This window comes from Salmo trutta, chromosome 9 (genome assembly GCF_901001165.1).
Source record: "Salmo trutta chromosome 9, fSalTru1.1, whole genome shotgun sequence".
Classification (NCBI taxonomy): domain Eukaryota; kingdom Metazoa; phylum Chordata; class Actinopteri; order Salmoniformes; family Salmonidae; genus Salmo; species Salmo trutta.
In genome coordinates this window covers 29,498,702-29,560,140 of record NC_042965.1, presented here as the reverse complement: position 1 = coordinate 29,560,140, position 61,439 = coordinate 29,498,702, and the positions used below count along the sequence as shown (strand labels likewise).

At 42.7% G+C, this 61,439-nt stretch overlaps 1 protein-coding gene across 1 annotated transcript; it reads left to right on the top strand.

Moving 5' to 3' along the window:
* Nucleotides 1–7,195: 7,195 nt before the first annotated feature.
* LOC115200374 (substance-P receptor-like) lies at nt 7,196–44,604 on the top strand. The gene is made up of 5 exons (XM_029763397.1): nt 7,196–7,625; nt 20,517–20,711; nt 36,820–36,970; nt 40,187–40,383; nt 43,078–44,604. The coding sequence occupies exons 1-5, from the start codon at nt 7,216–7,218 to the stop codon at nt 43,454–43,456; spliced, it is 1,332 nt and encodes a 443-aa protein (XP_029619257.1). The 5' UTR covers nt 7,196–7,215; the 3' UTR covers nt 43,457–44,604.
* Nucleotides 44,605–61,439: the final 16,835 nt, after the last annotated feature.

The window sequence follows — 61,439 nt, the reverse complement described above, 5'->3', positions numbered from 1 at the left end:
TTGTGAGACACGGTGTGGGGGAATGGATGATCTCCGCATGTGTATTTCTCACCTTAAAACATAGAGTAAGAGGTGTTATGGTGTGGGGGTGCTTTGCTGGTGACACTGTCTGTGATTTATTTAGAATTCAAGGCACACTTAACCAGCATGGGTACCACACCATTCTGCAGCGATACGCCATCCCTTCTGGTTTGGGCTTAGTGGGACTATCATTTGTTTTTCAACAGGACAATGACCCAACACACCTCCAGACTTTGTAAGGGCTATTTTACCAAGAAGGAGAGTAATGGAGTGCTGAATCAGATGACCTGGCCTCCACATTCCCCTGACCTCAACCAGACTGCTATCATTTGGGATGAGTCAGAGTGAAGGAAAAGCAGCCAACAAGTGCTCAGCATATGTGGGAACTCCTTTAAGACTTTTGGAAAAGCATTCCAGGTGAAGCTGGTTGAGAGAATACCAAGCATGTGCAAAGCTGTCATCAAAGCAAAGGTTGGCTATTTGAAGAATCTCAAATATGAAATATATTTTGATTTGTTTAACACTTTTTTGGTTACTACATGATTCCATATGTGTTATTTCATAGTTTTGATGTCTTCACTATTATTCTACAACGTAGAAAATCGTAAAAATAAAGTAAAACCCTTGAATGAGTAGGTGTGTCCAAACTTTTGACTGGTACTGTATATTATTGCCTGACTGAATAAAGGCACTTGAAACTTTTGACCGGTAGTGTAGCTTAACAGGATATTATATGAATTCTCAACTTTTTATAATCCCCCATTAGATACACATTTCACAAAATCTGCCCTTTCTATCAGAATAGGGTGACTCAGAGTGACTATCTAGAAATAACGAAATACATGGGTCTGGGTTGACCAACCCTCCCACCCAAAAAAAACTCTGGATGAAGAGCTGTCAAAAACAAGACAGGAGCAAAAAGTCAGCGTTTGGCATTCAAAGCAGGTTGCAAAAAGGTCATAACAAAAGAGCTCATTTGACCAGAAAGCACTTTGAATTCTGAGGTGTTCTCATGTAAATGACTAGGACAAAGGTCAGAGAGCTAAGGACTAAGCTCATTCTTATTAATTTTTTGTCTATTGAGTCTGTCCTTTAAACACTGGTGTAATTATTCCAAAAGGGAATTAGACAATTAGAAACTTATCTGAACCGCCATTCTTCATTGTGAGAAAGTGCTGGACTGAAACTACTCTGACATAGATCAGGATATTAGAGCCCAAAGACATTTACTGCGTCATTGATTATTACTTTGTAATATCTACACCAGATAACAGGAGTTTGGTTCTGTTCCTGTACATCACTATATTAAACATTTATTTTCTTCCTCATCTCTAAGGTGACAGGATAATCTAGTTTTCCTCTACCTATACTGTGAGCCATTAAAATTGTTCAGGTTGTCATGCTAACAATAACATGCATGTACTGTGCCAAAATGAAAATCTTGCAATTAATGTGAAACAATGTTGTATATGATACAATCATCTCTCTCCCATTGCCTATAGGGGGAATTGGTGAGAATGTTGAATTGCTGACATGTTTTAAGCAGTCCCGATGATTACCTTGGAGCACTGATTACTTATTTCCCCCTGTAGGAAATAAGTGACATCATGCAAAAAATAGAAGGTTAAGTTGAGAGAGATTGGAATTTAATTTATCTATAATTTTAATGGTAGGTTTATTTGAACAGTGAGAGACAGAATAACAACAAAAATATCCAGAAAAACGCTTGTCAAAAATGTTACAAATTGATTTGCATTTTAATGAGGGAAATAAGTATTTGACCCCCTCTCAATCAGAAAGACTTCTGGCTCCCAGGTGTCTTTTATACAGGTAACAAGCTGAGATTAGGAGCACACTCTTAAAGGGAGTGCTCCTAACTGCAGCTTGTTACCTGTAAAAAAGACACCTGTCCACAGAAGCAATCAATCAATCAGATTCCAAACTCTCCACCATGACCAAGACCAAAGAGCTCTCCAAGGATGTCAGGGACAAGATTGTAGACCTACACAAGGCTGGAATGGGCTACAAGACCATCGCCAAGCAGCTTGGTGAGAAGGTGACAACATTTGGTGCGATTATTCGCAAATGGAAGAAACACAAAAAAACTGTCAATATCCCTCGGCCTGGGGCTCCATGCAAGATCTCACCTCGTGGAGTTGCAATGAGGAATCAGACCAGAACTACACGGGAGGATCTTGTCAATGATCTCAAGGCAGCTGGGACCATAGTCACCAAGAAAACAATTGGTAACACACTACGCCGTGAAGGAATGAAATCCTGCAGCGCCCGCAAGGTCCCCCTGCTCAAGAAAGCACATATACATGCCAGTCTGAAGTTTGCCAATGAACATCTGAATGATTCAGAGGACAACTGGTGAAAGTGTTGTGGTCAGATGAGACCAAAATGGAGCTCGTTGGCATCAACTCAACTTGCTGTGTTTGGAGGAGGAGGAGGAATGCTGCCTATGACCCCAAGAACACCATCTCACCGTCAAACATGGAGGTGGAAACATTATGCTTTGGGGGTGTTTTTCTGCTAAGGGGACAGGACAACTTCACCGCATCATTTGACGGAGCCATGTACTGTCAAATCTTGGGTGAGAACCTCCTTCCCTCAGTCAGGGCATTGAAAATGGGTCGTGGATGGGTATTCCATCATGACAATGACCCAAAACACACAGCCAAGGCAACAAAGGAGTGGCTCAAGAAGAAGCACATTAAGGTCCTGGAGTGGCCTAGCCAGTCTCCAGACCTTAATCCCATAGAAAATCTGTGGAGGGAGCTGAAGGTTCGAGTTGCCAAACATCAGCCTCGAAACCTTAATGACTTGGAGAAGATCTGCAAAGAGGAGTGTGACAAAATCCCTCCTGAGATGTGTGCAAACCTGGTGGCCAACTACAAGAAACATCTGACCTCTGTGATTGCCAACAAGGGTTTTGCCACCAAGTACTAAGTCATGTTTTGCAGAGGGGTCAAATACTTATTTCCCTCATTAAAATGCAAATCATTTTATAACATTTTTTACATGTTTTTCTGGATTTTTTTGTTGTTATTCTGTCTCTCATTGTTCAAATAAACCTACCATTAAAATGATAGACTCATCATTTCTTTGTAAGTGGGCAAACGTACAAAATCAGCAGGGGATCAAATACTTTTTCCCCCCACTGTAGCTAGTAGTTAGATGAATTACATATTTTCTCTCAAATAATAGATGATTACGTACCTCTTAGAGATAACGTTTACAGTAATAGGATCTCACATTATGATGAAACCTACTGTTATCCAAGATAATGACATACTGTACTGTATGGAGGTACAGATGTAGGATCTGTACCTACCCTGTTGCAGGAGAACTCTTCTGCAATGCAGGACATTTAAAACTTGTATTGTATTTGCGGTTTTAAAAGGCAGGTATGAAGGTAAGACCCAGATGCAGACAAAGTCGAATTAACAATGGTTTAATATTCCAACAGGGGCAGGCAATAGACAGGTCAAGGCAGGCAGGGATCAGTAAACCAGAGGTGGGGCAACGGTACCAGGTCGGCAGGCAGGCTCAGGGTCAGGACAGGCAAGGGTCAAAAACCAGGAGGGCGAGAAAAAGAGAGACTGGAAAAAATAGGAGCTGAGGCAAAAACGCTGGTTGACTTGACAAAGACGAACTGGCAACAGACGAACAGAAACCACAGGTATAAATACACAGGGGATAATGGGGAAGATAGGCGATACCTGGAAGGGGGTGGAGACAATCACAATGACAGGTTAAACAGATCAGGGTGTGACAGGCTTCTGAAGTTTGTAATTTCCACTTTGAAATCTAGACTTGATTTTCCCTTACCAAAAATCTATCGACCCCTGCAAAACTTTCCATGAATTACAATCCACATAATAATTCTAATTTCCTCTCGCCCCAGGATAATTTGCTACTGTAACTGGCTCAATTTAAGATCATACATCTGTACAGTAGTTACACAGTAGCATCCTCTGCACTTGTGAGCTTTTAAACAATCCTATGGATGATAATCAATAGACAGTCCTCATTGCAAGGGCTTCCAACTGTTTAGTGATTTTATAACTGTGTTGGTCCTACTGTGTAAGTGCACACATAATGATGTTACCACTATGCTGTCAGGCATGTCAATGGTTTCTCTATGTGGAATAATATTTTAAATTCTTCTTCTCAATTGTTATAGGTACATTACACATTCATCCGTGTTGACGCCCCCCTTTGGGTTGTGCCGTGGGGGAGATCTTTGTGGGCTATACTCGGCCTTGTCTCAGGATGGTAAGTTGGTGGTTGAAGATATCCCTCTAGTGGTGTGGGGGCTGTGCTTTGGCAAAGTGGGTGGGTTATATCCTTCCTGTTTGGCCCTATCCGGGGGTATCGTCGGATGGGGCCACAGTGTCTCCCGACCCCTACTGTCTCAGCCTCCAGTATTTATGCTGCAGTAGTTTTTGTGTCAGGGGGCTAGGGTCAGTCTGTTATATCTGGAGTATTTCTCCTGTCTTATCCAGTGTCCTGTGTGAATTTAAGTATGCTCTCTCTTTTTCTCTTTTCCTCTCTTTCTTTCTTTCTCTCTTTCTCTCTTTCTTTCTCTCTCTCGGAGGACCTGAGCCCTAGGACCATGCCTCAGGACTACCTGGCCTGATGACTCCTTGCTGTCCCCAGTACACCTGGCCGTGCTGCTGCTCCAGTTTCAACTGTTCTGCCTGCAGCTATGTAACCCTAACATGTTCACCGGACATGCTACCTGTCCCAGACCTGCTGCTTTCAACTCTCTAGAGACAGCAGGAGCGGTAGAGATACTCTGAATGATCGGCTATGAAAAGCCAACTGACATTTACTCCTGAGGTGCTGACCTGTTGCACCCTCGACAACCACTGTGATTATTATTATTTGACCCTGCTGGTCATCTATGAACATTTGAACATATTGGCCATGTTCTGTTATAATCTCCACCCGGTACAGCCAGAAGAGGACTGGCCACCCCTCACAGCCGGGTTCCTCTCTAGGTTTCTTCCTAGGTTCTGGCCTTTCTACAGAGTTTTTCCTAGCCACCGTGCTTCTACACCTGCATTGCTTGCTGATCGGGATTTTAGACTGGGCTTCTGTACAGCACTTTGTGACATCAGTTGATGTAAGAAGGGCTTTATAAATACATTTGATTGATAGATTGAAGTAAGACACATGAATCAACCTCCATTATTTTCAGTGATGGGATTACTACAGTAAATGATGCTAGTAGTATTATGACAGGCTACCATTGTGTGGTCTTTTCTCAATTCTACAGAGGATTTTCCAAGAACTGCAATGCCCTAGCCTCGGCTCCCAGGCTGAGCTCACGTCATGTGAAAGCCTGTGACTGAGGCGAGCAATAACCTTATAAAATGCAATGTCCTTGTAAAAGCGTATTACTACATACACTACCGTTAAAAGTTTGGGGTCACTTAGAAATGTCCTTGTTTTTGAAAGAAAAGCAATTTTTTTGGTCCATTGAAATCACATCAAATTGATCCTAAATACAGTGTAGACATTGTTTATGTTGTAAATGACTATTGTAGCTGGAAACGACTGATTTTTAATGGAATATCTACATAGGCATATAGAGGTCCATTATCAGCAACCATCACTCCTGTGTTCCAATGGCACATTGTGTTAGCTAATCCAAGTTTATCATTTTAAAAGGCTAATTGATCATTAGAAAAACCCTTTTTCAATTATGTTAGCACAGCTGAAAACTGTTGATCTGATTAAAGAAGCAATAAAACTGGCCTTCTTTAGACTAGTTGAGTATTTATGAGCTGCTCTGACAGCTGGTTCTTAAAGCTAGTGAGGGAGATAAGTGTTTCCAGTTTCAGAGATTTTTTAGTTCTTTCCAGTCATTGGCAGCAGAGAACTGGAAGGAGAGGCGGCCAAAGGAGGAATTGGCTTTGGGGGTGACAAGTGAGATATACCTGTATCTTGAGCATCAGCATTTGTGGGTTCGATTACAGGCTCAAAATGGCCAGAAACAAATAACTTTCCTTTGAAACTCGTCAGTCTATTCTTGTTCTGAGAAATGAAGGCTATTCCATGTGAGAAATTGCCAAGAAATTGAAGATCTCGTACAACGCTGTATTCTGATCCCTTCACAGAACAGCGCAAACTGGCTCTAAACAGTCACTTAGACATTCAGACACAGAAAATGACACATAACAATTTATCTTTGGGCCTCTAGGAAGCTATATCTCTCTCTCTCTCTCTCCCTCTCTCTCTGTCTCTCTCGCTCTCTGTGTTACTCAAGCACATTGACTGATTGTCGATCTGCCCCAATTCCTTGGGTACAACATTCATTCAGTAATTTAGCTACAGAGCATTGGGTGGTTGAGGCAGAAAAGGCCACCAGATGGAGAGTGAGCAGGAACGTGTCAGACAGTCAGTTGTGATAACTGACTTAAAATGAATTTCCCTGCTCTTTCAGGTTTCAGGACCTGATTTCAGTTATGCTTGACATAGTACTCTATCTATCCCCTTATGACGCATGCAATAGAAGCCCATCAGGTACGTTTTCAGACGCCTCTAAAACCAACAAAACATATCACAAAGCTGTTCACCTCAGTATAAATATCTTCTACACTTTTCACACCAATTTGGGGAAAGGAAAACAGAGAAACATTCATTTTAGTCTCTCTCTAATCTAACCCTCTCTTTCTCCTTTTCCAATTTTTTGGGCAGAGAGAGAGAGAGAGAGAGAGAGCGAGAGAGAGAGAGAGAGGGAGAACCTCAAGAGCGCTGGAGAGTGGAGTCAAGTCTAGGAATAGCTCCTTTCACGTCCTGTGTCTTTTTGCTGCGGTGGAGAAGGGGTGCTCCGTTGAACGCCATGTACCAAGGAACACCTACATTTTACGCGGAGTGGAGTCAACTTAAATACACATTCATTTTCTTATCCAAATTCAATTTTTAATAACTGCGGGTTATTCTAAATGTTCTGTGTGTGAGCTGCTTTTTCAGTGATCATTGCATCATGTTACCAGTCTAATTTAGGGGTGCCAAATTCTTCAGGATGACAATGACGATGAAAGTTTAAATTGAAAGACATCAGCATTCTCCAAGATGATTTGTTACCATTTACTCAATCAGTAACTGGTTGATTAGTGTACATTTCATAAGTGTTGCATGGACTAATTATATTATTGTCACCAGCAGAACACCAAAAAAATGGACCCCTTGTTCACCACAACTGATTTACAATTGCCAAGCAATTGGACCAACTTTTCAGGGGTCAATGGAACTTATCAGGACTGGAACCAGTTTGTGCAACCCGTTTGGAGAATTGTGCTATGGGCATTCGCCTACAGTTGCATGGTTACTGTGTCTCTGGTGGGGAACGTCGTAGTAATATGGATCATTATGGCGCATAAACGAATGCGAACTGTGACCAACTATTTTCTGTTGAACCTCGCGTTTGCTGAAGCGTCTATGTCTGCCTTCAACACCGTTATCAACTTCATCTATTCCGTGCACAACGAGTGGTACTTCGGGCTGATGTATTGCCGCTTTCACAACTTCTTCCCCGTCGCTGCTGTCTTCGCTAGTATATACTCTATGACTGCGATAGCGGTGGACAGGTGAGTTCTGTTTGGGGAAACGTTTCAATGCGCAGCTTCTCATGTTTCACACTGATCTAACAAATGTGAATTTAATCCAAAGTCTAGAATGTATGTTTATGGTGACAATAAGTCAAACAGAACAAAAATTCACTTTAATAATAATAATAAAGCACTTGAATCCAGTCACCAAGTTAGTAGTAGCCTAATAACTATGTTATAACATATTAGGATTACGACAATAACATTTGTACATAGGTTACATAGACATGTTATATAGCTAGTAATGTATTATACAAAATGGGTTCTGGAGGGATGCTACTGCCGCTGCTACTTCATCCTTCATCAAATCGATCAAACCAACCAATCAATATATATTTCATTTGTGCACTGCAATTCCAACGGTTATTTAGGGTATGTCAATCAGCAACTTCTGTAGATAATTGATGTTAATAATAATATATGTAGTAGATGTGTTCATGCTATGTATTGATGTGAGGTGACAGAGGCTGTGGTATGTTATTAGTATAATTCATGTATGGTGGTCAGGTGTAGTAGTCATTTGTCAACCTATAGCAACACCATATTCATAAATCTGATGGCTTCATTCCCCCATGAGGCTGGACAAAAAACAGCTGTGTGTGTGTGTGTGTGTGTGTGTGTGTGTGTGTGTGTGCGTGCGAGTGTATATGTGTGCATGTGTGTGTGACCTCACTGTTTTGTTTATCTCCAGGCTTTTGTTTTTAAACAGACTCACCCCTCACATGGCTGCTATAATTCCATTTCTGTTTGTGAGATAAAACCCTTCTCATGTGAATGCTGCTGTCTGATTTGTCCTCTGACTTAGTTCTCCAGCAGTAATAGTCTGTAATGCCTGCATATCTCTGCTTTTCTACCAGCAGAGTCTGCATGAACTTGACCTTTGCAGTGTTTTAAAATTAAATGACCTCTGAGAGGAATTGGAGTAGGGAGAGCAGGCTCCATGTTGAAAGGTCACAGAGAGACACGCTCCAAAAACACACTGATCTGAATTTATCCCCAATGTTGTCCAAAATGGCACCCTATTCCCTATATAGTGCACTACTTTTGATCAGGGTCCGTTGAGCAGGGTCCGTATTTTAACCCCCCCCACACACACACTGCTTGTGAGCAGAGCAATACTATACACACAGGGGTTACGCTAGTAGTCAGCTCTCCATTCATCATTATTCAACCACATACTGTAATTAACTTGCCTAATGAATCCTGTCTCTTCATGAACACATTATCTTTACATACTCAATGAGCCAGTGATCATGTATGCACTCCTGTATGCAAAACGTAACTGGTAAGGTCTATCAAGTAGCGTCTCTGTTACCTCCTCCCTCCGTCTGTCAATGTGTGTGTGTGTGCATGCATTTGTGTGTATTTGTGTCTGTTTGTCAGTGCATGCGTCTGCTTGTCTGAGTATATCTGCATGGGTGTGTGTCGACGATGGACAATATCCCTAGCAGCTTGTGGTGGGTGCTAAAATATTCAGTGTTGCAAAATTAAAAAATGCTGTCTGACTCTCAGTCTCCCAGTGAAGACACCCTGATAAGTATGTACACACAGTCAGATTCTCAGCCTGCCAAACCAAAACACACTGACAAGCCCTGCCACCTTTTTTAGAGTTCTCAGAAGAAAACAGTTTTCCAAGTGTCAACAACAACCCTAAAAACGGGCAGAGGAATAAAACAATGCTTTACTGACAGTCGTGGGGGGTGACGATGTGTGTGTATGTATTTGCATGAGAGAGCATGTGTGTGTGATACTGTGTGTGTGTGCACGTGTGTGTGTGTGTGCGTGTCTATGTGAACATAGGGTAGGCCCATGCTTTGCAGCGTTGGCACTGCAAAGCACATTAAATGGCATGTTAACCCAATTGTACTATCTGCTGTGGCAGTCAGACTACTGTGTCCGTGATTCTTTATTCACTTTCCACTCATTTCAGCCTGACTCTCAGGGGATGTCACCATGATTTGGCAAATCACTGAATCTGTATCTCTCTCACCCATCTTCATCTGATTGCATTATATAGAAAAGGACAATAGCATTCTGTATGTGTTCATTTGAAGGAATGAAATAGGGAGAGTTAGAGGGAAGTGAATGCAGACAAGTAAGGAGTATGCGGGGAATGAACCCCCAGTGCTGGGGGTCAAACGTATAAAGTCTGGGGTCAATGCGGCAGTGCTACCTCCAGACCAGACCCTGGTGGACCATATGATTGCTGACTTTTTTTATTGATCTGCGGTTGGACTACTTGATTAGTGACCCTTAGGGCAATAGACCAACATATTGCTGTTGTTCATTTTTCTGTTGTCTACCCTTGGCTTTTACAATGTTGGCGATACTTTTACAGCCCATTGCTCTGTGATTGAGGAAATATATGACTGTTTCTCCCTCAAGTTTTGCGAGAAACCACACGCTTGCTCCGTAAATACACATGAGAACTATGCACATTTCTCCCAAACAATATGGGAGAAATCAGACTCTTGCGCTCACATGTCAGGACTGTTCTCTTGGTACTTAACCAAGTCTCTGGACTTTACACATCTCCTGAAATATGTGGAGTTAAAGACTCTGGTGACTATGGATTCTCGTTCAAGTGCTGTCTGTAAATCCAAATGTTGTAACCCCCGATCTAGCCATTATCTTGCAGCTTCTATTGTCTGGAAATGTGCAATCTAACCCAGGTCCTGACATTCTTACCCCTGCCGAATTAAGTAGTCAGAGTGGCCTGCAGTTTTTGCATATGAATGTAAGAAGTCTTCTGCCCGAAGCTTGATTTTGTGAATATATGGATAAAACTGCTGACCCCGATGTATTTATGCTTTCTGAAACCTGGCTCAAAAAATCTTTTACAGACAAAAATATTGGCATAAATGGTTACAATGATTTTCGTACAGATCGCAAATCTAAGGGTGGTGGTGTTGCTCTATACGTAAAAGACAAGTTCTCGGTGGTTGTTCTGACTTCTGTTTCTAAACCTAAGCAATTTCAATATCTGTCTTTGAACCTAAACCTTGGCTCATCTTTACATATTGTTGTATCTTGTTGTTATAGACCTCCATCTGCTACTGTTGGCTCTCACAGAATGTCAATTCTGAGTTTGTCCTGATGGGTGATCTGAATCAGGACTGGTTAACATCTAGCTCTGATCAACTCAACATTCTATGCAATACATATCATCTCACTCAGATTGTCAACAGTGGAACTAGGTTGAATATAAAATATCCTCTGAAATCCTTTTTGATTGATTTGATCTTAAACAATACTCCTCATTATTTTAATGCTTATGGTATTTTTGCAAATTACATAAGTGATCACTGTGCTATTGCCTGTGTGAGAGATGGTAAAATTCTTAAGAAATCTCCAGTTGTCGTTATGAAAAGAAACTGGAAGCGGTTTGATACTCAAGGTTTTCAACATGATGTATCAAGCATTGAATGGAATAGACTGGAATTAATCCCTGATGTTGAACTAGCCTTTTCTTACTTCCACAACGCATTCCAGGATATATGCAATAGGCATGCCCCTTTTAAAAAACTCAGGATTGTCACGGTTGTCTGAAGGAGCGGACCAAGATGCAGCGTTTGTGTAGTTCCACATATTTAATATCGACAGTGAAACTTAATGCAATACAATAATAAACTTGAATAGGAACAAAACAACAAACCGTGATGCAGAGAGAAAATAAACACTACTCAGAAAATTAATAAGCCACAAACAATAGGAAGAAACACCCCTACTAAAATATGAACTCTAATTAGAGGCAACAAGGAACAGCTGCCTCCAATTAGAGTTCAACCCCCCCCAAAAAAACATAGAAATACAATACTAGAACTCAACATAGAAATAGAAAACATAGAACAAAACACAAAACAACCCCTGTCACGCCCTGACCAACTCTACCATAGAAAATAACCTCCTACTATGGTCAGGACGTGACAAGGATTAAGGTCAGAGAGAACCCTTTGTTTACTAAGGAACTTACTCAAATCATAAGGGAACGAAATGCTATGTGAGCTAAAGCAAGAGGGACTGGTTAGGCAGATGATTGGATGGCTTTTAAACGTCTTCGAAATATGGGTGTGGCTATGATCCGTAAATTGAAAGCAGACCACTACCTGAAATCTACTTCTGATAATTTAAATAATCCATCCAAACTTTGGCAAGTTGTGAAAGTTTTGTAGTGCAAAAAAGATACACAGCTTCCCAAACAATTGTTGGGAGACACACAGATTGTAAATGGGAGAACCTCCATTCTGAAAGCCTTGAATCAGCATTTTTTAGATGCAGGGAGTTTTTTTGAAAAGGTCAAAGGTATAATTGAGCCCCCTATGAATTTACCTGACACCCCTGTGCACTCACTCCTTCACCAGGTTCTCATTTTCATCCTTCTCTGTTTCAGAAGTGCGTAAAGCCCTGAAAGAAATTGATAGGAAAAAATCCCCTGGCCCTCATGAACTAGACCCCAGCTTCCTACACCTAGCTGCAGACATCATTGCTCCCCCCTTAACATGTATTTTTAACCTTACGCTTGATGTTAAGTAAATCCACAAGTTATGGAAATCTGCTTTTGTACTGCTTCTCCTGAAAGGTGGAGATCCTTCGCTACTTGACAACAATCGACCCACATCAAGATTGTCTGTATTGTCAAAGGTGCTGGAGTCCTTAGTTAGTAGGCAGCTAAAGGCCTACTTCCAAGAAAACATCTTAAATGGAATGCAATCAGGTTTTAGGTTTGGCCACAGCACTGTTTCAGCAACATTGAATGTTTTAAATGACATCCACTGTGCTCTTGACAAGAAGTTACATTGTGTGTCTGTCTTTATTGATTTGTCGAAGGCATTTGACACTGTGGACCATGCTGTGTTAGTGCAAAGGTTAAAATGTTGGGGAATTACTGGTCAGGCTCTAGATTGGTTTATAAATTACCTATCCAATCGTACACAATGTGTAATGGCGGATGGTTGTAAATCTGAGAGGTATGCTCAGGTGTTCCGCAAGGTTCTATTTTGGGCCCACTGTTGTTCATTTTGTATATCAACAACATTGGGGATCTTATTGAAACAGCGGATGTTCATTTTTATGCAGATGATACTGTTATTTATTCAAGTGGTAGTAGTTTATCTTTAGCTTTTGAAAATGCCCAAAGAGCATTTAACATCATACAACATAATCTGTATGATTTAAAGCTGGTTCTAAATTTGGGTAAAACAAAAGGCATGGTATTTTCAAATGCCAGGCATGTTACTAATCATGTAATTGCTACATTGGCTGGACATACTATGAGCAAGTCAAAGTGTACAAATATTTGAGTGTGTGGGTGGATGACAAGCTGAGCTTTGCTGTTCATGTAGAGAACCTGATAAGGAAGCTCAAGCTGAGAATAGATTTTTATTACCGGCATCAGGCTTGTTTTTCTTTGGAGGCCCGGAAGGAGCTGGTACGATGTACATTACTGGCGGTTTTAGATTTTAGTGATGCTATATACAGTTGAAGTCAGAAGTTTACATACACTTAGGTTGGAGTCATTAAAACTAGTTTTTCAACTACTCCACAAATTTCTTGTTAACAAACTATAGTTTTGGCAAGTCGGTTAGGACATCTACTTTGTGCATGACACAAGTAATTTTTCCAATAATTGTTTACAGACAGATTATTTCACTTATAATTTGCTGTATTACAATTCCAGTGGGTCAGAAGTTTATATACAATAAGTTGACTGTGCCTTTAAACAGCTTGGAAAATTCCCCAAAATTATGCCATGGCTTTAGAAGTTTCTGATAGGCTAATTGACATCATTTGAGTCAATTGGAGGTGTACCTGTTGATTTATTTCAAGGCATACCTTCAAACTCAATGTCTCTTTGCTTGACATCATAGGAAAATCAAAAGAAATCAGCCAAGACCTCGTATTCTGTCTCCTAGAGATGAACATACTTTGGTGCGAAAAGTGCAAATCAATCCCAGAACAACAGCAAAGGATCTTGTGAAGATGCTGGAGGAAACAGGTGCAAAAGTATCTATATCCACAGTAAAACGAGTCCTATATCGACATAACCTGAAAGGCCGCTCAGCAAGGAAGAAGCCACTGCTCCGAAACCGCCATAAAAAGAGCTAGACTACAGTTTGCAACTGCACATGGGGACAAAGATCGTACTTTTTAGAGAAATGTCCTCTGGTTTTTGGAAAGTGGTCGTTCTGAGAACAATGACACGGGTGCGCGCATGCATGTGAAGACTCCATTTTCTATTTTCAGTGTTTGAACGAAAACAAGTTCTCCCGGTCGGAATATTATCGCTATTTTACGAGAAAAATCGCATAAAAATTTATTTTAAACAGTGTTTGACATGCTTCGAAGTACGGTAATGGAATATTTAGAATTTTTTTGTCACGATGCGTGCCGGCGCGTCACCCTTCGGATAGTGTCTTGAACGCAAGAACAAAACGCAGCTGTTTGGATATAACTATGGATTATTTGGAACCAAAACAACATTGGGTGTTGAAGTAGAAGTCCTGGGAGTGCATTCTGACGAAGGTAATCCAATTTTTCTTATAGTAAATCTGAGTTTGGTGAGTGCCAAACTTGGTGGGTGTCAAAATAGCTAGCCATGATGGCTGGGCTATCTACTCAGAATATTGCAAAATGTGCTTTCACCGAAAAGCTATTTTAAAATCGGACACCGCGATTGCATAAAGGAGTTCTGTATCTATAATTCTTAAAATAATTGTTATGTTTTTTGTGAACGTTTATCGTGAGTAATTTAGTAAGTTTTCGGTGGGTATGCTAGTTCTGAACGTCACATGCTAATGTAAAAAGCTGGTTTTTGATATAAATATGAACTTGATTGAACAAAACATGCATGTATTGTATAACATAATGTCCTAGGAGTGTCATCTGACGAAGATCATCAAAGGTTAGTGCTGCATTTAGCTGTGGTTTTGGTTTTTGTGACATTATATGCTAGCTTGAAAAATGGGTGTGTGATTATTTCTGGCTGGTACTCTCCTGACATAATCTAATGTTTTGCTTTCGTTGTAAAGCCTTTTTGAAATCGGACAATGTGGTTAGATAAAGGAGAGTCTTGTCTTTAAAATGGTGTAAAATAGTCATATGTTTGAAAAATGTACGTTTTTGGATTTCTGAAGTGTTTGTAATTCGCGCCACACTCTATCATTGGATATTGGCGAGGCGTTCCGCTAGCGGCACATCTAGATGTAAGAGATAATGACTCCAACCTAAGTGCATGTAAACTTCTGACTTCAACTGTATGTGCTTGACTGACCTTGCTGCTTAATTGACCAATAGAATAGTCCCAAAACTGTAAACCCCATCCATTTGGTACTCCAGACAGGCTATAGCCAATGTTTTGTTTCAAGTTTTATTATCACGTGCATGAGTACAGCGCAATGCTTTTCTTGGAAGCTCTTTTCACAACAATGCAGTAATCAATATCAATATGTAGTACTATAAAATAAAGTAAAGTAGAACAAAAACACAAGAAAAATAAATAATAAGAACACGAGAAGTAAGTAAGCTATTTACAGGGTCAGTTCCAATACCATATTTATATTATGCAGGAATACTGGAGTGGTAGGGGTTGATAGGTATAGGGGTATGTTGACTAGGCATCAGGAGTAGTAGCAGCGTGTGTGTGTAGTGTCAAATTAAATCAAAAGTTATTTGCAGTTCCTAATGAAGCTGGTGGCGGTGATGGTTAGCTCTTTGATGCGATAGCAAAGCAGTCCTGTAGCATAGCCTCTGATTCGGAGGAGAATTTCTCAACGGAGTTTATCACAGGTACTTCGTATTTGAGGTACTGCTTGTAGACAGGAAGCAGGAGAATAGAGTCATGATCTGATTTGCTGAAGGCGGGACGAGGGAGGGCCTTGTATGCTTTCTTACGGGTAGAGTAACAGTGGTCTAGAACTTTATCATTCCTTGTGGCAAAAGAGACGTGTTGATGGAAGTTTTCATCACGTGTCTTAATGACGTGGAATTAAAATCACCGGCAAGAAGAAAAGCAGCCTTTGAGTGCAATATTTCCTGCTAGTTTATAGCCTCGTACAGTTCGTGAAGTGCCAGCTTGTTGTTATTTTTGTCATGACGTGGAATGTATAACAGTCACGATAACAGCAGCAAACAGTTGAAATGTAGAAGGGCTGGCATTTGACCATGAGGTATACCAAGATGGGTGAACAATGGGTCGAGACAGCCACTGCGTTAGAGTCAGCACACCATTTGCTCTTGATGAAAAGGCATATCCCTCCCCTTCTCAATTTCCCTGAATCCAATTTCCTATCCGCTTGGTGAATGGAGAATCCATCGAGTTGGATAGCCATGGGGGGTATCTTGTCCCAAACCCATGTTTCATATTTACTATTTGAAATAAGTATTGGAACCCAGGTCTGCCACCGGGACACATCTCCTCCCATCTGTTGATGTGGATATTATGCAAGGGTGTTGGACCCTCTGCAGAAGTATTTGATCCCTTGCTGATTTTGTATGTTTGCCCACTGAAAAAAGAAATTATCAGTCTATAATTTAAATGGTAGGTTTATGTGAACAGTGAGAAACAGAATAACAACAACAAAATCCAGAAAAACGCATGTCAAAAATGTTATAAATTGATTTGCATATTAATGAGGGAAATAAGTATTTGACCCCCTCTCAATCAGAAAGATTTCTGGCTCCCAGGTGTCTTTTTTTCAGGTAACGAGCTGAGATTAGGAGCACACTCTTAAAGGGAGTGCTCCTAATCTCAGCCTGTTACCTGTATAAAAGACACCTGTCCACAGAGGCAATCAATCAATCAGATTCCAAACTCTCCACCATGGCCAAGACCAAAGAGCTCTCCAAGGATGTCAGGGACAAGATTGTAGACCTACACAAGGCTGGAATGGGCTACAAGACCATCGCCAAGCAGCTTGGTGAGAAGGTGACAACAGTTGGTGCGATTATTTGCAAATGGAAGAAACACAAAAGAACTGTCAATATCCCTCGGCCTGGGGCTCCATGCAAGATCTCACCTTGTGGAGTTGCAATGATCATGAGAACGGTTGTCAATGATCTCAAGGCAGCTGGGACCATAGTCACCAAGAAAACAATTGGAACACACTATGCCGTGAAGGACTGAAATCCTGCAGCACCCGCAAGGTCCCCCGCTCAAGAAAGCACATATACATGCCCGTCTGAAGTTTGCCAACTGGGTGAAAGTGTTGTGGTCAGATGAGACCAAAATGGAGCTCTTTAGCATCAACTCAACTCGCCATGTTTGGAGGAGGAGGAATGCTGCCTATGACCCCAAGAACACCATCCCCACCGTCAAACATGGAGGTGGAAACATTAGGCTTTGGGGGTGTTTTTCTGCTAAGGGGACAGGACAACTTCACCGCATCAAAGGGACGATGGACGGGGCCATGTAGCGTCAAATCCTGGGTGAGAACCTCCTTCCCTCAGCCAGGGCATTGAAAATGGGTTATGGATGGGTATTCCATCATGACAATGACCCAAAACACACGGCCAAGGCAATAAAGGAGTGGCTCAAGAAGAAGCACATTAAGGTCCTGGAGTGGCCTAGCCAGTCTCCAGACCTTAATCCCATAGAAAATCTGTGGAGGGAGCTGAAGGTTCGAGTTGCCAAACGTCAGCCTCGAAACCTTAATGACTTGGAGAAGATCTGCAAAGAGGAGTGGGACAAAATCCCTCCTGAGATGTGTGCAAACCTGGTGGCCAACTACAAGAAACGTCTGACCTCTGTGATTGCCAACAAGGGTTTTGCCACCAAGTACTAAGTCATGTTTTGCAGAGGGGTCAATTACTTATTTCCCTCATTAAAATGCAAATCAATTTATAACATTTTTGACATGCGTTTTTCTGGATTTTTTTGTTGTTATTCTGTCTCTCACTGTTCAAATAAACCTACCATTAAAATTATAGACTGATCATTTCTTTGTCAGTGGGCAAACGTACAAAATCAGCAGGGGATCAAATCATTTTTTCCCTCACTATATACCATGGGGAGCTCTCTATGAGATGAGAGCACCCTGACGGCAGAATCTTCCTTTTGCTTGATTGCATTTTTCCTTTTATTGTAGGGGGCTTTGGTGGTTTAGATGTTATTGCCGGATCATTGGATTTGTGCCTCTCTAATTCATTCATACCATCTTCCAGTGTTGCCTGCTATTGCCTAAAGACATTCACAACAAAGGCAGGTAGAACACAGAGAAAGAAAGTGAGGTGCGAAACAGGTGCGAAAGAAATTGAGATAAAGAGCGAGGCTACAGACACTCGGGGGCAAATAGTAGCTACAGAATACAGATTGAATTTCCCCTTGGAAAATAATAAAAGGATTCCCTAAACAATGATTCCATGGTGTAGTAGGGGTATGAAAATAAAAAACAAAGACAGTGGTTGTGTGTTTGTTATTTGTTCATGTGGACATACAGTATGTATTGGTGAAAAGTAAACAAGCTGACATCAGTCACCAGTATCTAACCCACACTAGCCTCAAAAGCCAGGCCTCTATAGCTTCTACTGTATATAGGCTCTTCAAGTAGTGTTGTCAGAGACACCTCTAAACTAAACTCATACCATGGAGAAGCAGCATTGCAAGTCTCAATTGAAACAAGATACAAGTTTCCTAGCCATGTGGTAGTGGAAGGAGCCTAGCATAGCAGATAGTCAAAATGGGACAGATAGTTGTGTCGGCTACTGGGAGTGTTTTGAAATCAAGTATCTTCTCTCCCCCAGTTGATTATTGGCAGAAATCCAATTAGCAGATTAAATGGGGCTATTAGGTGGATTACGATGGTGATTAGATCTCCCAGTATAATCCCTGTCTAAGCCTCTAGATAGCAATATCTACTAAGCTAGCAGATACTAAGCTAACAGATGAGTTGTTTTGAGATGGTCATACCATATACCATCTAGCTATTTGATTTCGAATTTTAGGACCCCTGTAGGTATCAGCAAAAAATTTGTTTTTATTATTTGATGAAACATTGAATTTGGTGTTACTGCTATTAGCCCATAGAAACACATTGAATAACACATTCATACATGGCAAAAAAAGACATTGCAAAACCAGTCTCTGACATTGCTTGTTCTGATATTTTTATTTGTAAGGGTTATGTGCGTATTGTTTATGAAAACTGTATTATTGCTAGGTATTGTGAGGATGAATGCTGGAGACGGGAAGCAGGTACAAGGAGGCGTGACAGGTATTAAACACAAGAAACACAAGCATTTTGCTGCACCTGCAAATCTGTTTACTTGACCACTAAACGTTGATTTGAGTTGAGATAGTCCAAAAATAAATCAAAAGGAAGTATGTTTTGAAGTATGTTTCTTGTATTTTGGAAATATAGGAAAGCTACGGGACATATTTTTTGATTGAAAGACCTTATTCACTTCCAATTACCGGATTACCTTGGGACCAGTACTGTGAAGCTTGTGTCTCCATTTTTCAGAACTGGGTCCAAATTGTTTCTAGCTCAAACTGTTCCGACTTTACAGACTTTTTGTGAGAAGACCTGTACAGAGTTGGTACACCGAAGGACCAAAATCGATGACACGTTCGTATTTGTGAGAGTCTCAGCTTCCCAAATATTTACTAGCTCAAAACATTCTGACTTTACGGACATTTCCATGAGAAGACCTGTGTCCTGGTCTCACAAACACTTTGTAAGTCTGTCGCTTTCCACTGCAGAGCCGTATGGCCAACACCGGCGCAGTCAGTGGATTGAGATGCGCAGCCCATGCAAAAACCCGGAAGTCTCTAGCTTAAAGTCAGCGATTCAATTATTGTGCTAATTAGATTTCAGCGCAGACATCGACTCCAGGGGGAAGAATTTGCATTTCCTCTCAAGTGCCGCTTGATACGTTGCTGTCGAAGTGTGAGGAATTGTTACGTCAGTAGCCTATTGATGGAATGGGACTTAGTGGGTTTGCATCCCAAATGGCACTTTATTCCATAGGGTGCACTACTTTTGACCAGGGACTCAAAGGTAGTGCATGATATAAGGCAGGGGTATTCAACTCTTTCCCAATGAGGCCCGAAGCCTGCTGGTTTTCTGTTCTACCTGATAATAAATTGCACCCACCTGGTGTCCCAGGTCTAAATCAGTCCCTGATTAGAGGGGAACAATAAAAAAGCAGTGGACCTGGCTTCCAGGTCCAGAGGTGAGTTTGAAGGATATAGAGAATAGGGTGCCATTTTGATCATAAACTAAAATATTCATGCACTCAGTACACTATGTGCTCCGACTGAAATTAGGTGCTGCATGATTATCGATCTAAGAGAGAATGATACTAAAGTGGTACTGAAAATAAATACTTTGACTTCCAAAGGGCCTCTTCATTTCAAAGGTCTGTTAATGTCTGGATTAATTATTATGTTGGTGCGATTCAAATGAGACCAATTTACAGTATGATTTTCTCTTATCAGAAAAATGTATTCACATGATGACGATAAGCTTTTACTCTGTCAACGGCAGACATAGTCTACGAGTCGAACTGAAATTGTAACATCCACATTGCATTGTTGGAGACCCTGAAGCTCAGAGGAAAGTAATAGAAAAAGTTCTATCAATACCTTCAGTGTGTGTGTGTGTGTGTGTGTGTGTGTGTGTGTGCTATTTTAGGATTAGGTTAGGGTTAGGTAGAGGGTAAGAGTTAGGGTTAGTTTTAGGGTTAAGTTTAGGGTTGGGAAAATAAAATGTTTGAATGGGAATGAATTGTTTGTCCCCTCAAAATACTCAGAACTATAGTAAAACAGAGTTGTGCGTGTGCGTGTGTGTATGTGTGTGCTTGTAGGTCTTCCCATTGTATCTTCCCCCAGGACTGAACATGTGTTTGCCCTTGCTGCCTCTCCTCTCCTCCTAGGTACACTGCCATCATCCACCCCCTGCAGCAACGCATGTCATCCACAGAGACCAAGGTGATCGTGGGGGTGATCTGGGTGCTGGCTCTGCTTCTGGCATTCCCTCAATACTACTACTCAGTGACCGAGGAGCTCCCTGGACGAATCATCTGTTACATCGAGTGGCCCGAATACACCGGCTGCGACTACAAAATTCTGTGAGTTTCATTTATAAGTGTGTTTGAGAGAGAGAGAGAGAGAGAGAGAGTCAGACAGTGTGTGTGTGTGTGTGTGTGTGTGTGTGTGTGTGTGTGTGTGTGTGTGTGTGTGTGTGTGTGTGTGTGTGTGTGTGTGTGTGTGTGTGTGTGTGTGTGTGTGTGTGTGTGTGTTAGTGAATAAAAGCAGCATGGAACAAAGATGCTTTGTTTCTTTATTGAAAAATGAAAAGGAAGGGGAGAGTTTAGTGTTGAGTCATTTTCTACATTCAGCATCACTCCAACAAGGGAAATATAGTATTCTTTCTAACAAAGATATATATTTCAGGAAGTTGTGTATCCCTGGAAATAATCAGAATTCATGTAAACATTACGGTTTTGAAAACATAGCTTGTCTGCAAAAAGTGGTCTATGGGGTAAGTTGAGCTGCGGGACAGGATGACTTGAACCCCTTTGGGGTAAGTGGGTGACCCTGTCCTGTGACTGGGTGATGGTTCTGGTAGGTCAAAGTTGAATTCATGGAATGGGGTGTGGTATATTGTATGTCTTAAATGTAATCTCTCTAGTTTCTTAGAAATGTCTGTACTGAATGAAATATTACCACTATCTTTTTAAAACCATGTCTATATTTCTTTCCCAAACACAATTCAACACAATCACAATGGCTTTTTTGTCTTTTAATAATTTTAAGCATCTTTTATCACAGACTTAAAGGACACCTCTAGAGGAATTTGCCTTCTCTATTTCAGCATCATTTCCTGTCCAATAGAGGAAATGCACATTCAGGTTCCACCTCCAAAGAATAACAATGGCTACTTATACATATGCACGAATTGGGAATTTCCACATGGAGTTGATAAACATCAACAAATAGGGCACTGACAGCTGTCAGTGTAGCTAGCTAGTATGCTAACCTTATCTAGTTAAGTAATGTTATTAGCTGTTGTTTTTTTTGACCACACCATATTCAAAAGATTAGCCAGCTGGCTCTATGGCTGGTTCCGGAGCTGGATTTGTCTTATGCATTGATTTTAGGGAAAACTTTGCCTCAGATGGAAACCACTGGCCTATCTTTGACTTCGCCATCTATTGTTATCTTCAAAGTTTTGTCATCTTCCATAAATTGCAGCCGCGAATCCGCCATATAAATAGTTCGAAAGAATAAGATGAAGCTCCGGCAAAATGGATAACTTTTGAAAGATAGCTGATATTCTACATCGTAATAGACACCGTGCAACTTTTGGTAGGTAGGCAGCTGGCAGGCTTTGGCTGAGGTACAGCAAAGCCAAGTCAGCCCGTGCTCATGGTTCTCACAGGGGAAGTGAAATGATAGGCTACAATTACTTTGCTCATGATCATGCACACCGTAAATGGCATGTAACTATAAGTTCCTTGAATTCTCTTTCTCAGGGGCCTTTTCATTATCTGGATAGACACTTGTGGGTTCTAGCTAACGTTACACCAATCAAAACAGTGGAGCATGTAGGTAGGCTAGTGGTTAGAGTGGCAGGTAGGCTAGTGGTTAGAGCGGCAGGTAGCCTAGTGGTTAGAGCGGCAGGTAGCCTAGTGGTTAGAGCGGCAGGTAGCCTAGTGGTTAGAGCGGCAGGTAGCCTAGTGGTTAGAGCGGCAGGTAGCCTAGTGGTTAGAGCGGCAGGTAGCCCAGTGGTTAGAGCGGCAGGTAGCCCAGTGGTTGGAGCGGCAGGTAGCCCAGTGGTTGGAGCGGCAGGTAGCCCAGTGGTTGGAGCGGCAGGTAGCCCAGTGGTTGGAGCGGCAGGTAGCCCAGTGGTTGGAGCGGCAGGTAGCCCAGTGGTTGGAGATGCAGGTAGCCCAGTGGTTGGAGATGCAGGTAGCCCAGTGGTTGGAGATGCAGGTAGCCCAGTGGTTGGAGCGGCAGGTAGCCTAGTGGTTGGAGCGGCAGGTAGCCTAGTGGTTGGAGCGGCAGGTAGCCTAGTGGTTAGAGCATTGGGCCAGTAACCGAAAGGTTGCTGGATTGAATCCCCGAGCTGACAATGTAAAAATCTGTCATTCTGCCCCTGTTCAAGGCAGTTAACTCAATGTTCCACCGGTAGGCTGTCATTGTAAATAAGAATTTGTTCTTAACTGACTTGCCTAGTTAAATAATATGTAGTGAAGCAAAACTTTAGTGGTGAAAACCTAATCTCAGTCACGAAGAGGAATAACTTTGTATCTGTTTCTGATTAATAAACAATGCCAACCTGGTGGATGGTAATATTGCCTTGGAAGAAAACACTCCAATTTGCTCAACTTGCCATTGGCTCAATTTACCCTATGGCCATTGGCTCAAATTACCCCAAGGCAAACATTTGTAACTATATTACCCAACACAGATACAAGGATGCACTTTCATGCTAGGTTTAGGACCTCATATTGTAGCTTATAGAGGCCCCCAGCTGATGTATAGAACAATCTTAAAATTATCAACTTTGGTTCAGACACTAGCATCATGAAACCTCTAACACAATAAATTCATTTGACTTGATGAAATTTATTTTTTGCTTGCCACTTTTTCCATGTGGTTTCTTCCTTCACATACTCCATAAAATGATGATCTCTTCCCAAATATTGTCAAATTGTTACATTTTGTGTATGGTTTCCTAGAAACAAGGTTGGCTCAACTTACGCTTTTGGCTCAACTTACCCCACTCTCCCCTACAGTTTACTATTCTCTCAATATTCATTAAAGCTAATGTACACTAAAGCAGCAAAGTCTAACTATGTTTTAAATGTAATGCAAATGATCAATGTTATTCCAGAGCAGCGGAGAGTTAAGGCACCCCCTGGGTTGACCAATGCATATCTTCAGCAGAGTAGATAAAACACAGACGAAGACATTCTACCATTTATCGTTCTGTTGCCTAAGAGAGAAAATCCCTTATTTACCTTCACTATTGATTCCAAGTTTCTTTTAATTGTCTCCACTCAAGAGCAACTTTGGTTAAGTATTAAAGAAAATTCCATTATCTCACAACCCTAGCTGATTCCATATTCTCCTCTTAGCTCCAACCACCAGAAGCAACAAACGACCTTGAGAGGACTGGGTGCGTCCCAAATGGCACCCTATTCCCTTATAGTACTTTTGACCAGGGCCCATAGGGGCTTTAAGTCATTTTAGATGTTATTGTATAGATAATTCCTTGTATTATAGAGGTCTGTAGTGGTTTAGATGTTATTGTACAAGTTATTCCTTTTATTGTAGGGGGCTTTGGAGGTTTAGATGAATTTTATTGCTGGATCATTGGATCTGAGCCTCTCTCATTCATTAACACCATCTTCCAGCCATTCTTAAACATTGTCAAGGACATTCACAACTCAACGAGCTACGAAACAGAGAAGACAGATGATGTGAGAGTTACACTAATCTATGATCTGTTCTGGAAAGTTGTGAAAGGACGGGGTGCAGCACCTTAATGGCTGAGTTGGAGTTGTGCGAGTCAGATCTGCTCTCCTAAGTTTATACTGTATATACACTTGAGTATACAAAATATTAAGAACACCTCCTCTTTCCATGACATAGACTGACCAGGTGAAACCTATAATCCCTTATTGATGTCACTTGTTAAATCCACTTCAGTCAGTGTAAAGAAGGATTTTTAAGCCTTTAGACAATTGAGACATGGATTGTGTAGGTGTGCCATTCAGAGGGTGAATGGGCAAGACAAAACATGTAAGTGCCTTTATACAGCAAGGCAATAATATACAGTACCAGTCAAACGTTTGGACACACCTACTCATTCAAGGGATTTTCTAAATTTGTACTATTTCCTACATTTTAGAATAATAGTGAAGACATCAAATCTATGAAATAACACACATGGAATCATGTAGTAACCAGAATTTTTTTTGTACAAATCAAAATATATTTTACATTTGAGATTCTTCAAAGTAGCCACCCTTTGCCTTGATGACAACTTTGCACACTCTTGGCATTCTCTCAACCAGCTTCATGAGGTAGTCACCTGGAATGCATTTCAATTAACAGCTGTGCCTTGTTAAAAGTGAATTTGTGGAATTTCTTTCCTTTTTAATGCGTTTGAGCCAATCAGTTGAGTTGTGTCAAGGTCGGGGTGGCATACAGAAGATAGCCATATTTGGTAAAAGACCAAGTCCGTATTATGGCAAGAACAGCTCAAATAAGCAAAGAGAAACGACAGTCTATCATTACTTTAAGACATGAAGGTCAGTCATTCTGGAAAATTTCAAGAATTTGAAATTGTACGGTGCATTTGGAAAGTATTCAGACCCCTTGACTTTTTCCACATGTTATGTTACAGCCTTATTCTAAAATTTATTTAATCATTTTTTTCATCATCAATCTACACACAGTACCCCATAATGACAGAGTGAAGACGTTATTTATTTATTTTTTGCAAATGTATTAAAAATAAAAAACAGTAATACCTTACTTACGTAAGTATTCAGACCCTTTGCTATTGAGCTCAGGTGCATTGTGTTTCCGGGCAAACTGAGCAATTGGGGGAGAAGGGCCTTGGTCAGGGAGGTGTCCAAGAACCCGATGGTCATTTCTGACAGAGCTCCAGAGTTACTCTGTGGAGATGGGAGAACCTTCCAGAAGGAAAACCATCTCTGCAGCACTCTACCAATCAGGCCTTTATGGTAGAGTGGCCAAACGGAAGCTCCTCCTCAGTAAAAGGCACATGACAGCCAGCATGGAGTTTGCCAACAAGGACTGAAAGGATTCTCAGACCATGAGAAGCAAGATTCTCTGGTCTGATGAAACCAAGATTGAACTCTTCAGCCTGAATGCCAAGCGTCACGTCTGGAGGAAACCTGGCACCATCCCTACAGTGAAGCATGGTGGTGGCAGCATCATGCTGTGGGGATGTTCTTCAGTGGCAGGGACTGGGAGACTAATCAGGATTTCTGGATTTCAATAATTCTGCTCTGCATGCATTATTTCGTGTTTTACGTTGTATTTTAAGTAGGATATTTTTGCAGAATTCTGCATGCAGACTCTCAATTTGGTGTTTGTCCCATTTTGTGAATTCTTGGTTGGTGAGCGGACCCCACGTCTGTCTGTCTGTCTGTCTGTCTGTCTGTCTGTCTGTCTGTCTGTCTGTCTGTCTGTCTGTCTGTCTGTCTGTCTGTCTGTCTGTCTGTCTGTCTGTCTGTCTGTCTGTCTGTCTGTCTGTCTGTCTGTCTGTCTGTCTGTCTGTCTGTCTGTGTCTCTTTCTCTTCTCTCTCTCACTCTCTGTCTTTCTCTCACAGCAGCTACATTGTGAGGCGATAGGAGGATTTACACCTTCAGCTGAAGCTGCCATTCATTTTCACGGCTCTTAAACACACACACACACACACACACAGTAATACATCTTCACAGCCTTTGGTTTGCCGTACATCATCAGGTGAAGAGGACCAGAAAAAGAATTGGGGAGCAGTGCTGTTGACGGCCTTGCTATTCTATTCCCCACAGTACAAATGTATACTGTAGGTAACATTATTGCCTTACTATATACGGTGCATTTGGAAAGTTCTCAGACCCCTTGACTTTTCCCACATTTTGTTATGTTACAGCCTAATTCTAAAATGGATTAAATAGTTTTTTCCCCCTCATCAATCTACACACAATACCCCATAACGACAAATGAAAAACAGGTTTTTAGATGTTTTTGCAAATGCATAAAAAACAAAAAACTGAAATAACACTTTAACAAAAATATTCAGACCATTTACTCAAGACTTTGTTGAAGCTGGGCTCTGGCTGGGCCACTCAAGGGCATTCAGAGACTTGTATTATCTTGGTTGTGTGCTTAGGGTCATCGTCTTATTGGAAGGTGAACCTTTGCCCCAGTCTGAGGTCCTGAGAGCGCTGGAGCTGGTTTTCATCAAGGATCTCTATGTATTTCTCCGTTCATCTTTCCCTCAATCCTGACTAGTCTCCCAGTCCCTGAAGAACATCCCCCAGAGTATGATGCTGCCAACTGCTTCACTGTAGGGATGGTGCCAGGTTTCCTCCAGACGTGACGCTTTGCATTCAGGCTGAAGAGTTCAATCTTGGTTTCATCAGACCAGAGAATCTTGTTTCTCATGGTCTGAGAGTCCTTTAGGTGCCTTTTTGGCAAACTCCAAGCAGGCTGTCATGTGCCTTTTACTGAGGAGTGGCTACCGTCTGGCCACTCTACCATAAAGGCCTGATTGGTAGAATGCTGCAGAGATGGTTGTCCTTCTGGAAGGTTCTCCCATCTCCACAGAGGAACTCTGGAGCTCTGTCAGAGTGACAATCGGGTTCTTGGACACCTCCCTGACCAGGGCCCTTCTCCCCCGATTACTCAGTTTGGCCAGAAACATGATGCAGCTAAGCTCAATAGCAAATGGTCTGAATACTCATGTAAATAAGGTATTTCTGTTTTAAATGTTTTATACATTTGCACAATGTTTTCACTTTGTCATTATGGGGTATTGTGTGTTGATTGATGAGGGAAAATAACTATTTCATTCATTTTAGAATAAGGCTGTAACATAACAAAATGTGGAAAAAGTCAATGTGTCTGAATACTTTCCGAATGGATTGTATATAGAAGAATTCAAAAACCTAAGACAGAAATTGAGAAACCTATCCAACCAAAAACATAGAGACCCAGGTAACCTGAGCCTACGCCTTCACTATGGTGTGAGCCTACGCCTTCACAATGGTGAATCACTAAAACAATACAGAAATACACTATGGAAAAATAAGGAACAGCACGTCAGAAATCAGCTCAATGTAATTTGAAGAATCCATAGAATATAACCACTTCTGGGAAAAACTCGAAACAAACAACACGAAGAGTTATCTATCCAAAATGGAGATGTATGGATAAACCCCTTCTCCAATCTTTTTAGCTATTTAACAAGGAACAAACAGCAAAAACATATACATGATCAAATACAAGGAGAATCTTAGAATCAACTATTAAAGACTACAAGACCCCACTGGATTCTCCAATTATATTGAATGAACAACAGGACAAAGTACAAACCCTCCAACCGAAAAAGGCCTGTGGTTTTGATGGTATCCTAAATGAAATGATAAAAATTCCAATTGGCTATACTTAAACTCCGTAACATCATCCTCAGCTCTGGCATATTCCCCAAAATTTGGAACCAAGGACTGATCACCCCAATCCACAAAAGTGGAGACAAATTTGACCCCAATACCATTTGACCAGCTGCCTCCAATTGGAGATCAACCCCAAAAACAACAACATAGAAATAGAAAAACTAGAACTTAAACATAGAAAACAGAAAAACACAAAACACCCCCCCGTCACGCCCTCACCCCCCCCCCCCAAAGGTGCAGACTCCGAATGCAACAAAAACAAAAGAAATCACAAAACAAAAAGGGAGGGTAGGGAGGGTGACAATTGTCTATGGCGGCTCAAATGCAGTCCACATAACCTCCAGCATAGGAGGCGGCTCCGGTTCGGGGCGTACTCCCCGCTCCACCCGCTGATCCTTCTGCTATATTACCACCTGACCATGGATCGTCGTTGAAAGAAATGGACTGTAGATCATTGCTGGAGGTTCTGGGCTGCAGGCCGCCGCTGGAGGTTCCGGGCTGCAGGCCGCCGCTGGAGGCTCCGGACTGGGGAGCGTCGCTGGAGGCTCCGGACTGGGGAGCGTCGCTGGAGGCTCCGGACTGGGGAGCGTCGCTGGAGGTCTGATGCGTGGGACTGGCATAGGTGGCGTCAGACTGGTAACACGCACCTCAGGGCGAGTGCGGGGAGGAGGCACAGGATGTACTGGGGTGTGGAGGCGCACTGGAGGGAGAGTGCGAGGAGCAGGCACAGGACGTACTGGGCTGTGGAGGCGCACCGGAGGCCTGATGCGTGGGACCGGTACAGGTGGCACCAGGCTGATGACACGCACCTCAGGGCGAGTGCGGAGAGGCGGCACAGGGTATACTGGGCCGTGGAGGCGCACTGGAGGTCTGGAGCTTATGGCTGGCACAACCCGTCTTTGCTGGATGCTCAACCCAGCTTGACAACTGCAAGGCGCGGGCACAGATCGCACCGGCCAGTGAGTGCGCCCTGACGACACAGTGCGAATCACCGCATAACACGGTGCTTGCCCCATTACTTGCTCCCCACGGTAAGCACGGGGAGTTGGCTCAGGTCTCCACCCTGACTCTGCCAAACTCCCCGTGTGTCCCCCCCAAACATTTTTTGGGGGTGCCTCTCAGGCTTCCGTCGTTGGGCTAGCTCCTCATAGTGTCGCTGTTCCGCTTGCGCCGTTTCCACCTGCTTCCATGGCAGGGTCTTGTCCCCTGCCATTATTTCCTCCCAGGTCCAGGATGTCCTCCATTCTCTTTTCTCCCGAGCCCAGGATCCCTGCTCCTCCTGGGCACGCTGCTTGGTCCTTTTGTGGTGGGTGATTCTGTCACGGCTGTCAAAAGGATCGGACCAAAATGCAGCATGGTTGTAGTTCCACATATTTATTTATCCGTGAAACGTAATGCAATACACCAAATACTTGAAATAACAAAACAACAAACCGTGACGCAGAGATTAACACACTACTCAAATATAATCACCCACAAAACCCAGGAAGAAAACCCCTACTTAAATATGATCTCCAATCAGAGGTATCGAGGACCAGCTGCCTCCAATTGGAGATCAACCCAAAAAAACAACATAGAAATAGAAAAACTAGAACTTAAACATAGAAATAGAAAACATAGAAAAACACAAAACACCCCCTGTCACGCCCTGACCTACTCCACTATAGAAAATTACATCTTACTAGGGTCAGGATGTGACACTATGCCATCATAAGGAACATAAAGTTTGCCATACCAATTAGGATCTGGCAAAAAATACTTGAATCAGTTAAAGAACCCATTGCCCTTTATGGTTATGAGGTCTGGGGTCTGCTCACCAAACAAGAATTCACAAAATGGCACAAACATCAAATTGAAACTCTGCATGCAGAATTCTGTGAAAACATCCTCCATGTACAGTGTAACGTAAAACAGCAAATAATGCATGCAGAGCAGAATTAGGCCGATACCAGCTAATTATCAAAATCCAGAAAAGAGCCGTTAAATTCTACAACCACCTAAAAGGAAGCGATTCCCTAACCTTCCTTAAGAAAGCCCTCACCTACAGAGTAATGAACCTGGAGAAGAGTCCCCTAAGCTAGCTGGTCCTGGGGCTCTGTTCACAAACACAAACAGACCCCACAGAGCCCCAGACAAGCAACACAATTAGACCCAACCAAATCATGAGAAAACAAAAAGATAATTACTTGACATATTGGAAAGAAATAACAATAAAACTGAGCAAACTAGAATGCTATTTGGCCCTAAACAGAGAGTACACAGTAGCAGAACACCTGACCACTGTGACTGACCGAAATTTAAGGAAAGCTTTGACTATGTACAGACTCAGTGTGCATAGCCTTGCTATTGAGAAAGGCCGCCGTAGGCAGACCTGGCTCTCAAGAGAAGACATGCTATGTGCACACTGCCCACAAAATGAGGTGGAAACTGAGCTGTACTTCCTAACCTCCTGCCAAATGTATGACAATATTAGAGACACATATTTCCCTCAGATTATACAGATGAACAAAGAATTTGAAAACAAACCAAATTTTGATAAACTCGCATATCTACTGGGTGAAATACCACAGTGTGCCATCACAGCAACCAGATTTGTGACCTGTTGCCACAAGAAAAGGGCAACCAGTGAAGAACAACCACCATTGTAAATACAACCCATATTTATGTATATTTATTTTCCCTTTTGTACTTTCACTATTTGCACATCTTTACAACACTGTATATATATATATATATATACATGATATGACATTTGAAATGTATTTTTTCTTTTGTAACTTCTGTGAGTGTAATGTTAACTGTATATTTTTGTTTATTTCACTTTTGTTTATTATCTACTTCACTTGCTTTGGTAATGTTAACATGTGTTTCCCATGTAATAAAGCCCTTGAATTGAATTGAATTGACAGAGACAGAGGGACAGAAAGAGAGAGAGAGACACATCGAGAGACAGCGACAGAGAAGGAGAGATACAGAGAGAGAGACAGAGAGACACACACACAGAGAGAGAGAGAGAGTGAGAGAAAGACAGAGAGACACACACAGAGAGAGAGAGAGAGAGAACCTCCTGGAGCTGTTTTTGTCTTGGGTTACGAAAACAAGGGATGATTCTAGTACGTGTAAGGTCCATTTACTCTCACATCTGGAAAGTGCTCCCCATACCTGTGGCCCTTAATGTATTTGTTTGTTTGCAGTCATTACCTCCCGCCATCCAGCAGGCTGATAAACACAGATTGCCCAGCTCGGGTCTGATCACAGCAGTCCCTCCGCTCTCAGCACATCAACACCCCAGTGTTTTAGGAGCTGCTTTCTTTGTCTCCAAATGCCATTGTCATTCAGCCTGGCTGTCCAGGCTCCCACCCTCCCACATTGCAATCATTTGTAATGAATAGGATGATGACAATGTTCATGTCAGAATTGCTGCGGCACTCATTACTTTTTTAATGAAACTGTAATCACTGACACATCTGGCTAAGTGAGCAGAGCCTTGGTGTGGTTGTAATTCAGCCAGCCTGCCTGCTGCTGTAATTGATATCTAATTATGGCTAACCCCTGGTCAGATCTTCCAGTCCCAGTCTGTGTGTGTGTGTGTGTGTGCTGTTCCTGCCTCTCTGCCACCGTCGTTGTGGCCCCCTCTCAGCCAGCAGGGATTAGGGAGCAAGGCCACACGGGGGGGTATAATTAGCGTCGTCACAAACTAACCGCAGTTTCAGTTCCTGAAAGTATGATCACACACACAGACAAGTACGCCAGACTCTTACACACACGTCTGCGTGTGTGGCCGATTTATAGCGAACACAAACAGCTGCGCACAGACCTACGTAAATTCACACATAAAGAGAGAGAGATTTAGACACACATTGACTCTCACACACACACAGTGAAAGAGAGAGAGAGGGAAATAGAAAGCTACGGACAGGGAGTAATAGAGAGAGAAAAAGAGACACAAATTGACGCACACAGAGACCATCCCATTCAAGCACACCCCGTACTCTCTGTCCCCCCCCCCTTCCCCTAAATTGAGTACCTTAAGAGCTTGTCTGTGATGAGTAAGCCAGCAGTGTTGTGCAGGGTGTCATGTTACCTCAGCCACTACGTTCATCTCCCTCTGCAGACACCCAGGTCACATTCTCTTTTCCCAGAAAAGTCAAAAGAACTACAACAGCAACCCAGACAACAGAACCCAGACACTGAGATGCAGGCTAGGGCTTGGCTGGAAACTCAGGCAGGAAGTCAACAGACACTGAGATGCAGGCTAGGCCTTGGCTGGACACTCAGGCAGGAAGTCAACAGACACTGAGATGCAGGCTAGGCCTTGGCTGGACACTCAGGCAGGAAGTCAACAGACACTGAGATGCAGGCTAGGGCTTGGCTGGACACTCAGGCAGGAAGTCAACACACACAGAGATGCGGGCTAGGGCTTGGCTGGACACTCAGGCAGGAAGTCAACAGACACTGAGATGCAGGCTAGGGCTTGGCTGGACACTCAGGCAGGAAGTCAACAAACACTTAGATGTAGGCTAGGGCTTGGCTGGACACTCAGGCAGGAAGTCAACAAACACTTAGATGCAGGCTAGGGCTTGGCTGGACACTCAGGCAGGAAGTCAACAGACACCGAGATCCAGGCTAGGGCTTGTCTGGACACTCAGGCAGGAAGTCAACAGACACTGAGATCCAGGCTAGGGCTCAGCTGCATACTCAGGCAGTAAGTGAAGCCAGAAAAGTTATGAGCAGTAAGTACATGGTGAATATTACTGGATGGGCTATTTAATGCACTGGATATTATTCTGCCCCAGTTTGACTTCCTCTGACAGGGTTTTTATTTATATCAGTCGTGTGACAGTTTGGTGACAGAGTACAGCCTCCAATTCCTCCAAGTCCCCATCCATCAGAGGAGGGATGTTTTTCTAGACACTTGAAGGCTCCCAGACACTCTCTTTTGTTTTCTGCCAGATCAGAGAGCAGGAGGCACAGGGCAGGTGGGAGGAGAGGAGAGGGCAAGCAGGAGGCAGACAGCTGCCTGGCTCATTGCATATTCCGAGTGTGTATACTAAACGCCACAATGATTTTTGTAAATTGCCTCAAATATCCACACAAGTCTCATCTGGAAGTACTGACAGTTCTTGAGACGGACACTAGTTTCTAACCAGAATATACACTACCGTTCAAATGTTTGGGGTCACATAGAAATGTCCTTGTTTTTGAAAGAAAAGCACATATTTTGTGCATTAAAATAACATCAAATTGATCATAAATACAGTGTAGACATTGTTAATGTTGTAAATGACTATTGTAGCTGGAAACGACTGATTTTTTAATGGCCTACAGAGGCCCATTATCAGCAACCATCACTCCTGTGTTCCAATGGCACGTTGGGTTAGCTAATCCAAGTTTATCATTTTAAAAGAAACTGAAGATATCATACAATGCTGCGTACTACTCCCTTCACAGAACAGCGCAAACTGGCTCTAACTAGAATAGAAAGAGGAGTGGGAGGCCCCGGTGCACAACTGAGCAAGAGGACAAGTACATTAGTGTCTAGTTTGAGAAACAGATGCCTCACAATTCCTCAACTGGCAGCTTCATTAAATAGTACCCGCAAAACACCAGTCTCAATGTCAACAGTGAAGAGGCGACTCTGGGATGCTGGCAGGGTGAGAATAGAAAACCTGGCTTGATATACACGTTATATTTACGTGTCCATACTTACATGGCTGTCCGAATGTGTCCCACGTGGTATCGTATTCCCTATGTAGTGTACTACATTTGACATTTTACCAAAAGTAGTGCACTATATGGGGAATAGGTTGAGATTTGGAACACAGGCACATTCTTTCATGTTGAGAGAGAAAGGGAGAGAGGGAGAGAGAGAAAGAGAGAGGGAGGGAGGGATAGGGAGAGAGGGAGAGGGAGATATGGAGAGAGAGAGAGAAGGAGGGAGAGAGAGAGGGATAGGGAGAGGGAGAGAGGGAGAAATGGAGAGAGAGAGGGAGGGAGAGAGAGAAGGAGGGAGAGAGAGAGGGATAGGGAGAGGGAGAGAGGGAGAGATGGAGAGAGAGAGGGAGGGAGAGAGGGATGAAAAGATGACAATGTTGTTTGTTATTGGCTTCTTTTTCCCTCTGTTTGACGTGTGGTCAAATGAAACAGGACTATCTGAAAAATATAAATGAAATACAAGTGCTGCCTACCTGTTCTCCATCTAATGTAATTAGTTGCTCCCTCCTAGTGTGTTATTTACAAACAGAAAGTGGTAAACTGTGACAACCAATTTCACACATCCCAGACAACAAAGTCAGTGGAAGTCTTTACAGGAGCCCAGCCATTACCAATGTACTGCCTGTACTCTCTCATGCAATTCCCTAACATTTCACAATTGTAATCACTCCAAATAGGCTGTGAATGCCTCCAATATTGGATTCCTCAGCAAACACAAACAGATGCTTTCCACAGTCCCTTAAAAACAAAAACACTGCATGCATCCCTGGAGAACAAAAAGGTACAACAGAGGTTTTTGGAAAACAAAAACATTTTGGAGGATAAAGGTGCATGAAAAAGTTCAGCCTCATAGTCAATTGGTTGAATTACAGCTTCTCTCTCTTTGAGCTCATTTCATATGCCTCGTGTGCTGTGTGGGCCATGTTTGATCTGCATTTGGCTCAGTAGGCAGGTACTGTATGAGGGCCTGAAGGTTGATGTGTCTCTGTCCTCCTTGGCGTTCTATCTGATTATCATAATTGTAGTTAATTACCAAGGAAATGGCCTGTGAGTCTCAGCCGTGCAGTGTGCAGCGAATTAAATGGAAGTTCACTGGAGATGAGCGGTGTCCCCTCTCCACATGAACAAGCACACACACACACACACACTCATATTTAACATATTATTGGACAATTCCAACCAACAAAAATCTTTAAGTATTTCTTTAATTAGTCCATTGTTGATATGGTCCCAAAATGTTTTGCATGTCAGCAATCAAGTTTTCAATATACACTGCTCAAAAAAATGAAGGGAACACTAAAATAGCACATCCTAGATCTGAATGAATGAAATAATCTTATTAAATACTTTTTTCTTTACATAGTTGAATGTGCTGACAACAAAATCACACAAAAATAATCAATGGAAATCCAATTTATCAACCCATGGAGGTCTGGATTTGGAGTCACACTCAAAATTAAAGTGGAAAACCACACTACAGGCTGATCCAACTTTGATGTAATGTCCTTAAAACAAGTCAAAATGAGGCTCAGTAGTGGGTGTGGCCTCCACGTGCCTGTATGACCTCCCTACAACGCCTGGGCATGCTCCTGATGAGGTGGCGGATGGTCTCCTGAGGGCTCTCCTCCCAGACCTGGACTAAAGAATCCGCCAACTCCTGGACAATCTGTGGTACAACGTGGCGTTGGTGGATGGAGCGAGACATGATGTCCCAGATGTGCTCAATTGGATTCAGGTCTGGGGAACGGGCGGGCCAGTCCATAGCATCAATGCCTTCCTCTTACAGGAACTGCTGACACACTCCAGCCACATGAGGTCTAGCATTGTCTTACATTAGGAGGAACCCAGGGCCAACCGCACCAGCATATGGTCTCACAAGGGGTCTGAGGATCTCATCTCGGTACCTAATGGCAGTCAGGCTACCTCTGGCGAGCACATGGAGGGCTGTGCGGCCCCTCAAAGAAATGCCACCCCACACCATGACTGACCCACCGCCAAACCGGTCATGCTGGAGGATGTTGCAGGCAGCAGAACGTTCTCCACGGCGTCTCCAGACTCTGTCACGTCTGTCACATGTGCTCAGTGTGAACCTGCTTTCATCTGGGAAGAGCACAGGGCGCCAGTGGCGAATTTGCCAATCTTGGTGTTCTCTAGCAAATGCCAAACGTCCTGCACAGTGTTGGGCTGTAAGCACAACCCCCACCTGTGGACGTCGGGGCCTCATATCACCCTCATGGAGTCTGTTTCTGACCGTTTGAGCAGACACATGCACATTTGTGGCCTGCTGGAGGTCATTTTGCAGGGCTCTGGCAGTGCTCCTCCTACTCCTCCTTGCACAAAGGCGGAGGTAGCGGTCCTGCTGCTGGGTTGTTGCCCTCCTACGGCCTCTTCCACATCTCCTGATGTACTGGCCTGTCTCCTGGTAGCGCCTCCATACTCTGGACACTACGCTGACAAACACAGCAAACCTTCTTGCCACAGCTCGCATTGATGTGCCATCCTGGATGAGCTGCACTACCTGAGCCACTTGTGTGGGTTGTAGACTCCGTCTCATGCTACCACTAGAGTGAAAGCATCGCCAGCATTCAAAAGTGACCAAAACATCAGCCAGGAAGCATAGGAACTGAGAAGTGGTCTGTGGTTACCACCTGCAGAACCACTCCTTTATTGGGGGTGTCTTGCTAATTGCCTATAATTTCCACCTGTTGTCTATTCCATTTGCACAACAGCATGTGACATTTATTGTCAATCAGTGTTGCTTCCTAAGTGGACAGTTTGATTTCACAGAAGTGTGATTGACTTGGAGTTACATTGTGTTGTTTAAGTGTTCCCTTTATTTTTTGAGCAGTATATATAACTTTCAAAATATAGAAATACAGCTGGTATGATGCATAATGGACTGGGGTTCGTTCCTTTTCCATTTAAATATCTAAAAATGAGCACAGAATATTTGCATTAGATGTATTTGCTTCCTAAAGGAAGCCTTTATTTATATTGTATTATTGTTACACCTTACATAAAGATACAGTTACCCCATCTGTATCCCATCGGAACCCACACACCTGCCTGATCTCTGCTTTAGACTGTATGTCATCATTCACGTCTGTCTTCAGTGTCTGCCTTCCTCTCCCCTGGCCTGTCTCCCCTGGCCTGTCTCCCCTGGCCTGTCTCCCCTGGCCTGTCTCCCCTGGCCTGTCTCCCCTGGCCTGTCTCCCCTGGCCTGTCCTTTTGGCACTGTGCAGGTCTTCTTCCTCTGTCCTGTTGGTAAAATGTGACAGTACTGCATGCTGATCTTGTCTTTCCCTTCCTGTCATGTAGGTATTACGTATGTGTGACTGTGCTGATCTACTTCCTGCCTCTGCTGGTGATGGGCTGTGCCTACCTGGTGGTGGGCCTCACCCTCTGGGCCAGTAACATACCTGGAGACTCCTCTGACCGCTACAAAGAGCAGCTCACTGCCAAACGCAAGGTACAGTACAGTATAAAGATACTATAAGCCTGGGTGTACATGCTCATAGCCAAATGCAAGGTTCCAATTATGAGTTTTGTAGGGTAAAGATGTACTGTGGGGCTTTGTTAAGAAGCAGACTGTGACATCATTCAGTACAGTGTTTTGAGAGACTAGTCAAGGATCATATCACCTCCACCTTACCTGTCACCCTAGACCCACTTCAGTTTGCTTACCGCCCCAATAGGTCCACAGACGATGCAATCGCCATCACACTGCACACTGCCCTATCCCATCTGGACAAGAGGAATACCTATGTAAGAATGCTGTTCATTGACTATAGCTCAGCATTCAACACCATAGTATCCTCTAAGCTCATCATTATGCTTGAGGCCCTGAGTCTCAACCCCGCCCAATGCAATTGGGTCCTGGACTTCCTGACGGGCCACCCCCCAGGTGGTGAAGGTTGGAAACAACATCTCCACTTCGCTGATCCTCAACACTGGGGCCCCACATGGATGCGTGCTCAGCCCCCTCCTATACTCCCTGTTCACCCATGGCCATGCACGCCTCCAACTCAATCATCAAGTTTGCAGATGACACAACAGTAGTAGGCTTGATTACCAACAACGTTGCGACAGCCTACAGGGAAGAGGAGAGGGCACTCGGAGTGTGTCAGGAAAATAACCTCTCACTCAACGTCAACAAAAAAAGGAGATGATCGTGGACTTCAGGAAACAGCACAGGGAGCACCCCCCTATCCACATCAATGGGACAGCAATGGAGAAGGTGGAAAGTTTTAATTTCCTCTGCGTGCACATCACGGACAAACTGAAATGGTCCATCCACACAGACAGTGTGGTGAAGAAGGCGCAACAGCACCTCTTCAACCTCAGGAGGCTGAAGAAATTTGGGTTGTCACCTAAAACCCTCACAAACTTTTACAGATGCCCACAACCGCAAGTCTCTCCAGAGGGTGGTGCGGTCTGCACAACGTATCACTGGGGGCAAACTACCTGCCCTCCAGGACACCTACAGCCCCCGATGTCACATGAAGGCCAAAAAGATCATCAAGGACAACAACCACCCAAGCCACTGCCTGTTCACCCCGCTACTATCCAGAAGGCAAGGTCAGTACAGGTCCATCAAAGCTGGGACCGAGAGACTGAAAAACAGCTTCTATCTCAAGGCCATCAGACTGTTAAACAGCCATCACAGCCAGTTACCTTAGCTTTCTTGGGAACAGGAACAGTGGTGGCCCTCTTGAAGCATGTGCAAACAGCAGACTGGGATAGGGATTGATTGAATATCTCTGTAAACACACCAGCCAGCTGGTCTGTGCATGCTCTGAGGACGCGGCTAGGGATACCGTCTGAGCCGGCAGCCTTGCGAGGGTTAACACTTTTAAATGTTTTACTCACATTGGCTGCGGTTATTGCTGCACTGTCGGAACTAGAAGCACAAGCATTTCGCTATACTTGCATTTCGCTATACTTGCAATAACATCTGCTAACCATGTGTATGTGACCAATACGATTTACATGCTCTGCCAGCAACTGTACATCAATGAGACCCTAGGGAATTTAGTATCAGTATCTGGGGTTTGTGGGGCTAGCTCTATGCTTCGATGTTTATCTCTACTTTGACTTCTAGGTAGTGAGGAAACACCTGTGTACCACATGCTAGAGCTCTCTCTGACTGAGACATTCATTATAGACACATAGTTAGCAGATATGTTTGGTTAAGAGCTAGGGTCTATTTTCCTGAATTTCCGCCTGACTGACGTGTCCAAAGTAAACTGCCTGTTACTCAGGCCCAGAAGCCAGGATATGCATATAATTGGTAGCATTGGATAGAAAACACTTTGAGGATTGTAGAAATGTTAAAATAATGTATGAGACTGTAACATAATTGATATGGTTGATGAAAATCCAAAGAAAAACCAACCGGAATGTTATTAGTTTTTTTGAGGTTCCAGGCTCTTATTTATTTTATTTCACCTTTATTTAACCAGGTAGGCTAGTTGAGAACAAGTTCTCATTTGCAACTGCGACCTGGCCAAGATAAAGCATAGCAATTCGACACATACAACACAGAGTTACACGTGGAAAAAACAAAACATACAGTCAATAATACAGTAGAACAAAAGAAAACAAAAATTCTATATACAGTGAGTACAAATGAGGTAAGTTAAGGCAATAAATAGGCCATGGTGGTGAAGTAATTACAGTATAGCAATTAAACACAGGAATGGTAGATGTGCAGAAGATGAATGAGGCAAGTAGAGATACTGGGGTGCAAAGGAGCAAGATAAATAAATAAATAAATAAATACAGTATGGGGTAGGTAGATAGATGGGGTGTTTACAGATGGGCTATGTACAGGTGCAGTGAACTGTGAGCTGCTCTGACAGCTGGTGCTTAAAGCTAGTGAATGACATGAGTCTCCAGCTTCAGAGATTTTTGCAGTTCGTTGCAGTCATTGGCAGCAGAGAACTGGAAGGAAAGATGACCAAAGGAGGAATTGGCTTTGGGGGTGACCAGTGAGATATACCTGCTGGAGCGCGTGCTACGAGTGGGTGCTGATATGGTGACCAGTGAGCTGAGATAAGGCGGGGCTTTACCTAGCAGAGACTTGTAGATAACCTGTAGCCAGTGGGTTTGGCGACGAGTATGAAGCGAGGGCCAACCAACGAGAGCGTACATCTATAAAATAGCCTCCAACACTCTACTCAACAAACTGAATGCAGTCTATCACAGTGCCATCCGTTTTGTCACCAAAGCCCCATACACTACCCACCATTGGTACTTGCTTCCAGGAATGCTTCCAGGAATTCTTCCTGGGATAGCACTATAAAGGGAACATGGTTCCATTTGGAACGCTTCCTAAACAACTCTGCTGCATCAACTTCAGGTCAAGCCAGAAAAACAGAGGGAGGAGTTGAAAGTTTGCCAATGTTTACTTCTTCCTTCATGACTCATGAAATAAACACGACGACACCCTGAGCTTCAAGCTCTCTCTACTCCTCTCATCATTTCCCAACTGACAGCTACATGTCTGATTGTTTCTTATTCCTCTAACATACACCGTCTTCCACTTTCTTTCTGCTGTCTTGTCCCCTTTCTGAATGACTGAATTGAACACAGAATTACATTTACAACTAATGAAATAGAATATCTGTGGAATGGATGAATTGAGCCCAACCCTTTGTGGTATCTGTGTCTCTGTCTGTGTTAGGTGGTGAAGATGATGATCGTGGTGGTGTGTACGTTTTCTCTCTGCTGGCTGCCCTACCACGTGTACTTCCTGCTCCACCTGTTCTTCCCCCTGCTGTTTGAGACACTCTATATCCAACAGGTGTACCTGGCTGTCATGTGGCTGGCCATGAGCTCCACCATGTACAACCCTATCATCTACTGCTGTCTCAACGACAGGTAGGTACACTACACTACACTACACTACACTACACTACACTACACTACACACACTACACATGCGCACACACACACACACACACACACACACACAGGTACGCACGCGCACACACAAGCAGGTACACTACACTACACACACACACACACACACACACACACACACACACACACACACACACACACACACACACACAATTGTTTATCATTCTCTTTAACACCTGTTTTTATTATGTACATAGATTATTCATTGCATTATTTATAAGTTATGGACTGTTCAGCACGTATTATTCATAACTTTTACCACTGTGGTGAAGGCAAAATGAAAAATACTTTGAATTCCTGCATGAAAAACAACCACTTGCTCTCATATGACTTGTTGACATCCTGGGTATGGCACATAATAGTAAAACCTCTATGAGTTTGTTTTTTAATGATTTTTAAATTGTTTTGGAAAAACAGATGGCTAATATTGCATTTGTAACCAAGTGAGAAGTGTGAATTTACCACCATATAGTTAGATGGTATGGACACTGTCATTGAGGGCTTCACCATTTTAAAGTAGTCAGCTGGGTGGGACTTCTTATGGGTGAAGGAAGGATCACATGATTCCATCCGGTTCATCAGGAGGGATCCGCCAATAAATTCTACTTGTGAGCAAACATTCCATAAGTGTAGGTAGCAGGAAATCACCAACCATGGCTTTATACATGTTCAAACAATACACTCTAGATGGCAGTATGTACCTTTTTAGCCAACTAATAGAAGTAGAACAAAATGGACTACTTCAAAATGGAGATGGTCTCAATGGCACTGCCCGTGCGTTCACAGACACCATAATGGAACATATATAAAGATGATCTCTATCATTCTATATGTTTACCACATATGACTGGAAAAAATACATTTGAACGGCCCTACAACTGGTAATTACTAGCAGGAAACTTGTCTATCATCCTTGAGCTCCAAGTGGGAGGTGGGAATTTACCAGTTGTGAAGTTGTAAATACCAATTGGATGCATTCACATGCACTTGCTGAGAAACATCCGATTAGCTAATAGCCAACAAGCTGTGTCAACCATAAACTAAAAGTACAGCTATCAGGCTCGTAAAGAAATGATGGTCTTCAAAAACCATATTAATAAATAGCTTTTTTAAAATACTGTTTCGTAGTTAAATGCTGAAAATGTTGTTATCAAGGTAATTTCCTTAGTAGGTGACGTCAGAGGTCACCATTTGGGAGAAGTCAGAGCTCAAGGAGGATAGAGAAGTTTCTCACTAGTAATTACCAGTTAGTATCATGTTTTAAGGCATGACCCAGGTGCAGACAGTGTTGAAGAAATGAAAGTTTATTCTTTAAACAGGGGCAGGCAAACGACAGGTCATAGCTGGCAGGGATATATAATCCAGATTGGGTATAAGGCACCGGAACAGCAGGCGGGCTCAGGGTCAGGACAGGCAGAGGTCAGTAATCCAGAGTAGTGGGGCAAAGGTACAGGACGACAGGCAGGCTCAGGGCAGGCAGGAATGGTCAAAACCGGGAAACCAGAAAAAAGGCACTAAAGCACAGACAGGCGCAAGGGAAAAACGCTGGTAGGTATGAACAAACAAAATGAACTGGCACAGACGGGTATAAGTACCCAGGGGATAATTGGGAAGACGGGCGACACCTGGAGGGGGGTGGAGACCAGCACAAGAACAGGTGAAACATATCAAGGCGTGACAGTTAGAGGGCCGTTCAATAGATTTTTCCCAGTGGTATGTTGTAAACATATAGAAGCATAGCAATATCATCTTTATACATGTCCTATTATGGTATCTGTGAGCGCACGTGCAGCGCCATTGAGGCCATCTTCATTTTCAAGTAGTCAATTACATTTTTGTACTACCTATATGAGTTGGCAAACAAACTGAAAGGGTGCATACTGCCAGCTAGAGTGTGTTGTTTGAACAGGTTTAAAGCCCAGGTTGCCGAAGTACTACCACCTACATTTATGGAATGTTTGCTCACGAGTATAATTAATTGGCTGATACCCAGATGGAATCATGTGATCCTTCCTTCACCCAAATGAAGGCCCACCTAGTTAACTACTTTTAAATTCTGTAAGCCCTCATGTCCATGCCAAAATGGGTGTTATCTATCTAGAGTCCTCTATCTAACTTTATGGTGGTAAATTCCCACTTTCGACTTGGTTACGAACACAGCATAATTCACTGTGGTGGTAAAGTTTTATGAAGAGCCAACTTTCAATTGGTTATCAGAATAACAAGCTGGTGTCCGAAAAATGTCTGAAAAGTCTTAGAAATATGTCTCTGAAGGATGCCTAGTTCATACTCGGTTATGACTGAGTGTCGTTACAAGACAAAATGAAAATGTGAGAGTTAGTTGCACTGCTAGAGAACTGTTAGGGTCTAAGTCATGAAACATTATGCAGTACTCTTCTTTCCACAGCAATATCCATTTGAAGTTTTAACATTCATAACCACATCTGCCTCTACACTCATTTTCCAACAAATTCTTGCCTCTTCGTCTGTCTTCAGCCTTTTTACTTTCCCCTTTTTTGAACATGTCTGTCTGTCTGTCTGTCTGTCTGTCTGTCTGTCTGTCTGTCTGTCTGTCTGTCTGTCTGTCTGTCTGTCTGTCTGTCTGTCTGTCTGTCTGTCCGTCTGTCCGTCTGTCTCTCTGTCCTTCCCTAGGTTCCGAGCTGGCTTCAAGCAGGCCTTCAGCTGCTGTCCCTGTGTCCCCGCCGGCTCCTATGAGGGTCTGGAGCTCAAGTCTACACGTTACCTGCAGACCCAGGCCAGTATGTACAAAGCCAGCCGCATGGAGACCAACGTGTCCACCGTGCTGCATGTGGCCGACGACCTGGAGCCTCCCAGGTTTGGGGCCCTATCTGAGGCCGGGTGTGGGTCCGAGGCGCGGGGGGTTGGCGGAGGGGGAGGGGGGTTGTGTGCGGTAGCGGCACCCAGGCGCTCCTCTCTGGATCTGACCTCTAACGGCTCCTCGTCCCGCAGCGTCTCCAAGAATGTGTCGGAGACCTCCAGCTTCTACTCTAGCAACAACCTGCCTGAGTAGAGAGGGGAGAGGAGAATCAGGCACTGCTAAACACTCCATCTCACTATACCTGCCAATGGGGGCTGTGTGTGTGTGTATGTGTGTGCATGCATGCGTGTGCACATATATTCCATCCATGTTTGTCTTTGACCATTTACATAATGTCCTTTCTTTGAATGTTGGGCATCAAGTCTACCGCCTGTGGCTGAGGCTTGGTTGGTTCCCCTTCAGAGGGCAGTGTGCTTATCCAGTGGTCCTTGGTTCAAACTAAGGCAATAAGGCATATCTAGAGCACACTGCCTGGTACCTGCTATAGCCCAGAGAGATACTGTAAGGGCTGGGTTCATGACTGGGTAACAAGACTGGGTCAATACAGGACAGGACTGGGTAAATAAAGGACAAGATTGGGTCAATACAGGACAAGACTAGGTCAATACAGGACAAGACTGGGTCAATACAGGATAAGATTGGGTCAATACAGGATAAGATTGGGTCAATACAGGACAAGACTGGGTCAATACAGGACAAGACTGGGTCAATACAGGATAAGATTGGGTCAATACAGGACAAGACTGGGTCAATACAGGACAAGACTGGGTCAATACAGGACAAGACTGGGTCAATACAGGATAAGATTGGGTCAATACAGGACAAGGCTGGGTCAATACAGAACAAAGTTAATACAGGACATAGCACTAACTGAACCCGATAACCTTCACACCATCAACACACCTTCAACTATCAGAATGTATCCAATACTTATCTAGCAATTGACATTTGCTTCTAAGGACCCACTCACCACACACACACAGTGGTGTATGAGTTCATATTACCACCCGTACTTCTGAATGGTGCATTAATGTTTGATTGCTGCCCCCGTGCTGGAAGCACAGTCAGTCCTCACAGTATAGTGGTTTCTCAGTTTGTCAGAAACATATGATAAGCCTAAACATAAACATGTGATTCCTGTTGCATCTCTTCAGCCCCTATAGTGGAGCCCAGGCTTAACAAGCCCACACTCCATAGGACACACACTTTGAAACAGATTATTGTGGCTGAGGTGTGTTTACCTGGTGGCCTGTCAGCATGTAGACTTCAGTGGAATAATGTGGGATGGAGCTGAACAAACAGACCCTAACCTGAACAGTGTTAGTCAGCTGTGTACAAGACAACAGGAGAGAAAAGTGGTGTGATTACAGAGGCAGAGAAACTGCACTGTGAGGACTTCCTCTTATACCGCATGCTCTTATTGACATTAAACGCTAGATGGATTGTGTTTTCGGGGATGATGTTAGTTCTTATAACTAGCGATGGGAAGATGTGCCTGGATACTTAGCATAATGCAGATATGAGAGGAAGGGAGGCAGCTTAGAGGCCATGCTCTCTTTATGAGACTTCTGGGTCTCAAATGGAACCCTATTCCCTTTATAATGCGCCACTTTTGACCAGAGTCCTATGGACCCTGTTCAAAAGTAGTACACTAAATAGGGAATAGTGTGTCATTTGGCATGCAACCTCTGTGTGAGACTGAGTCCAGCAGGAGGGAGCTATTTTAGCTGTGTGTAATGATTCCTGATGTGTCACAGCAGTTCCTGTCTACCCCGCCATCTGAAACCCAACAATGACACATCATATGTATGTATGATGTTCAGCACACACATCCCCACACAATCACACATTCTCAAACAGACACACTGACACCCACAGTTGGTCACACGTCAGACAGACGCACACTCACACATGCATGGGTGTGCTTACACACACACCCCCACACACACTTCGACCAGAGTAAAATGAGCACAGTAGTCATCTCAGATCTCCGGCAGGTTTGATGTGGAGTTTCAGCTTGGTAACACTAGGTCAACATGATCTAGAGGGCAGAGGGGACAGGAGGGGTAACAGAGGGGCAAGTACACCTGTTACTTCATATCTCTGGGCCTTGTAAGAGTAAGTTTATTGGTAGTGTGGAATGTAAAGTGTAGGTCCCATGTTTCATGAGCTGAAATAAAATATCCCAGAAATATTCCATACTCACAAAAAGCTTATTTCTCTCAAACTTTGTGCACAAATGCATTGACATCCCCGTTAGTGAGCATTTCTTCCTTGCCAAGATAATCCATCCACCTGACAGGTGTGTCATATCAAGAAGCTGATTAAACAGCATGATCACTATACAGGTGCCCCTTGTGCTGGGGACAATAAAAGGCCACTCTAAAATGTGCAGTTTTGTCACACAACACAATGCCACAGATGTCTCAAGTTTTGAGGGAGCGTGCAATTGGCATGCTGACGGCCTGCAGGAATGTCCACCAGAGCTGTTGCCAGAGAATTGAGTGTTCATTTCTCTACCATAAGCTGCCTCCAACGTTGTTTTAGAGAATTTGCCATTACGTTGAACCGGACTCACAACAGCAGACCACGTGTATGGCGTTGTGTAGGTGAGCGGTTTGCTGATGTCAACGTTGTGAACAGAGTGCCCCATGGTGGCGGTGGGGTTATGGTATGGGCAGACATACGCTACGGACAACAAGCACAATTGCATTTTCTCGATGGCAATTTGAATGCATAGAAATACTGTGACGAGATGCTAAGGCCCATTGTGGGGCTCATTTTTTTAAGGTACTGTATCTGTGACCAACAGATACATATCTGTATTTCCAGTCACGTGAAATCCATAGATTAGGGTCTAATGAATTTATTTCAATTAACTAATTTTCTCATATATGAACTGTAACTCAGAAAAATCTTACAAATTGTTGCATGTTGCGATTATATTTGTATTCAGTATAAAATCTACTATATAATCTACAATAAAATCTACTATATCTAATATATCTACCAGAGACAGTAACTGAGGAGTGACAGTGCAGAAAGAATAGTTATCTAATTACAATGGGATAAGTAGATATTCTACGCACCCAATGATTTACATTTTAAAGGGATGATTCGTGTGTGTGTGTGTGTGTGTGTGTGCGTGTCTGTGTGTGTGTGTCTGTGTCTGTGTCTGTTTGTGTGTGTGTGTGTGTGTGTGTGTGTGTGTGTCTGTGTCTGTCTGTGTCTGTGTCTGTGTCTGTGTGTGTGTGTGTGCGTGTCTGTGTCTGTGTCTGTGTCTGTGTCTGTGTCTGTGTGTGTCTGTGTCTGTGTCTGTGTCTGTGTCTGTGTCTGTGTCTGTGTGTGTGTGTGTGTGTGTCTGCGTGTTGACAGTTACATGTCTCAGTGGGCCCAGTAATCTGTAAAACAGCGGCCAGGATACACCAGACATTCCATTACTCCTGTAGACAGCAACTAAATGAAACACGCCTTGCAACTGAATAATTTACCATGGGGAACCAGGTAGGCTGTTATTCTCTGCAAACAAGCTCTCCCAGGCACAGACACTAGTCTAGCTAAAAAGGCATTGCTCTCTTACAGTTAGTCAGACAACATATGGACTGAATACTAAAACCAAAAATAGACCAAACACTCAGTTTCAAAACGCTGCAAAATGTTTTTCCATTTCACATGGCAGGTTCAAGTGGGGATTTTGTCAAAGACAGGCAACTGAATGCGTAATCATCCACATTCAAAACCCATCTGTTAATTGACAATGTTCCAGGTTGGATGGTAGGTTGTTTAAGAAAACAGTGTTGGTTTTGATACCTGTAGTGATGGAGACAATACGTTTGCCTTGTTCCTGTGGGCTGGGAGAGAGCTGGCGCCAGGCTGACTACTCAACTGGGTGAATGTCCTCATCAGTGCCATCACTCTTCAATCACACTAATTACCCACAAGAAAAGAGCGAGACGGAACAGAGAGAGACAGAACAACTGCACACACATAGAGAGAGAAGCACACAGGCAAAGACACAGGGTAAAAAGAGAAGATATCTCTTTTGCTGTAAGAGTCATTCTAAAATGGTGTGTCTGTGCAGAGGTAGTGTTTGGTTTCATTAAAACGTGAGGCCCAGTTAGGTAAAAAAGAAAAGATGGTTGTAAGTGTGTGCATGTGTGTGTGATGTGTTTTTCACTTACCTGTATGTAGGAGTCTACCATCTACATGATGGACCCTGGCTGCTGCAGCGCAACATGAGATGTGCTTATCTCTGCTACAGTGACCTGAGTGGTTACTGCTTTGATGGTCCCAGCTGTACTGCTAGACAGCAGCTCACACACAACTTATAGTATAGCACAGTTACAGTTACGTTGCAAATGGAACCCTATTCCCCATATGGAATAGGTAGCCATGGGACGCACACACAGTGCTCTCTGATACAGTGCTGAATGAGCAGTTCATCTCTTGTGTGGACCTCTTTGTACATATTACAGTTATGTTTGGGATGTTCTTTATGTACAGTATAACATTGTTGTTTCTTTGAAATGTAATTGTCAATCATACCAGTTCACCTCCTACTGTAATGTTACAAACACTTGCTTGTTTGCTACTATACATGGCTTGGTTTGTGAGGACTGTGTTGATCGCTGTTGTACATTTTGTTTTGAATGTAACTGTCAAGCTAGACATCACATGAAAGCAGTTGAAAATATTCAACTATTACAGCTGATGGGATGGGGTTTACAAGCTGTCGGAGGGAGAAATGGAATGATGCAACTTTGATCTCTCTATTGCATTAATCTATCAAATGGATTTCTCTTGTCAGGCTGTTGACTTCTCTGAGACATTGTTGAACATTTCTGATACTTTGTCTGACAACTACACTGACTGAACTATTAGCCCAGTAGGCAGCATCCATGGAGGAAGATCTCTGTTACAACACAACATGTATCACAGGCCAGTGCCATATTACAGCCTCTAGCGGAGTCTCCTCCTCTGGCTACTATCAGCAACTATATCCCAAATACCTCTTGCAGTACACTTTTTAGTGGCTGGGGGAGGATTCTAAACAGAATGTTGCACTGTATTAAAGTATCACTTTGATATTTCATGCTTTCATATGTGTTATTATGTGTTATTTCAGACATGTGTTTCATGTGTATATCTTACTCTTGTTGGGAGTTATTATGTCAGCATTGTGAACGGTACTTATTACAGTATTATCAATATATTTTTTTGCAGGATTCATTAGTAAAACAATCAAAGGTATTTACAAAGTTAGTATTATTTTACACTCAACCACTATCTATGATCTACATTATCAGATGTTTTGTGGAACTTGTTTGCCTTTTAAAGTGTAACTATGTTGTTCGTTGTTTTCAAGGTACAGCTCAATATTGTGTTAATATTATGAATAAATGTTACCTTTTATTGTAGCTAACTTTTTAATTCACCATCAGTTTGGCAGGAATAGTGTACCCTGTAGTATATATTATGGCTTCACACAAATAATCTAACAATGTTTCAGTTTAGATTAAGTTTAAACATCAAAAAGCAAACCTGCAGACCTTAGCAGAGAAAGAGCGCCTTTAGCTAAATAATGTTGGGGAATTACTAAAACATCACAGGCAAGTTAGCTCTGGGAGCAGCACGGTCTGGTCTCTACTTCATTGTAATTCCTGACCTTCAGTGGAGTCCTCACCAGACAGAGGAGAGGAGAGAAGAGGGAGAGGAGAGGGAGCAGTGAGCGAAGCGCCTTGTGTCAGATGAAGCATATTTGTGTTTGGACTGGACCTTTGTTGTCTGTCTGTGAAAGGAGAGTAGAGGACAGTCTGTGCGTATTAAACTCCAGTCTATCTGCATGGGCCTGGCCAGAGTCTGGCTGTCCACATCTCTGTAGACCCGTCTGAAAAGGAGTGACTCATAGGCCATGTACTTTATCTGTAAGTAAGGTAGGTTCCAAATGGCACCTTAGTCCCTTCATAGTGCACTACTTTTGACGAGAGCCTAATGTGCCCTGGTCAAAAGTAGGGCACTATAAAGGGAATAGAGTGCAAATCACAGACGGGGGCTTGGCTGTCCGGAAGCAGTTTGTCTTAGAATCATCTGACCATAACAAAGGTTTCCATCCTATTTCAAGGAAAATATAAGAATAAACCTGTAAGAGCAGTCCTGCATGGTTGTAGAGCGACCAAGCCGCAGCCCAATACTTCAATTGCCTTGGTGACGAATGCATTAGGAGACAGAAGTGAAGTTGACAGATATGAGCAGAATAGGCAATGAGATACAAAATGATATTGACAGCATGAAGAGATTGAAAGAGAAGAGGGAGATAGAGAGACTGCCAGAGGGGAGGAGGCGGTGAGGGAGTATAGAGGAGTCCATGCTGAGATTGATTATCACGTTGGGCCCCAACATGGTGGCTCCCGACGGATCTGCAGCTCATGTAAATAAATCCAGATTTTCTTCATTCACTAATCTCACTTCTTCTCAGAAGCATATCACCTCACTCAAAGAGAGAGGCGGGAGGGAGGAGGGGTCTGATAGAGAGAGATAGCCAATAGACAACTTGAGTGCACTAGCTAGATTCTTCAACGATCACCCCTAGAGAAGGAGTGTGTGTGTGTCTTTAGCGGTCTGAGCAGCCGTGCAGTGATTAGTGTCGGTGTGAGTGGCAGGTGGTAGGAGAGCAGTAAGGGGATTGTGAGAAGCTGCTCTCCACTGAGACTTTGTTTTACTCCACTACATGACTGTTACTTGCCAAAAGATACCGATACTACCGTTAAGCTTGTTTACACTGAGCTGCACAGAGGTCGGAACCAATCATGGTTACATTAACACACCGTGGAGCCGGCATGAGATATGGTTCAGAAAACGTACCTCAATGCAGGGAGGGATATGCCACTGTACTCCAAATATGACCTTTATCCACACTGCTCCATTGAGGAGATTGAAATACTGCTTGTTTTCCTGGAAAACGGCCCTTTTCAGCCTCATGCTAGCTAGCAGTAGCCACAGGAGCCATTATGGAATGGCACATCGCGTTGAACAACAAAAGAGTTGATTGGCTGACACTGCCATTTCAAAATTGCTGCGGTGGCTACTGCTAGCTAGCATGAGGAAGTAAAGGGACGTTTTCTGGGAAAATGTTCAGTATTTCAATCTTCTCGATGTATCAGTGTGTACAAAGGTCAAATTTTGAGTACAGTGGCATATCCCATCCCTGCATTGAGGTACGTATTCTGACCCATATCTCGTGCTGGCTTAATGTAACCATGATTGTGTTCTGACCCCAGCACAGTTCAGTGTAAACAAGACTGTCACCGTCTGCCTGCCTGCTAGGCTTCTCATGCTGCTTTCCCTTATCAAGCACATTATCTCCATTATCATACATTATTGTGCGATCACACAGTGTAAGTGGATCTTCTTATGTTCGTACCAGTGTCCGCCCTTCCTTCCTCTCTCTCGTCTTGATGTGCATAAGATGGGACTTGATCCGAGGGTCGTTAGATGGCATTTCTCTCTTCAGATGTTCTGCTCTGATTGTCATAAGGGTTTCCCCTGTTGTGGTTCACTCAAACGACGTACATACTGTACATTTAAATTCAACAACCACCAATAAAGGCTTCTTTTGTTGGGAAAAACTGTGTCTGTCGTTCGACTATTGACCTTATCTTACTCAGGATTTATTCATATGATTTATATGTTGTTTTTTCATCAATAGTTCTACTTCCTTTCTCACTATTACTGAAATGACATGTCTGCTTCTGCTCAGGTAAAACATATCTAACAACATGCCAGTAGTAGTACATCTGCATGTGGTGGTGGTTTTACAGACCTAACCGTCTGTAAACTTCACCCTTCCTCAGTGGGAAGGGAAGGGGAAGTCACACCGTGTAGATGTCTAAGAAGGTCCATCTCACGTCCATCTGTCTTAAGGGCAGGCATAGGGAACCTATACAAGGACACTAGATTTCCCTCTCTCACACAAACGCCAAGAGACAGATTAAGAAAACTCTTGCTCGCAAATACACATGGTACCAACAACAACAAAATGCAGATACATGGATGTAGGCTGCTCTATGGCTGTGTTAACACGTGCTGCCCAATGTATTTGTATTTATTTTATACAATAAAGTGCATTCGGAAAGTATTCAGACCCCTTGACGTTTTCCACGTTTTGTTACGTTACAGCCTTATTCTAAAATTGATTAAAATAAAAATGTTTCCTCATAAATCTACACACAATACCCCATAATGACAAAGCAAAAACAGGTTTTTAGAATTTTTTGCAAATGTAAAAAAAAAAAAAAACAGATACCTTATTTACATATGATACTCAAATTTGAGCTCAGGGGTACCCTGTTTCCATTGATCATTCTTGAGATGTTTCTACAACTTTATTGGAGTTCACCTGTGGTAAATTCAATTGATTGGACATTATTTGGAAAGGCACACACCTGTCTATATAAGGTCCCAAAGTTGAAAGTGCATGTCAGAGCAAAAACCAAGCCATGAGGTCGAAGAAATTGTCCGTAGAGCTCAGAGACCGGATTGTGTCGACTCACATATCTGGGGAAGGGTCCCAAAAGAATTATGCAGCATTGAAGGTCCCCAAGAACACAGTGGTCTCCATCATTCTTAAATGGAAGTAGTTTCGCACCACCAAGACTCTTCCTAGAGCTGGCCGCCCGGCCAAACTGAGCAATCGGGAGTGAAGGGCCTTAGTCAGGGAGATGACCAAGAACACGATGGTCACTGACAGAGCTCCATAGTTCCTCTGTGGAGATGGAGAACCTTCCAGAAGGACAACCACCTCTTCAGCACTCCACCAATCGCGCCTTTATGGACGCAGACTATGAGAAACAAGATTCTCCGGTCTGATGAAACCAAGATTGAACTCTTTGAACTGAATGCCAAGCGTGATATCTGGAGGAAACCTGGCACCATCTCTATGGTGAAGTATGGTGGTGGCAGCATCATGCTGTGGGGATGTTTTTCAGTGGCAGGGACTGGGAGACAACACAGGGTCGACGGAAAGATGAAAAGAGCAAAGTACAGAGAGATCCTTGATGAACACCTGCTCCTGAGCGCTCAGGACCTCAGACATTGGGGAAGGTTCACCTTCCAACAGGACAACGACCCTAAGCACACAGCCACAGCAATGCAGGAGTGGCTTTGGGACAAGTCTCTGAATGTCCTTGAGTTGCCCAGCCAGAGCCCGGACTTCAACTCGGTGAACATCTCTGGAGAGACTTGAAAATAATTGTACAGCGCCGCTCACCATCCAACCTGACAGAGCTTGAGAGGATCACCATTCTTCTGTGAGAAAATCCATAATTTGGTGTTTTGTCGATGATGATGGAAAACGCTGTCACAGGTGCCGGTCCAGAATCTCCCATAAGTATTCCATTGGGTTGAGATCTGATGACTGAGACCCAGACACACACACACACACACCCTTTAAACCCCCTCTTTTGAGACCCCTCTTTCAAAGTCACTGAGATCTCTTCTTCTAGCCATTGTAGACAAAATAATGGGCAACTGGGCATTTTAATTTATGATCCTAAGTATTATGCAATGTTTATTGCTTAATTAACTCATGAACCACACCTGTGTGGAAGCACCCGCTTTCAATATATTTTGTATCCCTCATTTACTCAAGTGTTTCCTTTATTTTGCCGGTTACCTGCAGCTCCCACAGTGGATTTAGTTCAGGTAATTGGTAGCCTAATTGCCAACACTTATTTGACATTCAACCTGGATTTCTACTGTCACTCATGTGCACTTAAGTTACAGTGGCAAGAAAAAGTATGTGAACCCTTTGTAAATACCTGGATTTCTGCATAAACTGGTCATAAAATGTGATCTGATCTTCATCTAGGTCACAACAATAGACAAACACAGTCTACTTAAACTAATAACACACAATTATACATTTTCATGTCTTTATTGAACACACAATGTAAACATTCACAGTGCAGGGTGGGAAAAGTATGTGAACCCATGGATTTAATAACTGGTTGATCCTCCTTTGGCAGCAGTAACCTCAACTAAACGTTTTCTGTAGTTGCGGATCAGACCTGTACAACAATCAGGAGGAATTTTGGACCATTAATCTTTAAAAAACTGTTTCAGTTCAGCAATAATCTTAGGATGTTTGGTGTGAACTGCGCTCTTGAGGTCATGCCTGTAGCGGGGTGCGTAATTGGCGGCAGAGAAGTCAGGTGCAGGAGAGCAGAACTGGGTAATAACCGGAGATTTAATAAGCAAAACCAACGGCATCCAGAACAACAAGATAAATGGGCACAAAAATAACCCGTCATGCACTCACGGGGAACGTGCACAAGCACTACAATTAACAATCCCACACAAAGACATGGGGGAACAGAGGGTTAAATACACAGCAAGTAAATGAGGGAATTGAAACCAGGTGTGTGGAAAAACAAGATAAAACAAATGGAAAATGAAAAGTGGATTGACGATGGCTAGAAGACCGGCGACGCCGACCACAGAGCACCGCCCGAACAAGGAGAGGACCCAGACTTCAAGTGGGTTGAGGTCAGGACTATGACTGGGCCACTCTAGAAGGCGTATTTTCTTTTGTTGAAGCCATTCTGTTGTTGATTTACTTCTGTGTTTAGTGTCGTTATCCTGTTGCATCACCCAACTTCTGTTGAGCTTCAATTGACCTAATGTCTTGATAAACTTGGGAATGAATTTGTCCGTCGATGATAGCAAGCAGTCCAGGCCCTGAGGCAGCAAAGCAGCCTCAAACCATGATGCTCCCTTCGCCATATTTTACAATTCGGATGAGGTTTTGATGTTGGTGTGCTGTGCCTTTTTTTCTCCACACATAGTGTTGTGTGTTCCTTCCAAACAACTCAGCTGTAGTTTCATCTGTCCACAGAATATTTTTGCCAGAAGCACTGTGGAGCATCCAAGTGCACTTTTGCACTTGGATGTTGCTTCTTCAGTGGTGTCCTCCCATGAACACCATTCTTAGTGTTTTACATATCGTAGACTCGTCAACAGAGATGTTTGCATGTTCTAGAGATTTCTGTAAGCCTTTAGCTGACACTCTAGGATCCTTCGTAACCTCATTGAGCATTCTGCACTGTGCTCTTGCAGTCATCTTTGCAGGACGGCCACTCCTAGGGAGAGTAGCAACAGTGCTGAACTTTCTCCATTTATAGACAATTTGTCTTACCGTGGACTGATGAACATCAAAGCTTTTAGAGATACTTTTGTAACCATTTCCAGCTTTATACAAGTCAACAATTCTTAATCTTAGGTCTTTTGAGATCTCTTTTCTTCAAGGCATGGTTCACATAAGGAAATGCTTCTTGTGAATAGCAAACTCAAGTTTTGTAAGTGTGTTGTATAGGGCAAGGCAGCTCTAACCAACATCTCCAATCTCGTCTCATTGATTGGACTCCAGGTTAGCTGACTCCTGACTCCAATTAGCCTTTGGAGAAGTCATTAGCCTAGGGGTTCATACTTTTTCCAACATACACTGTGAATGTTTAAATGATTTATTCAGTATATACAATACTATAATGTGTGTGTTGTTAGTTTAATTAAGCACACTATGTTTGTCTATTGTTGTGACTTAGATGAAGATCAGATCAAATTTGATGACCAATTTATGCAGAAATCCAGGTAATTCCAAAGGGTTCACATACTTTTTCTTGCCACTGTATATTGCTGCTGTCTGGCTCACCTATTGTTGACACTTGTTTAATTCACATCAGCTCCCCCTGAATGGCTAAAGGACTGGCCCACTAACATTCACTACCCTGCTAGATTCTTGGCACATAAAATTACATAGAGGTGTTGGGTCACAGAAAGTATTCACACCACTTGACTTTTTCTACATTTTGTTGTGTTACAGCCTGAATTTAAAATGTATTACGTTGAGATTTTGTATCACAACACTCCGTAATTGTTACGCTCGTCGATGGAAGGATCGGACCAAGGTGCAGCGTGGTAGGCGTACATTTAAAATGTACTAAATGAACACCAAAACAAAATGAAACGTAACGTTCAGTAGGGCATACAGCACAGTACCAAAAACAAGATCCCACAAACGAAAGGTGGAAAAAGGCTGCCTAAGTATGATCCCCAATCAGAGACAATGATAGACAGCTGCCTCTGATTGAGAACCATACTCGGCCAACAAAGAAATAGATTTCCCACCCTAGTCACATCCTGACCTAACCAAATAGACAATGAAAGGGATCTCTAAGGTCAGGGCGTGACAGTAATATCAAATTGGAAATATGGTTTTAGAAATTTTTACAAAAAATGAAAAACTGAAATGTCTTCAGTCAATAAATATTCAACCCTTTTGTTATGGCAAGCCTAAATAAGTTCAGGGGTAGAAATGTGCTTATCAAGTCACATAATAAGTTGCATGGACTCCCACTGTGTGGAATAACAGTGATTAACAGGATTTTTTAAATGACTACCTCATCTCTGTACCCCACACATACAGTTATCTGTAAGGTCCCTCAGTTGAGCAGAGCATTTTAAACAGATTCGACCACAAAGACCAGGGAGGTTTTCCAATGACTTGCAAAGAAGGTAGATATGTATACAGTGGGGCAAAAAAGTATTTAGTCAGCCACCAATTGTGCAAGTTCTCCCACTTAAAAAGATGAGAGAGGCCTGTAATTTTCATCATAGGTACACGTCAACTATGACAGACAAAATTAGAAGAAAAAAATCCAGAAAATCACATTGTAGGATTTTTTATGAATTTATTTGCAAATTTATTTGCAAATGACAGGGCTCTCTCATCTTTTTAAGTGGGAGAACTTGCACAATTGGTGACTGACTAAATACTTTTTTGCCCCACTGTATATAAAAAAATATAACAGACATTGAATATCCCTTTGAGCATGGAGAAGTTATTAGTTACACTTTGGATGGTGTATCAATACACCCAGTCACTACAAAGATACAGGCGTCCTTCCGAACTCAGTTGCCAGAAACCGCTCAGGGATTTCACCATGAGGCCAATGGTGACTTAAAAACAGTTACAGAGTTTAATAACTGATTGGAGAAAACTGTTAATGACTGTGATTGGAGAAAACTGAGGATGGACCAACAACGTTGTAGTTACTCCACAATACTAATCTATGTGACAGAGTGAACAGAAGGAAAGCCTGTACAGAATAAAAGTATTTTAAAACATGTATCCTGTTTGCAATAAGGCACTAAAGTAAAACTGCAAAAAATGTGGCAAAGAAATTAACTGCATGTCCTAAATACAAAGGGTTATGTTTGGGGCAAATCCAACGCAACACATCACTGAGTATCACTCTTCATATTTTCAAGCATGGTGGTGGTTGCATCATGTTTTTCTAGGATAAAATTAAATGGAATAAAGCTAAGCACAAGCAAAATCCTAGAAGAAAACCTGGTTCAGTCTGCTTTCCAACACTGGGAGACAGATTCACCTTTCAGCAGGACAATAACCTAAACCACAAGGCCAAATATAATATACACTGGAGTTGCTTAATAACAAGATGGCCTAATTACAGTTTTCATTGAAATCGGCTTGAAAATCTATGCCAAGACTTAAAAATGGCTATCTAGCAATGATCAACAACCAACTTGACAGAGCTTGAATATTTTTTTTTAAGAATAACGGTGGTAACATTGTCCAATCCAGGTGTGCAAATCCCAGAAATTCTCACAGTTGTAATCTCTGCCAAATTTGATTCTAACATGTATTGATCCAGTTGTGTGAATACTTGTGTAAATGACATATTTCTGTATTTAATTTTCAATTAATCACTTTGTCATTTTCTTTTCACTTTGTCATTATGGCGTATTGTGTGTAGATTGGTGAGATTTTTTTATTTTTATATTCAGACTGTAACGGAACAAAATGTGAATACTTTCTGAAGGCACTGTAGACAGAGGACCACTAGCTACTGACCGCAGAGCAAAGAGAAAGAGGAGTGCTGAGTTTTCATCAACCGAAGTCAGTTGGAAGGAACTAACCTACTGAATGACACTGGTACAGAGAGAATCTGACTGTTTTAGATTTACCTGATTAAATAATAACAAAAACAAAGTGTTCTTCTCTGTCCATAGAAAACACGCTCAAATTGCCTTTTGTAGACAGAGGGCGTAGAATAATAGTGTCCCCTCCTCTCTCTGGTGCTTCTCTGTGTCCGTGTCCCTTCAATCATTCTTTCCTTCACTCCCCTCCCTCTCTCCTTCCTTTGCTCTCTCTAACTTCTCCACGATCTATTCTTCTTTGAATGTATTGTTTTCTACTCTTCTCTCCAAGAGGGTTTCTGTCTGTCTGTGGATATTGTGTTATCTTATCTGACTCCTCTATATTCAGATTCCAACCGAGTTTGAGACAGACTTTTTGAAGCAGAATACTGTTATTCTAAGGTCACGAGGCCCAGGGTGCTTGTCAGGAAAATACGAGTTTTATTGTGCTCCCGGATTGTGATGTCTTCTCTCCAATTTCTCTGCCACCAAAGGGATGCAGTTTGAAATACAATGTTGTTTTCCTTTGAAATACAAGCTGATGCATGATGCTGTAGTCTATGCAATCCAATAAACCTTGAACATTGTACAAGTATGGGAAGAATTACTTCTAAAGGCATATGGCACATTCAAAAATGATTTCCTCATACACTATTATGTGTTGTTTTTAAGAACAAATTCTTCTTCACAATGACGACCTGTCAAACACATCAATAATCAGCACATCAATAAACAACAATTACACTACACATATCTGTATAGACATTAATTACACAATAGATGAAAAGAAAACACAAAAAAGCAAAACACAATTATATGAAAGAAACATATTCTTCAGTTAAAAGGCCCTCTAACATCCGCCTGAATTGCACTAGAGCCACCAAATCCACAAACTTTAAAGACTTTTGGAAATCATTCCACATGAGAAAAAAAACCAGCAGAATTACCGAGCTCGGTGGAGAGTGAAGGGCTCTCCAGGGTTAGCCATCCCGGAGTCTGGTAACTTATACGTCTGAAGGTTAACAATGAGGTAAGGTATGGCAGGAGTTAATGCAAGAGGGCTTTATAGACAAAAAGAGTGCAATGCATCGATCTACGAGACTTCAAGGAGGGCCAGCCTACTTTCTGATACAAAATGCAGTGATGTTTTAAGTTTCATGTTTTTAATGTCACATGCACAAGTACAGTGAAATGCCTTCCTTGCAAACTCAAAACCCTATAATGTAATAATCAATAGCAATAACAATGTGTACTGAACCTATTGCCTTAGCTATATACAGTGTATACAAACCCAGAGCCAAATGAAATTAATTTGCATGATTGCCTTTGCTTTCATGAGTGCTTCCTGTCAGTGGTTTTATTTACTGGTTTAATAAAACATGTATTTCACACAGTTCTAAACTTTTCCCAGAGGAAGTTTGAAGTGAATAATCCCCTGACAAGTCAAAATGAAGGAATGGACGTAAGTTTATAGAGACATTTTTTGTTTACAAGCAAACATCACGTTTGAGTGATGCGTGTGCAGGCTCGGGACAAAATGCCCTCTAGCACATAACTATGCACTGATGTCAGGACCTTTACAAACCTAGCAGTGAGTGAGTGATGACCAATACTGATGGCTATAGCTATGCTCAATAAATGTATTATTTATCTGGCTTTAAATAGCTCTATTTGAGATATTCTACCTTGCATCGCTGGTTTGCTAACTTACTAGGTAATCAATCTTCCGATGACAGCTGTGATGTTGTAGACAATAACCATCTGATTATGTGTTTGCTAACTTGCAAAGTGGATCTGGAGGGAAATGGGCACTCATGTCTCAAGCACACTTCCAAACTTGTTTCACTGACTTTGGATTAGGCCACATCGTCCCTTCTCTCATCCTTTCAGAGCATACCGACATGTACACGGATGAAAAACAGACCTGCAGGACACAGGGAAACACTGGCCATTTAAATGCAAAACTCCACCCCAGTAACAGGTAAAACCTGGAAATAATTACAATTAAGTGAGGCATGTCACATAAACAAACTGCTTTCTGATTCAGAACTGTGCGTGCAACTTCATGAAGCGGCCAGGAAATGAGTCATGAAAAAAGAGAATGTTAACATCTGTTTTTTCCTTAAATATATTCCCAAATCATTTTAATTAGGCATTCATTATTTTGGTAAGCGGCATCAAATATTCATAAAAATAAAGTCTCGAATAGCATCTGGCAGCCATGATTGACATATTATCATAAAAACTGGCAAACTGAAGAACATATAATTAATTGAGGTGTTGGACACAACGTAATCCCCCATGTTTTCTTCAGTGGCCAGACTGAAGAAAAACAGCAGCAACAATGACAAGGGCTGTCACTATTCATTCAACAGATGGCTACGACTACAGTACCACGTCCATCACAAAATAAACAACCAAGATAAATGGAACCAATTTGTAAGGAGATTATTGTATTTCCATCTTGTATTTGATCAAGGGACAGTGCCGGTTGGTAGGTTGGTCTGCGCTTAGAGTAGCATATAGCATCCTCTCATTATATTCTTATGGAAAGGAAACCATCCTTATCATGTAAGCTCATTACGATGGACAGACAGGTGTTGTCATTCAGTTTCATGTATTGTGCAAAAGCAGTAGCCAAGGAAAGGGCAAAATGTTGCTCTGTGGCCATCCGGTATTTAGAAAGCCACACAGTAGGGTCAGTCTCAACGGGAGCTCCCTTCTTGTGACATTCAATTGAACTATGGAGAGGGTGAGAGAGGGTGAGAGAGAGTGAGAGAGAGAGAGAGAGAGAGGGTGAGAGAGAGAGAGAGAGAGAGAGAGAGAGAGGGTGAGAGAGGGTGAGAGAGGGTGAGAGAGGGTGAGAGAGGGTGAGAGAGGGTGAGAGTGAGAGAGAGAGAGAGAGAGAGAGAGAGGGTGAGAGAGGGTGAGAGAGAGTGAGAGAGAGAGAGAGAGAGAGAGAGAGAGAGAGAGTCCATTGCTTTGGCAATGCAAACACAGTTTATTAGGTACACCACCCCTTTCACGAAAATGGATTGCTCCGACAGACACTGAGTGACGTGGCTTGTTATATAAAGCAGGCAGACAGGCATCGAGGCATTCAGTTACTGCTTGATTGAACTTTAGAATGAGCTGGATCCAGTATCTCAAAAACGTCCGCCCTCCTGGGCTTTTCACACACGACAATGTCTAGGGTTTACCGAGAATGGTGCGACAAACAAAAAACATCCAGTCAGCAGCAGTCCTGTGGGCGAAATTAGAATGGCAAGAATTGTGAAAGCTAACAGGCGGGCCACAAACAGACAAATAATGGCGCACTACAACAGTGGTGTGCAGAACGGCATCTCGGGATGCACAACTCTTCAAGCCTTGTCATGGATGGGTTATTTCAGCAGACGACTACACCAGGTTCCACTCCTATCAGCTAAAAATAAGAAGATGCGACTACAGTGGACACGCGATAGATTTTTTTTTTTTCACTTTCACTTACTGTACTTAGCTAGTGAATGCAGCTAGCTAGTTTAGCCTACTCAAATAGAGAGGGATGCTATGTTAGCTAGCTGGCTAAGGCTATCCAACACTGGAACTCTTCCAAGTCAAGGTAAGATTTTGGTTTTATTAATTTATTGCCACCGGGGCCCACCGGTGTAACTGATAAACTGCTTGCTGCTGACTGTACATTGTACTGCATGATTGTAGCGGGTTTACTAGTGAGTTAGTTCTAAAAGCTATGTTAACTATGACGTTACAACAATGTAGGCTGTGTGTAGCGGTTAGCAGTTATGATATGAAGGTTTGGCTTGGAAAGGTTTTTTTTGACTGGTCACAGACAGCTGATATGTTGTGCACTGAAGTCCACAATGAAGGGAGAAGGTGAGAGTAGGAGAGCGTGTAGATGTGAGAAGGAATTCTACAACAAACAAAATGATCATGCTGTTTGTATGTGGCTGCTATGAAAGTGAACTGTGTTTACATGTTGTGATCAGGGGTGTATTCATTCCGCCAATTCTGTTGAAAAACGTTTCTTAAACTGAAGCAAACGGAACGAAACAGAGATAAACATATCTTAATTTGTCCGATAGAAACTATTGTTTGCAACCGTTGGACTAATGATTACACCCTAGATCAGCTAGATGCAGGCAAGAGTGTGCAAGGCAGAATTGAATGTGTCAATGTCTGT

What these genes read in the sequence shown, in the direction of transcription:
- LOC115200374 (XM_029763397.1), top strand. Translation starts at nt 7,216, where the DNA reads ATGGACCCCTTGTTCACCACAACTGATTTACAATTGCCAAGCAATTGG. An exon ending in GGCTGCGACTACAAAATTCT is followed by an intron (nt 20,712 to 36,819) that starts GTGAGTTTCATT and finishes CCTGTCATGTAG; the next exon opens with GTATTACGTATGTGTGACTG. An exon ending in TACTGCTGTCTCAACGACAG is followed by an intron (nt 40,384 to 43,077) that starts GTAGGTACACTA and finishes GTCCTTCCCTAG; the next exon opens with GTTCCGAGCTGGCTTCAAGC.